Here is a 71,190-nt window from a genome sequence, read left to right on the forward strand (position 1 = left end):
CCTCGTGGCGTGTTGCTTTCGCGCAGTTGTAACCTCCGGCGCCACCCGAGCGAAAATTTTCTAAGTCGACCCAATACATGCCCAGTACTGAGCCGACTCTCGGCCGTAGATCAATATCATTTCTGGCCTTATACACGGTCAGTACTGAGACGAGACTCGGCTCAGAACAGAATATGGTTGCATGGGGGTACTGGCACAATACTGATCTAGCGGTTTATCCGTACTGGGGCAGCACCACCCATCAAGTCTTGGCAGCCAATATTGTGCCACTTCTGGGCCATGCGGACAACTCTGGCAGAAGTCCGACATTCGCACATGGGATGACTCAGTTATCTAAAGTTCACTCAAACTGTTTACTTTTTGTGATATTAAATTATACATGTAACGGCCCAATGCTGTGTCAGTGTCGAGCCGGCTAATGTGTCGGCTAATCGGGTAGATAGTCGGTTTGCCGTGATATCGCCAATGTCGACCCGTGAATCGGCATCGGGCAAGAATCGGCTAACCTCCCTTGGGGCCGACGTCGCGCCGCGATCAGGTAAATAGTCGGTTTGCCGTGATATCGCCAATGTCGGCCCGTGAGTCTGCATCGGGCAAGAATCGGCTAACCTCCCTTGGGCCGACGTCGCGCCGCGATCGGGTAGATAGTCGGTTTGCCGTGATATCGCCAATGTCGGCCCGTGAGTCGGCATCGGGCAAGAATCGGCTAACCTCCCTTGGGCCGACGTCGCGCCGCGATCGGGTAAATAGTCGGTTTGCCGTGATATCGCCAATGTCGGCCCGTGAGTCGGCATCGGGCAAGAATCGGCTAACCTCCCTTGGGCCGACGTCGCGCCGCGATCGGGTAAATAGTCGGTTTGCCGTAATATCGCCAATGTCGGCCCGTGAGTCGGCATCGGGCAAGAATCGGCTAACCTCCCTTGGGCCGACGTCGCGCCGCGATCGGGTAAATAGTCGGTTTGCCGTGATATCGCCAATGTCGGCCCGTGAGTCGGCATCGGGCAAGAATCGGCTAACCTCCCTTGGGCCGACGCCGCGCCGCGATCGAATAATGACAGTCGGTTTGCCGTGATATCGCCAATGTCGGCCCGACGTTTGACGTTGGGCGTAAGTCGGCAAATCTTACCTGGGTACTTAAGAGTTTCGATTCTTAGAAGCGACGATATGCTGTTTTCGCTTTCCGTCGAGGAAAACTCGCAGAACATCAGTATTACACACGCGCGAGAAGCCATATACCTGCTGTTAGTTGTAGTTTATTAAAGAAAAAGTACCCATGTGCGAATGTCGGACTTCTGCCAGAGTTGTCCGCATGGCCCAGAAGTGGCACAATATTGGCTGCCAAGACTTGATGGGTGGTGCTGCCCCAGTACGGATAAACCGCTAGATCAGTATTGTGCCAGTACCCCCATGCAACCATATTCTGTTCTGAGCCGAGTCTCGTCTCAGTACTGACCGTGTATAAGGCCAGAAATGATATTGATCTACGGCCGAGAGTCGGCTCAGTACTGGGCATGTATTGGGTCGACTTAGAAAATTTTCGCTCGGGTGGCGCCGGAGGTAACAACTGCGCGAAAGCAACACGCCGCGAGGAGAGTTTTCGCTAGAGCCCACGCCGGAGGTAACGACCGCGTTCATGCCGTCGTCGTCGCTCTCAGCGGTCAAGTCCCGATGGTCTCGATATTTCGCCTCCAGCGCCCGTAAGCGACCGTGCGTAAGACCGTGCGTCGCCGATCGCTCGGCCGGCCGGTTGGGTACTATAAAGGTACAATTTCATGGTGTCGCTTGTCGCTGCGATGAGCGGTCACGTGACCGACTCTTCCCCCATTTTATCCGCTTTCTTGTCGTCAGCGACAGCGTTGAAAAGTTGGATTGAACCCAACTTCTAGCAACGTCGCTCTCATCACGTAGCTCTCACACGAGTGAAGACGGATTCAAACATGGAAGTACAAGATGTAAGTACCATAAATAAATAAATGTAGATTTCTTATATTTATCAGATTAAAATACCGGAATTAAAAAATTGAAATTGAAATGAATGAATGTCCTAGTTTACACCGAACGTGTTTAGTTCGCATCAAATAGGTTTTTCCTATGAAATAAATTTAGTCATTGGTTAATTATCTAGAACTTACTACTTGATGCGTATTAAACTCATACGGTGTAAATTAGGCCAATGTATAGTTGTACAGTGTTATACTCAGAGGAATCTATTATTATAATTTTAAGGTTAATTGTGATCATATTTAAAACAGATTAAGATTGTTAAAATTTTAATAATATTATGAAATTTCAGCTAACTGTTGTACATACATGTGGAATATGTGAAATGATTATAGACGATGAAAAGAGCATTCCGACTCATGATTGTGTGAAAGCATACCCCCGATTGTTCATAGATAGGAATTATTACTTCTATCCAGTAACAGGTATGTAATATATATGTATGTATATATTTATATATATATATATATATATACACATAATTACTTGATTTTATGTTTCATAATAAGATAAAAATAATATTCTACTAAAATTTATTCTATTATTTGTAGATAATAATTGTATTATACGACGAAGCCTTGTTAACAATGAAGAAGTTGTCTTGCCAGTTCGTGAAAACATTCCAGGTAAATAGAAACTTTGATTGAAATCCTAAAAATAGCAGTAATAAGTCTGTATTTTCTAATACAATTGATTTTAGGAACTATTACAATGCTTCCAGCAATCAACAAAGAAGCACAGAGGGAAAATGAAAGTAGATCTGTAAATAACAGAAATAATCGGAAAACCACGAGGTTCGTGGTGAATTACGACGACGAGGAACTTTTAATTCTATCCGTCCAAGAAAGAAGACCTCTCTGGGATTATACTATTCCACTAGAGCAGCGATCCCAACGATTGATAAAAAAACTGTGGGATGAAGTATCCGAAACATTGGGAGGTAAAAAAACATTAAAAACTTTCGCAGCTTGAACACTTAAGCAGTGGCACACGATGCTTAATTTAACAGTAAAAAGAGCATCATGTTCCGCTAATTTAAAAAAAATTCTCTTACAGGTAAACTTAGCGGGGAAGAAGCAAAAAAGAAATTTAAAAATTTACATGATGCCTACCGACGCATAATTCAATCGGAAAATCATCCTAGTGGATCGGCTAAACCTCCCCCTGTAAAAAAATGGCATCATTACGACTCCATGGAGTTTTTGCGTGACATGTGCCTTGTCAAAAAGTAAAAATTAAATATTTTTATTATATATTTTTTTATATATTATATATATTTTCAAACTGTTTTGTTTCTATCTTGTAACTTTTATATTTCTAGGGGAAGAGCTTCTAATATTGACGTGGATGGTGACTCTTTAAGTATTGGCGAATCATTAAATAATGATGATGCAACTAGCAATGACAACGATCAATTAGAGTCAGAATCATCATTAGGTACTTAACTTTTACATTAATATATATCTTGAATGGTTTATGCCAAAGTGGTCGACATAAAAGTAGAAGTGTAAGAGTAATATGACCTTTAAGAAAAAATAAAAGCTTTTGACCATTAATTTAATAATTAAAATGTTAATAATAATAATAAACAATAATAATAATAAACAATTAATAAATTGCAGGTACGCCAATTAAAAGAAAGAGAAGTTCGGAACAGCAGTCCAGTGCATTAGAGAGAATTGCCGATTCAATCTGCCGACCATCAACTCCATTTATAATACCACCAGCACCTAAACCTGATGAAATTGATTCGGCTTTAGCAGTTGTTGGATGCAGGTTGAAACAGATGAATCGGAAAAATCAGTTAGATGCCATTCAGCAAATATTGAATCTAACTTATAATATACTTAAAGAAGAAGCTGTATTGATTTGATATTTTATTTTATTTTATTCTATTATTTTTTCCACTCATATTTTTTCTACTACTGGATGTATGAGATGTAAACATACATGTCAAAACATTTTATTTGATTGTTTTTTTATTTAATTTTTTGAGTTATATAAAGTTTAAAATTTTTTCTATTTAGTTAATTTTATTATTCTTTTGTTGTAAATATAGATATATATAATAAAATATATAGTATTTATAAGTATATAATGTTTATAATAAATTTTAAAACAATTCCACTGATATTTCATAATTTTTATTACATTACTTTCCAAATCAAATTACATGTATAAAATTGATAAATGAGCGATTATCCATATTGAGGTTTGTTTCTTATTTATTTATTATTTAAAACTAACAATGATGGAATTGCCACGGTATGGCACCTTCACTATTAAAATATTTACAAAATTCTTCTCGAATCTGCATTGCTTGACGAGAACTATTATTAGAACCGCATTGAGTTATGTTTACAAGTGCACTATTATCTATGCAACCTCTCCAAGAGCCTGGAACAAAGCCGTCATTATCTTCCTGATCAATTAGCATTGGAGTAACATATTGATTTTCTCCAATATCCCTCCGACGAATCCAATTATGGAGACATACAATGGCTTTAACAATTGAAATTGTTTTTTCTATACTACAATTGATTGGTCGCTTCAAAATTCTCCATTGACTGACTAGAATACCAAACGTATTCTCAATTGTTCTTCTGGCACGACTTAATCGATAGTTATAAACATTTCGCTCGTCATTTAAGCCGCCTTTTCCTGGATAAGGACGAAGCAAATAATCTGTCAACTGAAAGGCTTCGTCGCCCACCAGAACATATGGTAAAGGGAGTTCACCTGGGCTGAGAGGTTCTGATGCAGGTACATTCATTTCCTTTGAATGGAATTTTAAACCCATCTTTGAATCTTTGAAAATACCACCGTCACTGCGGCGACCATAGGCTCCTATATCGACGAACGTGAACATATATTGTGCGTCACAGATTCCGAGGAGCACAATACTATGATTATTCTTATAATTATAATACGATGATCCTGCGTTAGATGGACACTAGAAAAAAATAATCATTTAAGAACCCAGATAGCCAAATGAGAGCAACGTGTTGTCATTTTGCTGTCACTTATTCCGCATTCAATTTCACCAAACTAAAGCCAAGGTGTTTCCACAAACTGACTGTTGTTCTGACATCATGTAAAGTCTTAATTAGAATTCAACAAACTGATGGCAAGTTGTCGTCATGCATGCGCTACGTTCAACGAACGGTGTTTGATATCATAATGATGGCAAGTCGTTGTCATGCATGACATCTGCACGTGAGATTATATTGACGGCAACTTGACTACTTCGCAATTAGCATTTTGTCGTCATCCATATGTCATCTGCGACAACATATAGTTACAACATATTGACAGCAGGACGACGGCATGCATGATTAATCATGAATGCTACAAATATGCTGACATAATATGAAGTACGCATGCTGTATAACTTGATTTTTAATACATTCTCAGCTAACACAAGACCGAAAAGTTGACCCAATAATAATAGTCAATTTTTAAATGGTTAACGTCTCACTTTTTTCACAACTTAGTGATGATTTACGTCTATAAGTTGACTATATATATTATTGGGTTAACTTTTTAGTCTTGTGTTAGCTGCGAATGTTTCAAAAATCATTTTATACAGCATTGTAGAGAAGTTATCACAAAAAATTATACGTACTTTTTCGTAAGGGTGGGTTCCGATTTTAGGTGGAAGTACTGAAAATGTCGATCACACACTTAAACAAATTCAATATTAAATTACTATTTATTTCGTAATATTATATAATAAACTTTTTATATATAATTAACATTATATATAAACTTTCAAGAAAAAGAATTAGATTTTTATAATCATTAAATGTCATTCATAACACTGGTATCATCCGCTTGTTCATCGTCTTCGTTTTCTTGTAGTACCTCCTCGCGTTCGCGTCGATCGCCGTTTAAATTGACGTCGGCTGTTTGGCGATTTCGAGCACGTATACCAGGATTCCGAACATTTGCCCCTCGAACGACGTTCCGAGTACGTTGCTTTCCAAAGCGTACGCCTTCAGAAACTTCTTTAAAAAAATCATCACGGTTAGGAGGCGGTTGAAAACTCACAGCAATGGCATCTGAAATAAAAAACAAACACGCTTAAATGTACAATTTCTCACGTAGAGAAAGCTTTAAATATATCAAATTTATAACGATTTTTAAAATGTCTATGCTATTCGGAAATTGACAATATTTGATTTATGGCAATTTTTATTAATCCTTTACGCGGCAAGCTTAAATTAGCTATGAGTGCCAATTTTGGGAAGAAAAAAATGTCACCAATGGAGTCAGAAATTTGTATTCCCGGGTTTTCAAGATTACTGAATCCGAATTTGAAGTCGAAATTACAAAATACAAAATGGCAAATCCATTATGGCCGATTAAATTTCGAAAACAAAGAAATATTTAATTAATTTTTCTTTTAATAGTATATTATACACGTGTACAAGTTTTTTCAGAGCTAAAATTTATTTTTCGTAATTCAGTCTGTCATATTGGATCTGCCATTTTTAATTTTGCAATGTCGACTTCAAATTTATATTCATCGACCTCAAAACCCCAAGGTATCATTGGTAGTAAAAAATGTACCCTAAACCTATTTTTTTACACTACCTGCAATATATGGCGGGCTTGCCGTATAAAGAGAATTAATCTGTTGTCTTTAAATATTTTATATAAACATTAGGGGGGGTAATCTCTATACTAATTTTTTTTACACTATAACACATGCGTATATTTTAAAAAATGGTCAGGACCTATTTCGAATACATTCACAGATAAGAATTTTGCATTATTATTGGATATTCGACAGGCTGCAGATTTTAAGTAAGCTATAATGTTGTATAAACAAACAATTAATAATAAAATTCGTCTCACCGAATTCATTAACTCACCGTAAATGGCTTTGATAATTTTCGTATCGAACAATGGGCGGTTTCCACGCTCTCCCCAGACCGAGTAGTGGCGAATCGTGACGTCTGATATTGACTCCTTCAAACAGAAGACGACGGCCTCGTGGACACTTCTTCCCCCAAGAAATACAAAATAATCGACCTGTAATCGACATTAATTGAATACATTATGTTATTGCATTTTTTATATTATTTTATATTGGCTTAATTCTAGCAGACAAGAATGGATTAAAATTAATAGGCCTTTTAAATCAATGTCAATGTATTTAAATTCACTTATATTATTTCTAAACCTAGAGTGAAATTAATTGATATTTTACTGAATGCAAAACTGAATTCTATTCTATTAATGTTTATGCATATTAAGTCTCCGTGTAAAAAATGCTAATACCGATAAAAAATGCTGTAAATGTAATTTTTTTAAACGTTAAGGCTTCTGAGTATTCGCCGCGGACATATTTAAAATGTGACGTGATAAGCGAGAAACGCTAGACTTGTCAAAGTTCGTTACGTGCCATTTGTAAATAAAGAGAATTTGGATAAAACAAAATAAATAATGAGATCGCTTTAACGCACTTGTAAAAATAGACTTTAACTATCCTTTCCCCCTCTGACAGTCAATAAGTAGTCGTAAAAGGCACGTGAAATGAAGCCTATATAGGCGATCTCATTATTTTTTGTTTTATCCAAATTCTCTTTATTTACAAATGTTACGCAAAAAACTTCGACGTGTCTATCGTGTCATTTCTCGCTTATAACGTCACGTTTTCAATATGTCCGCGGCGAATATTCAGGAGCCTTAAAGAACTATGTATACATTCGTATATTGAATTTATACTTCAATTGGTTAAAATGATAATATAAATTTCTAAAGATGAGTCTCAACAAATACCGTTTCGTCACGACGTTTACCTGCGCCTTAGACTATTCGGGTATCTAACTTACTTGAAATTTCATGGAATTTTCATACATCATAAAAAAATAAAAATAATCACATATACCTTGCAGTAAGGGGATACTAGGGACACAATTTTTCCACGTGCATTTTTCCTATTGCTATATCTTTTTGATATTTTAATGAAAAATGAAAAGTGCTTAGAATACATATATTAATAATGGCTTATAACAATATCTGACGCACAAAATTCCAACTGTTGTATTAAAAACTGTTCAAAGAAATTCTTTCGATGGACGTCAATACTTATACAGGCTCGAATTTTTTCACGGATAAGCGCTAGGGTAGAGCGAAAAACACGAAAATTCTGCAATCGATATGAAGTAATATCTTCTGTCCACGCAAAAAGAATGAAATTTAACATTGTATTTAATCGGGAAAAACACCTTTTTTCATTAAATCACAGAGTAAAATACACCTTGTTATGTCAAACATACATTTCTTTTTTGGTTGAGTTATTATAAATTTTTTTAATCTATCATTTTTCAACATTTTTCAAAGAACATCAAACTGTCTTAAAAAATCCCGTTTTTTTTTATATAGCATAGGTACGTTTCGAGGAAATTTAATTTCCCCGGTTCTTTGTATTTCGAATGAGCACCGATTGAATCTAAAGAGTTAATTTGGCAATTTATTCATCGTACTTAGAACAAGGAAATTTTTGTACCAGTGTCATTTTTTTATTTTTTGTCGCCAAATTGACTTTTTGGGCTTAAACGATGCTCAAATTTCATAAATACAAAATTTTATAATTTTGATGTGAGTTATAAGAAATTTCGTACCAATGATTTCAAAAATAATATAAATATCTAATATATATGATATACTTTTTAAAATTTAAAGTTAAATTTAAAACAATTCACTCACTTTTTTATTCATTTGAACTGAAACACGATATTTCCTATTCGTGATTTTGCATTCGTATAAAACCGCGAATTTAGCAACATAAAATAAACCCAGCAAACACCAAGTTACATGTAACGTACCTGTTGTAATTTCCCACTCAATAATATAATTGTAATATAACACACGTGTTATATTACAATTATATTGTTGAGTGGAAAATTACAACTAACAGGTACATTACATGTAACTTGGTGTTTACTGGGAATCCATTTTCGTTTCCTATGCACTTTTCATTTCTTATGTATCCGTAATACTCACAGCAGCTTCGTACTCTTCGTCATTAACATTTTCGAACGCTACCACCTCTTCCACAGACGACAGAGGAAACGACGTAGGTTTTGTAGGCATTACGTTTATCCGCTTCCGTAACAACTTATCCAATTTCCTGTTGATAACTCTGAAAATGAAAATATTTGAAAATGAAATATTGTGCTTTATACGATCTCGTGTGATCAGTTTTGTGACCAGTTAATTACTGACAGGGACTATCTTACTTTGTCCAAACTTTTATACGGAAAAGTATTACATATTCCTGTAGCTTACCTCGAGAGTTTTCCAAAACACTATAATTAAATAATTTTTCCTTAAGTACTTTTCGAGTTATGAGGCTTGAACGTTACAGTTACACATTTTGTAGAACCGATTACTCGAATTCTAGTGCACGGTGGGAGTAAATATTTAGCAAAATTCCATTTTGAAATATATCTAATCCACTGGTAATAATCGCTTTTTATTTCAACTTGGACAAAGTAAGATAGTCCCTTAGAGTTCTTTTGGAGAAAAAGTTTTTGCACTTATCGCACTTCTACGCGTACATACATGTTCCATATTCACGAATATATCACGTATAACGTAAAAATGCAGTGAGGAGAGTTGATCCGCTCAAAAGAAAGAATTTTGTAAGAAAGACATTTACTTACTGCAAATCATCTTTGGTTGGTATCTTTTCGGATATCTCCAGTAAAGTTCTAAAAATACCAAATTATGAAGTTACTATATACTCACAGAAAATGAAAAGTACTTAATTTTTAGAAACATGACATCACTGCGGAATCCGACAGTTTGGAAAATTAAACTTTTACTGATGTTATATTAAGGGGGGATCCTGGTGTAGAGGGTCAAAAAAATAGAATTTTTTTTTTTTTTAAAATCAATAGTACACTATTCGTGGAATGTATTCCTAAAGTTACAGTAAGAAATTCGAAATTTTAAAGGCCTTACAGCCATTTCTTGCGCGCAGGTATACGAGCGCGCGACATGAGCGCGCGAGCCGCGATCGGCGCGACGGCTATTATGACCTTTCTCGTGCGCTATCTACTATCAGCTAAGATGCGCTGTTGTTTTGGAACGTTTGTTTTGGAGCATTTATTTTGGAACGTCAGTTCTGCTCTGAATTTCCTGAACGTATCTAACGGCAAAACGATGCCCTCTCGGAAAAGAAGTAGAGCCGATAATGCTCGTAGCGCGAGGCCTCGGAAGCGAAAGTTTAACGGCAACCAGTTTTCTGAACAAAGTGAAGCTGTAGGACAAAGTGCGACCGCGAGAAAATTAGCAACTGCTAGTAATGAAAATGTGACTTATACTCTTACTCTATTTTATAGACTTATTGAATTTGTTAGTGTTTTTGGCGCACTTTCAGAAATACTTATTTGTAAAGATTGCAAGCAAAAAGTGGAATTCCAAGAAAGTGGACATCGGGGCCTCGGATTTAAACTTGTTGTTTTGTGCCGCTGTAATCGTCGAGAAATTAATTCAGGGCCTTTCATAAGCAATGGTTATGAAATTAACCGACGAATAGTTCTCGTAATGCGGCTTTTAGGCGTCGGTAGAGATGGCATAAACTTATTTTGTGGCCTTATGGACATCGGGCAAGGCCTAAGTAAAAGTACGTACGACCTTATAGTGGGGCATATTCGTAATGCCGCGAAAGCAGTGTTCGATGTTTTGTGCCAAAAAGCCGTAAAAGAGGAAAAAGAAGAAAATGAAAAAAGAGGAAGACCATCTACAAATTTGAAAGTATCCGGCGATGGGTCATGGAAGAAACGCGGCTTCACTTCGTTATTTGGTGTGACAACTCTGATTGCTTATTATAGCGGAAAAGTAATAGATCTTGTCATAAAAAGTAGTTACTGTCAAGCGTGTACGGTTTGGCGCAAAAGAGAAGGTACTGAAGAGTATGCTAATTGGTACGAAAATCACCAAGAAGAGTGCGCATCAAATCATGATGGTTCTGCGGGCAAAATGGAAGTCGATGCCGTTAAAGAAATGTTTTCTACATCTGAAAATAAATATGGAGTGAAGTACGGAAACTATATCGGAGACGGTGACTCTAAGACGTTCAAAGCTATTTTAGATTTAAACCCGTACGGAGATGATTTTCCAGTATCAAAAAATGAATGCATTGGACACGTTGAGAAACGAATAGGCAGTCGGCTTCGAAACATCAAAAAAGAAAAAAAGCTTGGCGGAAAAGGGAAGTTGACTGACGTTCTTATAAAAAAGCTTACAAAATATTACGGATTAGCAATTAGAAGAAATATTGAATCCGTCGATGGAATGGAGAAAGCTATAATGGCCACATATTTGCACTTGTGTTCAACAAATGAAAATCCAAGGCACGAAAATTGTCCAGAAGGCGCAGACAGCTGGTGCAAGTATCGTGTCGCTCAAGCCTTAGGTACACATTTCAACCATCCGCCTCCGCTTCATCCAGATATTGCGAAGAATATACTGCCTATTTATGAAAACCTTTCTAAGAAAGATCTGTTAGAAAGGTGCTTAGGCGGGCACACGCAAAATGCCAATGAAAGTTTCAATTCCACCATTTGGCGGCTAGCTCCGAAACACCTGCACTCTGGCGTAAAAATTATTGAAATCGCCGCCTATATAACCGCAGGCATATTTAATGAAGGATATTTTGCTGTTCTCAAGATTATGGAAATCTTACAAATAAAGATCGGGCCTCAATGTAAATTATTCGCGGACAATTACAAGGTCGAGCGGACGAAGAGGCAAGAACGCCGCAGCTTCAGTAGCAGCAGAGAAGCTCGATTGGCTCGAAAACAACGACAAATCGAGCAAAACGAGCTCTTCGAGGAGGCAGAAGGTATATTATACGGACCTGGAATAGCAGATTAACGTCAGAGAGCGGTAAGTTTCTAAAAATATTTGTTTCTCTGTACCGAAAACTTTAAACGCGTTTTTCTCGAAACCACGTTTTTGAAATTGGTGGGCACGATAACTCAAAAACTATTTGACCAATCAAGTTGGCTCTTGTACGTACATATAGTTTATTACATTTACTAGGAGATGAACCTCTCAAATTAATAAAATAATTAATTTAAACAATTTTTATTGCATAAATAAAGTTCAAATTTTTGAGTAAAAATTGCATTTTTTTTAAGTGCCGCCATTTTGTCAATTTTCAACTTTTTTGCATTTTCTTAGATTCATCTCCAAACCATGTTTATAAACAATAAGAAATCTTTTTGTTTTTTTGTTTCAGACGAGTACAAAAGGAGCTAGAACGCCCACCGTTTTCCATGTTTTAAAATTGACGCTCGTACTTACGCTCTTATAAACCTAATTTATTATATTTTTTTTAACTAAAAAAAATTTTTTTATATACTTTAATTATGTAATAAAATAGCCCAAAAGTTGTCAAAGCGATTTATTAAATAGTTTCTTTTAAAAAAATTCCCGAAAATACCACCAGGATCCCCCCTTAAATAACTGTCATACAAAAAATTACTGATTTTCATTATTTTCTGTAAATTTCATTAATTTTCTTATATAATAAACGTTGCTTCTAAAATCTGAAAATCTGTAACATTTTAAATTCCACACAGTACCGAATGTCAAATTTGAAATCTGCAATATTCTAGCGATGATATCAAAGACATTTTGACAGCAGATCAACGCCTTATGTCCGATATTTTGCAATGTTCTGGTGACATTCTGATGTCATTCAGTGCTGTGCGGGTTATATATGACAGTAATCTGATATTACACAAAATGAAATGCAATTGCAATTATACAAAAGACGATTCGATTTACTTATTGTACTCTTCCCTTGTGACGAAGTTGTCGATCTTCTCTCGCAATGTCCTGAAACAATAATTTTGAATGATAAAGTTATTCTTAAGACATTAACAAGCATCTTTTCTAACACGTACTGCATTTCATCGTCTCGCGTGGTACGGCTAGGGTTACACCCGTATTGAGGAATGTCTCTCAGCATTGATTGACGAGTATTTTCAGGTCCTTCCCGCAAACCCGTATATAATTGGTCTCGAAAATCGACGATTGTCGCAGCGGAGCGAGACATTGTGGTGCACGGTGCCGATGGTGCTGCGTACTGACGTTGCTCAATAAGCTCATTTCCGCAAAGCATCGCGTTGTCGTAGCGTGGCCGTGTGAACTTTTCGAAAGGCTGATAACAGTTCGACTTGGAGACGTCAATGTTACAAGCGCTTCCGGATATGTACGGGTCTGCAGATCCTGTTGAGCGCGCCGATGGCACTAGCGGCAATAGCGGCGTGTACGTTTTTTCCGTGGCGTTTTCGGGTGTGACGGGGCCTGTAGTATCCGCTACGACTGGTTTCAATGGCGCTAATCCGAACACTTGACTAGCACTCAGGTGATTCAGAGTGGTATTTTCGGTACTTAGGTTTCTCCGTAAGTCATTGATATGTTCTTCAATGTCTTTCTCATTTTCCTTATTGTCAGTAGTAGTCTTCTTCCCAGTCTCCGGCTCAGATGATGTTGTAACGTATTTTTTTGGTTTTTTGATGATACGCGATGGATGACCTTCCCTGCAATTTGAATCACTACTATAATTAAATAGTTTTTGAAATATCTCACAGTTTCGAATCTTTTTGGCAGCAATATATATATGTATAAGTTTATAAGTAAATACGTCGTGTTTACCGGTTTGACTGTCTCGTACGCCTTTGGACAATGCCACTTTGTCGCTTAAACGATGAAACGATTCCAGCATTCATCCTGCGCAAGCATTATTTTTTAAATTAGTTGCAGTGTTATTGGTTATTAAAAATGTTTAATTATGATGGTATGCAGAGATTTTGTCATGCTGTATTACATAACATTTTTACATAACATTTTATACTATATAAATACACATATAACTGTACAAAATTGTGTTCTTATCAGATAACATGCAATATGGTATCTTTATTAACAACAATCTTTACTGAAAATAAGTAACAAATATATAAAAATTATTAACGACAGTTCTATGAAACTAACACCTCTCACAGAATATTTTGCACAAAAATATTAATCCCAACTTCATATCAACGTTTCTCTTTTTATTTAACTTAATATTGAACAGACCTACATATACAGCATTGAACATTTCTGAAACGTAACAGGAATGTTCAATGCCGTATGGGGAGTTGTACAACTATATTCAGTTCACAAGAAATAACACATGCACTACTGCAATAAAGAGTCTGACAGTACAGAATTACCGTTTCAGCTGTCCCGTTTGTATTAAAATTTTCTTGATACCATGTCGTTTCGACAGGGAGACCTTCCGGGATCCTGAACTCATTGTTCAGTTTGATTGCACCTTGATTATGACATGAGAATTTAAACACTAAAATATAAGTAAGAAGAAAAGATGATTCTCACGCATTTCCCACAGATTGAACTGTCCAGACAATAGGGATTAACGTAAACAAGAAATGAAAATAGCTGTGTATATAAACTGCTTGTAAAATGTTTAAGTGTCCGTTTCATTAAAATTTCTGCTCTTAGTATAACTCGATCGGGATCAACGATGAGGACGTGACAGATATCTGATTCCATGTGTAAGCGTGTATGTGCGCGCGCGCGCGCGCGCGTGTGTGTGTGTGTGTGTTTGTGTGTCACCTATAACAGGGATGAAACAACAAACTTGTCTGGAACGAACTCATCTCCTTCATCAACACTGACTTCTGAATCGTTGCTACTCTGGACTCTCCAGTACGGCATCAAATAACATTTTGCTTTAACTTCATTCAAAGCCGCTATCGCCAAATCCTCAGACAATGCGGAACACACGACAATTTCTAATGCAGATGATGGAACAGCAACATCATACAAGTCTTCAACGATTTGAAATTTATTCAATACCAAATAATAGATGTCATCAATTTTAATAATATTGCGTACAACGCATATTGAACGATTATTTAAAATGATGCATCTATCGCCTAAAGAATCTACGTGAATGAAGAATCTCTCAGTCTGTAGTTTCTTATACTGGACACAGCGTGAGGATAATTGTGTAGGTAATAAAGGGCCGTTACTGTGCCTTTGGAAAACTTTAATTGCATTGGTAACAGTTGGGGGTTTAAGTTCCTCCCTTTTCTCTCTTTCGGCTTGTCTGAGGGCAAACTGTTGCAAAGGACTACAGGGCTTCCTATAAAATTTTCTAAAGAACGTCATATTGTTTTCATAAGGAAATGCCGAAAAAGTGTCGAGTGGACCTAGACGTTCAGCATCTTGTGCTAAGTGCAGCAATGCATGCACATTGTACGATAGAAAAGTTAGCTTATAAAAGCGTGGACAGGTCTCGACAAACTTCTCTAATGCAAGCTTTGCAAAGTTTATCAAAGTTAGTGAGAGTGGAGAGGAACATAGTGCACGAATAGCCGCGTGAAAAAGCAAGAAGTGCTTGTAACCTTGCTCGTCCATAATACCTCGCAAAGCTACGGGTCCAGTATACAAAGTGAACTGACGACCTTCCGTTGCTTTATAATCTTTGTAATCGGACAATGGTCTCGGCTTTCTTGAAAATTCTCGCGGGCAATACTGCGCAATACATTCAAGTCTTTTTGAAATTTGGTCTTGGTTTCGACCGGACAATTTCATTTTTTTTCCATATTTGCCAGTGATCCAAGACATCAACAATTTTTTGGCGACACCAATGCAAATTAAATGCATAAACTCAACGGGTACCTGTGACACTAATCCAATGGGTAAACGAGATAGGGGACTCGGTCCCTTATGATGCTCATCATCGACAAGTCTTGCATATTCGTCGTCGGTCCGAATGCGATGTTTTATGCCAGTGAAGACCAATTGGCCATCGCAAGAGATACCAACTACTTTGCATTTCGAACACGGATGACTGGAAGTATAACCGAAATGATTTAACAGCCATGAGCGTGCAGGCGCGTCTGCAATAAAAGCCCTCAATGTAACAGGGATTTGTTTTTGAAGGAAAACGATACCACCTGTCTTAAGGGGGGATCCTGGTGTAGACCACTGAAAATAAAGGTATTTTCGGGAATTTTTTTAAAAGAAACTATTTAATAAATCGCTTTGACAACTTTTGGGCTATTTTATTACATAATTAAAGTATATAAAAAAATTTTTTTTAGTTAAAAAAAATATAATAAATTAGGTTTATAAGAGCGTAAGTACGAGCGTCAATTTTAAAACATGGAAAACGGTGGGCGTTCTAGCTCCTTTTGTACTCGTCTGAAACAAAAAAACAAAAAGATTTCTTATTGTTTATAAACATGGTTTGGAGATGAATCTAAGAAAATGCAAAAAAGTTGAAAATTGACAAAATGGCGGCACTTAAAAAAAAATGCAATTTTTACTCAAAAATTTGAACTTTATTTATGCAATAAAAATTGTTTAAATTAATTATTTTATTAATTTGAGAGGTTCATCTCCTAGTAAATGTAATAAACTATATGTACGTACAAGAGCCAACTTGATTGGTCAAATAGTTTTTGAGTTATCGTGCCCACCAATTTCAAAAACGTGGTTTCGAGAAAAACGCGTTTAAAGTTTTCGGTACAGAGAAACAAATATTTTTAGAAACTTACCGCTCTCTGACGTTAATCTGCTATTCCAGGTCCGTATAATATACCTTCTGCCTCCTCGAAGAGCTCGTTTTGCTCGATTTGTCGTTGTTTTCGAGCCAATCGAGCTTCTCTGCTGCTACTGAAGCTGCGGCGTTCTTGCCTCTTCGTCCGCTCGACCTTGTAATTGTCCGCGAATAATTTACATTGAGGCCCGATCTTTATTTGTAAGATTTCCATAATCTTGAGAACAGCAAAATATCCTTCATTAAATATGCCTGCGGTTATATAGGCGGCGATTTCAATAATTTTTACGCCAGAGTGCAGGTGTTTCGGAGCTAGCCGCCAAATGGTGGAATTGAAACTTTCATTGGCATTTTGCGTGTGCCCGCCTAAGCACCTTTCTAACAGATCTTTCTTAGAAAGGTTTTCATAAATAGGCAGTATATTCTTCGCAATATCTGGATGAAGCGGAGGCGGATGGTTGAAATGTGTACCTAAGGCTTGAGCGACACGATACTTGCACCAGCTGTCTGCGCCTTCTGGACAATTTTCGTGCCTTGGATTTTCATTTGTTGAACACAAGTGCAAATATGTGGCCATTATAGCTTTCTCCATTCCATCGACGGATTCAATATTTCTTCTAATTGCTAATCCGTAATATTTGTAAGCTTTTTTATAAGAACGTCAGTCAACTTCCCTTTTCCGCCAAGCTTTTTTTCTTTTTTGATGTTTCGAAGCCGACTGCCTATTCGTTTCTCAACGTGTCCAATGCATTCATTTTTTGATACTGGAAAATCATCTCCGTACGGGTTTAAATCTAAAATAGCTTTGAACGTCTTAGAGTCACCGTCTCCGATATAGTTTCCGTACTTCACTCCATATTTATTTTCAGATGTAGAAAACATTTCTTTAACGGCATCGACTTCCATTTTGCCCGCAGAACCATCATGATTTGATGCGCACTCTTCTTGGTGATTTTCGTACCAATTAGCATACTCTTCAGTACCTTCTCTTTTGCGCCAAACCGTACACGCTTGACAGTAACTACTTTTTATGACAAGATCTATTACTTTTCCGCTATAATAAGCAATCAGAGTTGTCACACCAAATAACGAAGTGAAGCCGCGTTTCTTCCATGACCCATCGCCGGATACTTTCAAATTTGTAGATGGTCTTCCTCTTTTTTCATTTTCTTCTTTTTCCTCTTTTACGGCTTTTTGGCACAAAACATCGAACACTGCTTTCGCGGCATTACGAATATGCCCCACTATAAGGTCGTACGTACTTTTACTTAGGCCTTGCCCGATGTCCATAAGGCCACAAAATAAGTTTATGCCATCTCTACCGACGCCTAAAAGCCGCATTACGAGAACTATTCGTCGGTTAATTTCATAACCATTGCTTATGAAAGGCCCTGAATTAATTTCTCGACGATTACAGCGGCACAAAACAACAAGTTTAAATCCGAGGCCCCGATGTCCACTTTCTTGGAATTCCACTTTTTGCTTGCAATCTTTACAAATAAGTATTTCTGAAAGTGCGCCAAAAACACTAACAAATTCAATAAGTCTATAAAATAGAGTAAGAGTATAAGTCACATTTTCATTACTAGCAGTTGCTAATTTTCTCGCGGTCGCACTTTGTCCTACAGCTTCACTTTGTTCAGAAAACTGGTTGCCGTTAAACTTTCGCTTCCGAGGCCTCGCGCTACGAGCATTATCGGCTCTACTTCTTTTCCGAGAGGGCATCGTTTTGCCGTTAGATACGTTCAGGAAATTCAGAGCAGAACTGACGTTCCAAAATAAATGCTCCAAAACAAACGTTCCAAAACAACAGCGCATCTTAGCTGATAGTAGATAGCGCACGAGAAAGGTCATAATAGCCGTCGCGCCGATCGCGGCTCGCGCGCTCATGTCGCGCGCTCGTATACCTGCGCGCAAGAAATGGCTGTAAGGCCTTTAAAATTTCGAATTTCTTACTGTAACTTTAGGAATACATTCCACGAATAGTGTACTATTGATTTAAAAAAAAAAAAAAAATTCGATTTTTTTGACCCTCTACACCAGGATCCCCCCTTAATGACTTGAAGAACGTCTTCAATAAAGTCATTAAGGAAATCGTCGATATTTGCAGGTTTTTTTGATCCTTTGTAGATCCCTACAACTTCAGGTTTGCTGCGTGGAATGTTTGCGACCGAACATTGAATAGGCCAAATTTGCATACTGCCAGATTTATTTAATCTGGCACCATCAGTACTGCAATCGATGTGGAGTATATCTGGAAATAAATGCGATGGAGTTTTCAATAAAATGCGAGTAAGAGCTTTTTCAAACCCAATATGAAGATATTCCCCGGGATAAATATTGCGCACTTGAGGACTAACTCGAGGAGTATTCAAAAGCGTTCGCGTATCTCGCGGAAGGTAAGCGAGTTGCGGAAGGGTATGCAGTGATTTTAAAATGATGTTCCCTTGCGTATGCGTGAGATTTCCCTTTACAAAAGCCGATGCTAGAGATTGTCGAAACGCTTGAGCAGGTTCCATCACCTCCTCGTTATTGCAATGATTTACAAGAGCGGAATTGGTATTGTCAGGATGGATTGAACCAACACTATCGACATCAACTGATGCGGAAACCAAAGTAGACGGTCCAGAGCAAGGTTCACTAATAACAGACATTGCCGAATTATGGCAACTTTCAGAGTCAGGAAACAACGCTCTGTCGTTGATGCAAGGATCGCACGCAACCTGCGCTGCTTGACTTTTCGGGCGCATATCAGTACTCGTTTCATTGCTTTGCCGCAATTGTCGCAGTAAATTGGTGCGTTGGCGTGATGTTACCTTGTACATCGGTTTCCGACCTCTAAACTTTGGCCGCAACTTTGGCCTCCTTTTGTAGGGATTCATGTCACCGTTAATGCGTCTAGTATAATAAAAAGAATATTTAAGTGATAAATTAAAACTCGCAATAAAATAAATTTAAAAAGCGCACAAATTCATCAACAATATTTTCACAGTAGAAAAAAAGAAAAAGAATCAATGTTTGCAGACAGCAAAATCTTAATATACAAAGACTTGAATTTGAGCTTGATTTTTCAACTTTTAAATGAAGAATAGAAGGAAAAGATTGTAATAATTTTAAAAAAGTACGCAATATTCCTAACTGTGGAAAAGATTTACATCCACATAAAATAGTACTAAACCTAACTAAACCGAACTAAAAATTAACAAGAAGAATAGAAATAACCAAAAAAAACCAGCTTGACCGAAATCGAACCTAAGGAACCGAACCGAGTAGCCAAATACAATTTGAAATTAAAAAAGTATATATAAATGTATTGCGTGATCGTGGACGTAACCCGAGTTTCAGATTTTTGGGCAAATAAAACAACATTGTATTTAAAACAATTATGTAAAATAAAAAGAAATAAATGAATAAATGTTTTATAATTACATCAATTGTGTTTAATATATTTATAATCGCATTACTAATATTGTATATTTCAATACCACGCAAGCACCAAGTGTACGAACATATTAGACACAAATCGATCGATGCTCGCAGTTTGTCTTAAAAACGTGACGTTCGTCGAAGCGGTGGTGTACTGATTTCTTAAAAGAACATTTAGGACATATTTACTTATAATTTAGCATGTAAAATGTTTCAATGGTGTTGATAGAAAATTAGTAACAGATTTTCAACTTTGTATTGACATGCTATGAAATATTACATGCTATATTATATATGTCGTAAATGTTCGTTTAAGAAATCAGTACACCTACATATCTCACAAGTAGATTTTTAAATAAGGTGCACTAAGCATCGCTTTGAATCAAATATGTATGTACGTAAACTCTGAGTGACTTCTTAATACTAATCTATCATATCTAATAAAGTAAAATATCATTGGATCAAATGTACATATCTTATATGATGGCAATCGATGAATAATGTTTAGAAACTGTCGATAGGAAATCTCCACTTCTGAGGTATGTCGGTGTACTGATTTGTTAAACGAACATTTACGACATATATAATATAGCATGTTGTAATAAATAATAAATAATAAAATGTAATATTTCATGCAGCTATCAACACAAAATGAATAACTTGTTAATTATTTTTCTAATAGCATTGAAACATTACATGCTAAATTATATATGTTCGAAGTAATGTTTCTTTAAGAAATCCGTACACTACCGCTTTGACAAACCTCATGTTTATAAAGACAAAGGAGATTTGCAGCAGGGTATGTATTAATTATAATAATAACAATAATTAATATTCTTTTAAGATAATACTTCTCCAAAGCCTGCACACGTGCCACGGCCCTTATGGAAAAATACACTCAACGTCTTAAAATTGGGTGTGATTTCGGACCGCCAATGAAAGTTAACCATCATTTCAACATCTTTGATTGGTTAATCTTCAATTGGCGGTCCGAAATCACACCCAACTTTAAGACGTTGAGTGTATTTTTCCATAAGGGGGGTCAAGTAGTTAATTATCGGGCCATTGTTATTACATTTAATAAAAGACAAACGCTCACCTCGTGTATCCGTTCGGCGCACACACATTGAAGTTCTTATATACTTCGTATCAATTCCTCGTCTCATCAGGACACAAACTCGTCTCTTATTTTACTGTCTTCTTTGCCAAAGAGTCTTATCGTTCTTCTCTTATTCTCCCGCGGGCGCTTCATCCAAGATAGAAGGATTAAGGTGCAGTTACATGCGAGCGTCAAGCTGCGCAGAAGATTGTTGCGCAGCTGACGCTGGAGCCACAGGCGCCTTTACATGGGTGCGTCAAGCGTCGGGAAATTAGGCTGAGTTCTCACTATACGCGTCGTGCGTCGCGTCACGACGCGTATAGTGGGAACGCAGCATAAAGCTAATGCTAATGTAAGACTCCATAGACGCGGCAACGACGTGCGGCAGAGTGCGTTGACCAATCAACAAATTTTAATTTTGCCGCAGATTAACGCAGGCGACTTGCGGCAGTCTTCTGATTGGTTAACGCACTCTGCCGCACGGCGTTGCCGCGTCTATGGAGTCTTTTAGGGCGGCTTCACACCTTAGCAGAAAAGCAGAAAGCAGAAAAGCAGAATCCAATCAGAACTCTCACTCATAGTAAGCAGTATGTAGTAGTATATACCAATACATATTGCCTACTATGGGGTGAGAGTTCTGATTAGGTTCTGCTTTTCTGCTTTCTGCTTTTCTGCTAAGGTGTGAAGCCCTTAGCTTCATCCATGCTTGCCGACAAATTGTCGCCCATGAAGAATAATCTTATGATATTGACAAATTGTCGACATCAAGATGTAGTTTAGAAACTTCATCAATATTCAATAGATACTCTACTTCTTGTGTACAACGTTTGATATCATAAGTGTCGTCATTTTACCGTCACGTTGCCGTCATGATGCTATGTATGAAATGCAAGCTCATGGCGTGCCGTCAATTTGCTGTCAAGGTGACGAGTTTATTATTCCTCATGCATGCTCTTACAATTTCATAAATTCATGAAGTCTATTTGCTCTCCTGATGCTAACTCAATTCCACGTTAGATTCCGATGACAGCAAATTGTCGGCAAGTTTACAATAATACGTGCAGTACATCAGTTTACTCGATATGCTAAATCTCGCTTGGCTATCTGGGAATCAAACTTGTAATTTCCAATATATGTATAGTAAATATAGCATTAATCAGTAATATTACCTCAATAATAACATGTTTACCGTCAATTGCTCCTATACAATGATTAAAGTTCCATCTCTCTTCAAATTCATTAGCAATATGTAACCACTCCTCTGTAGTTTTTAATGGTGAGAGTACTTCCTGACGGATAGAGTTCCATATAGCATCACACGTTTCTCCTATAATGTGGCTTATTGTCGATACTCCAGCGAGATAATGATACGACATTGAATGCATTGAATCACCAGTTGATAAATATCTAAATATAATTAGATCAGATATAATTATTTTTGTAATTCATGGTGTAATGTAATTATAAATAAAAACAAACAAACCTCAATGTTATGGATAATCGTTCTGCAGGAGGTAATGGTTCTCTAATTACGGTTTGTTTTGTAATTGCAGGTGCCACAAAGTGCAACAATTCCTCAAATTGCGTTGTTGTCATGCGATAATAATTTCGGAAATTTTCTGGTGTTAATCTCGGCACCGATGCATAATAAAATCCATGTTGACGTCGTTTTTCGAATAATGGATCAATCCAAAATCTCTTTTTTTTGTACTTTTTTTTAAGGTTATGCTTTCACTAATGTATACAGCTGCAAGTAATTTATTTCGACGTCGTTCCTCCTCAGTTTTATGATATATCATCGCAGCAACTTGACAAGTCCACTCGTGATATCTTTCTTGATACATTTTAATATTTTATACAAGAATTAATATAAGCGTCAAAAATTTATCGCTAGCTAGCTCATTTACACGAGCGACAGTCAAGATCAGCGACATATGATATCACGTGACTTGTTTGTCGCTGAATATGAGCGACGAGCAACACCATGAACACGTACCTTAAGAGGTGCGGTGCGCTCGGCGAGCCGAGCGACACGAGCGATACGTACGGACGTGCAAACGCGTTTCGCTTGGTCCGTACAAATGTGTAAAACGTTTGTGCACAACGCATTCCATGGAATACGTACACGAAAGGGGCACATACGACGAAGTCGATGCGGGGAGCATCGTTTCCCGTTCGCTCGCGCTCGTAGTCGATCGCCACCGTCGTGTAACTTATACGAACACAGCATTGCCACGAGTATCGAAAGACCGAATTGGACTTGGAGAAATTCTCGCTCGAGCGGCGCCGGAGGTAACAACCGCGCGAAAGCAACACGCCGCGAGGGAATTTAGAAAGCTTTTTGCTCGAGCGGCGCCGGAAGTAACGACCGCGGCATGAAAGCAACACGCCGCGAGTATGATATGGCAATCAGTGTTATCCCCGTACTAGTACTCTGTGTCGGGCCAAAGTTGGCGCCAAGAGTTGGCCCAATACTGGCAATCAGTGTTGTCTCCGTACTAGTACTCTGTGTCGGGCCAAAGTTGGCGCCAAGACTGGGACCCGTGTTATCATTCCGACATTGCCCCAGTAATGACCCCGATCTTAGCTTGTACTGGCCCAGAATCGTCAGCCAGTACTGGTAACTCTGGCACCAGTACCAAGCCAGCACTGAGCCTTTATGAAATTCGCACATGGGTTGTATTACTTTAAATTATAACTATTTAAAATTCTTAAAAACATTTGTATAATTAATAATAAGAGAAATAGGATCGTAACAATATACAATCAATTAGAATCAAAAGCCATGCGATCCAAGCCTAGGTCTTGTTGGAAAAATTATATGTATATATATAGATATATATATATATACAGAAACTAACATAAAGGCCGTCAAAGACCTAGGCTTGGATCGCATGGCTTTTGATTCTAATTGATTGTATAGGGGAGACCGGGGCTAAAAGGTCAGTTTTTTTTCGGTGCCGATTTTTAACAAGAAAATAAATAATTTTAGTTAAATGTGGTATACCACTGTAAAGAGCGAACCTTTAGCTACAAAATTTATATAGGAAATTTTTATCTACGTCGCTTTGTTTAACCGGTATAGAGCAAAAACGACAACGGTGGAAAAATTGAAATCTCAAAAATGCCGGGGTTTAAGCGTCACCCCCCCGGGGTTAATCAGTCACACTGCATTTTCAATACATATACGTACATCTAATCCGGAAAAATGATAGGATACATTTTAATAATTGTTTTTTAAGAGAAAAATATAAAAATTTATTTAAAATTTTTATGCGAAACATTATTAAAAAATAATTGTTTTACCTATTCCATAAAACAATTTAGGCACGTGAATACAGAGGTTAACCAAATCGTAAACTCCCCAACGGCACGTCATATTGTCAACGCGGGCAACCACGGGGAACACGCGTGACGGCGTTCCGATGCCATAGGATCAGCGCGGACCCTCGAGCAACCTAACCAAGCCGCGTTTCTCGCGGGTGAGCGATAAATAGCGACAGGGGGGTTAGAAAAGCTCGCGGTGGAGCGCGACCATTTTACCGACTCGACGGCGTCCTCGCGCCGATTCCTTGACGCGCCGACGACGACGACGACGACGACGGCCACGACCACCACGACGACGACGGCCACGACCACCACGACGACGACGATGACGACGACGACGACGACGACGAACGACGACGACGACGACGACGACGACGACGACGACGACGACGACGACGACGATGACCACCACGACGACGACGACGACGACGACGATGACCACCACCGACACCACCACCACTACAACGCCGGCGACAATGACGCCGAGACGATGCGGCAAACGCTGGACGATGCGGTCGCACGCGCGACTGTCACTGACACAACGACCAACAACGACGATCTACCGCGCGCGCGGCATGTCAACTCTCGTGCGGAAATCGCGGGATCTCAGAGCCGTGCCGTGCCTCGCCGTACCTCGCCGACGTGCCGTGAGCGCGAGCGATCTCAAAAACAACGGTCCGCCATCTTTTCGGTCGGCCAAAACACCCGTTTTGCGACGATACGTGCGTACTATTTCCCTCCTATACAAACTGACGCACGTGCAAGGGAAGACAGAATCACGCTCGAGGGAAACCTAACCTGAAATTGCCGAATTCGCCGTGAGCTGAAGTCGTGCGCCCGGCCCGCCACAGTGACTGACCAGCCCCGGGTGCTTATTGACTGATTAGCCCCAAACACAAGTTTCAGGTTTGATCGCCCACGAAATATTAGACATCAACGATAATGAAAAAACTACACTGGATTCGTGTTCAGCATGCATTACTCTTTATAATCACGTACCTCGAGATTTGGAGAGCAAATATTATTGCAGATATTACAAAATTTCCACGCGCAGAAAATTTCACTTTCACCTTCTGAAAACACGTTTGCCCTCGTAAAAATCATAACACGGCAGGTAACCTGCCGAAACTCCGTTGGTCACATGGGTACCATAAGCAGCGTTTACAATGTTAATAGCGAGTTCGCACAATATACAGGTTCCGAGATATTTGATTTGACGCTTCAACCCCGTTGACCTTTTAGCCCCGGTCTCCCCTATTGTTACGATCCTAATTCTCTTATTATTATTTATTCACGTCGCCTGAGAAAGACGTTTCAAACTATTATCACCGGTTATTGCGATAAATATTACCACATGCCTCGGTGGTCGAATTGGTACGACGCCCTACACGGAATGAGGGAGGTTCCAGGTTCGAACCCTGGCTGAGGTTATATTGTTTCGCAATAAAATTCTTTACAGTTTTTAGATAATTAAATCGAGTCGATTTAATTCCGGGGAGGGAAGGGTTTTAATTCTAACAATAACTGTGTTTTAAAGTCCGACAAATAATCGGCGCGCAGTTTGTTGGAAAAATTATATGTATATATATAGATATATATATATACAGAAACTAACATAAAGGCCGTCAAAGACCTAGGCTTGGATTGCATGGCTTTTGATTCCAATTGATTGTATTTGTATAATTCTTTTGTTTTTTATTATTTATATTATATTTACATCGTTAATAATTTAAAACTTACATATTTGATTCTGATTTTTTTACCTTTTAATGTTTTAAGTTTTAATAGAAGGTAAAGATAAATGTTACATCATATGCTACATGTGATAAAGCAACCATTACATATTAAATAAATTTTACCTGATTTTTGATGTACTAATTCTTAAAAAATTTAAAATACATTGAGTATAATATTTACGTTATAATTAAATAAAAACTTGTTATCTTTTAATAATAATATTATTATATAATAAATAATCAATACTTGACATAAATTTCAGGTATTAGATGTGCAGCTCATACTTTGCAATTAGCAGTTGATGATGCCTTAAAAAGAACAAAAACTGCATCACAATTAATTTCAAAAGCCAGAAATTTAGCAAAAAAGCTTAGAACACAAACATTTATATATTTAATAAAAAAACAAAATTTTAAAAAACCTACAATTGATTGTCCAACTCGATGGTTGTTGAGAATTGAATAAATGCGAGCTGAATATTCTCGAACTTCGACGAGACAGCAAGCATTATTCGAGAACGCTCGAAAGGCTCCAAACCGCGAGCGTTTGCTTCCCCCCTTTTTTTGGGTGTTTTGCGAGCAAACGGCTTGCAGGTGTCTATCGCGTGATCGCAAGTACCTCGGCCAATAGTCTGCGCGCTAGTCGATTTGGAGCCAGTCAGCGGATCTCGCGTCACCAAATTCCTCGCGGCCTAACGCGAAGCTCCGGCCGCGATCCCTTGCCTGCTCCGGCCGGGACGGGCAGTGAGCCGTCATAACTCGTACGCGATACATTGATCGACGTCGAGAACGCGGAGTAAAATAGCGAGTGCGAAATAGCGAGCGCGAAAGAGAAACGCGCATACAGTGTAAACCGCTTTTAATAAAGTTGACTGACTGTTATTTCTTGTACTTATTTTCTTGCACTCTCCACGGCGCGCAACGCGAAAACGTCGAGCGGTCCACTAACATTTAATGGTCCTTCGAGCCGGATCAGTGATAAAAGACCGGCATAGACAGTTCGACCGCCTCAACAGTGATCGCGTCGTGCTACGCCGAGATCGACATACCGTCGCGCCTACACGACTCGCTCAAAAAAGGAGTTCGCCGTTCGAACCGTTGTCCCGGTTCATCGGGTACTTCGCGATACGTGCCCTCGACTCCGTGGCTCACTCCGAACATTGAGCGCTCTGCACCCGCTCTCCTAAAGATTGGTGCCTTGTGATTTTGTTAAGTGCTTCGGAGGCTCCTGCGTGACCTCCAGCAAACGTATCGTGCTCCTTGCGATACGCATCCGCCGCCCGACGGCGCCCTGCGTTGCGACGTGCTATACGTCCCTGCCTCCCGCGAGTACCTGCTACTCGCCGCGGAGTCGCACCCCGAGACGTGCTATACGTCCCTGCCTCCCGCGAGTACCTGCTACTCGCCGCGGAGTCGCACACCGAGACGTGCCAGACGTCCCTGCCTCCCGCGAGTATCGCCCTGCTACTCGCCGCGGAGTCGCACACCGAGACATGCCAGACGTCCCTGCCTCCCGCGAGTATCGCCCTGCTACTCGCCGCGGAGTCGCACACGAGCGTCTTCGCTCGACAAGAAGATTGACACGCAAGTGTCTGAAAGATTTCTACACGATCCAGACATCCGCTTGACATGTCTTCGGATCTCGAAAATCTACTCATTGCTCAAGGCAATGCGATTGACCAGCTCCGACGGTCGCTGATTAACTTCAAAAAGCTTCCCAAGGCTCAGGTCACTCTCCCTAAGACGAAGGGGAGACTGACGAATTTGGAGGGTCTCTGGGAGAAAGTACAAGCCCTCCATGTCCAGCTGCTGCAGACGGCTACGGCGGAGGAGAAGAAGTCGACCCACTACTTCAAAGACGAGGAATTTCTTGCCGCCGAGGACGCCTACCTCGACGCGGCGGACCATCTCCACGAGGTCATCGGTAAATTAAGTAGCGACGCCCCGAGCGCGCCGTATCGAGGTAACGAGTCTTCTTATCGCGACGCGCACTCCGGAGTGTCATTGCATCTGCCTCGTATCTCGCTTCCGAACTTTTCTGGTGCTTTCGCTGAATGGGAGAATTTTCGCGGAATCTTCGAGTCTTTAGTAGCAAACAGTGAATCGTTGACAAGAACGCAAAAATTACATTATCTGAAAGCGAGCTTCTCCGGCGAGGCCGCGTCGTTGATTAATAACATTCAAATTTCTGACGCGAACTACGAGGCAGCTTGGCAACTTCTTACCGACGAATACGACAACCGCAACGCGATTATTCACGCGCATATCCATTCGTTCGCCGACTTACCGAAAATGAAAAACGGGAACGTGACCGAGTTGAAAAAACTTCGCGATAGTGTGTCCGCATCTCTCGCCGCGTTAACGAATCTCGATCGTCCGGTCGATATGTGGGACGACCTCCTAGTTTATATTATCTCGCAAAAGTTCAGTCCGCGAACGCGAAATGAATGGCATCTTAAACGAGGCGACACGGATGCGTACCCTACGTATAAAGAGATTCATGACTTCATGACTCTTCGCATTCGCGGTCTCGCGGATTACCCTTCGCAATCCGAATCTGCGGCAAATGGTGCGCGCGGTAATAAAGCTCGTGCTTCGGTGAATACTGTTTCGCCCGTCAAATGCGTCCGTTGTTCCGGAAACCATGGTCTGGCAAAGTGTAATCAATTTCTACGTCTGTCGGTCGAGCAGCGTCGACTCGCCGCGCGACAGCATAAATGTTGCTTTAATTGTTTGAGAACCGAGCATTTTTTAAACAATTGTCCGAGTAAAGGACGGTGCAATCACTGCCACCAAGCTCACCATTCGCTGCTTCACCGCGAGGGTACGGAAGCTGGTACTAAATGTACGCTTTCCGCGATTAATCCGCCGTCCTCAGCTCCGTCAGCTGTGTCACTCGCCGCTGCCTCCGAGTCACCGGCCGCGCCCTCAGCGTTCGTTCAAAACGTGCATGCTACTCGAGATTTTGTAAAGCCGCCGCCTCATGTACTTCTCGCCACCGCGTATGTTAGTTTAAGTACAATCGAGGGCCGCACATTTAAAGTACGTGCACTACTAGATCAAGGCTCGACATACAGTTTCATATCAGAATCTCTTTGTCAGACTATGCGAACCAGGCGTCATCGTGCCGCGTTGAAAATACATTGTTTTGGAGAAAAATTTAATGGAGTCGCGCGGTCGCAAGTTAATCTTACTCTCGCGCCCTGCGACAAACAGGGACCGATATTTCCCTTCTCGGGCTACGTATATCAGAGAATCACTTCTTATACCGCCTCTCAACAGAAGCCGGCCGCAATGTGGCCGCATCTACGCGATTTACCTTTAGCAGATCCTGATCCCTCATGTAATCACCCGATTCATGTATTAATCGGCGCGGATTTATACGGGTCTCTGCTACTCGACGGCCTACGTCAAGGCCCGGTCGGCACACCGACGGGCCAGCTTACAATTTTCGGATGGATCCTCTCCGGTCCCGTCGGCCCTGCGCGCCCGGCCGGAGAGTCCGCTTCTGTCCTGAATTGCGTATCCTGCGAGGATACGAATTCCTTAATTCAAAGTTTTTGGGAGGACGAAAGTATCCCCTCTCGAACTCCTCTCACCGAAGAGGACGAACGTTGCGAGAGGCATTTTGCGACGACTCATTCTCGCGATTCACAAGGACGCTACATTGTGCGTTTGCCGTTTAAAGACGGCCCCCCTTGCGTCGGCGACACCTTTCGAAAGGCTTCCTTTCTGTACTCCAATATGGAGCGCCGACTCTCGCGGAAACCAGAAATCGCCGCGCAGTATCACGATTTTTTAAGGGAATACGAATCGATGGGGCACATGGAGGCGGTGCGGGCGGACGAGCGCCCCCCTTACCCCCCGATATACATCCCGCATCATTTTGTGTTACGCGAATCAAGTACAACGACCAAGTTACGCGTTGTGTTTAACGCCTCAAGCGCATCGACCGACAAAACCTCGCTCAATGACTTCCTAATGGCGGGACCTAAACTTCAACAAGACATCGCCGCGATAATCCTGCGCTGGCAACTTTTTCGGTACGTGTATATGGCTGACATTGCTAAAATGTTCCGACAAATACTCGTGCATCGGGATGACGCGGACTATCAACGAATTCTTTGGCGCCCTCCCGACAGTCTGTTGATTCGACTTTACCGCTTACTCACCGTGACCTACGGGCAAAAACCCTCGCCTTTTCTCGCACAGCGCTCCCTTCTCCAATTAGCTCGCGACGAAGGTAAAGACTTCCCCGACGCGGTCAATATAATCGAAGAGTCGACCTACGTCGATGATGTTCTTTTCGGAGCAGACGACCTTCTGTCACTGCTCGAAAAGCGCAAGCAACTCGTGGGCATAATGAATCGCGGATGTTTCCCCCTTCGAAAATGGGCCGCGAATTCAGCCGAACTTTTGACGGATATTCCAGAGGACCAACGGGAATTATCGGACTATCCGATCAATCACGATGACACGCTCAAGGTCCTCGGCCTGTCTTGGTCTCCGCGCGATGACTCGTTTCGTTTCGTAATTTCGCCATACGCCGTGACAGTTCATACTAAGCGCTCCGTTTTATCGTTTATTGCAAAGCTGTATGACCCCCTCGGCTGGGCGTCACCGATAGTCATCGCGGCCAAGATGTTGATGCAAGAGCTCTGGCTCCGTAAAATTGATTGGGATGCTCCCATCCCCGATGATCTTCTGCATCAGTGGATCAATTACGTTTCAGATTTGCCTAATATTAGCAAAATACGCATTCCTCGATGGACAGGGATGCGTCAAGATAAACTCGATGTTGAATTGCACGGCTTCGCGGACGCCTCCACTCGCGCTTACGCCGCGGTAGTTTTCCTCCGAATTGTGCATTCTCCCTCTAACATTCAAGTCATCCTCCTCGCGGCCAAAACGAAAGTCGCGCCATTGAAAACCGTTAGCGTTCCACGCTTGGAACTTAACGCCGTCGTTCTATTAATTCGATTGATAGAATGGGTAAGAAACACCACGGGCTTGATGCGAGCTTTCTTATTTGGATGGACTGATTCCCAAATCGTATTAGCTTGGCTTTTACAACATCCATCCCGATGGAATTCCTATGTCGCGAACCGCGTCTCCGAGGTGCAGACGCGCCTTCCGACCGTACGTTGGCAACACGTTCGCTCCCAGGAAAATCCTGCCGACTGCGCTTCGCGCGGTTTTACTGCCGCCGATCTCGTCAATCATGAATTATGGTGGTCGGGGCCCCGGTGGCTTAGCTCGACCACGGCCTCGTGGCCGATCCCCCCGACTCCTATTGAAAAGGACATTTTACAAACGGTATCTTCCGAAGCGCGTAAAGCTACCGTTCATCTCGTCGATTCAGCTCCTGAGTGGGATCTGCCCACCTCCTGCTCGAGCTGGATCCGACTTCTTCGTATTACCGCGTACATTCGGCGTTTCGTTCGAAACTTAAAAAATAAAGTCGCCTCTTCGGTGATCGTCAAGTCCCCCTTGACCGCAGAGGAGATCCACGAAGCCTCCGTCTTTTGGCTTCGATCGGCACAAGCGACTTGTTTTTCGGATGACTTGAAAGCTTTGAACGCTCACGCCGCTGTATCGCGATCAAGTTCATTACGCTCTCTCCACCCCTTTATCGGGAAAGATAAATTAATCCGGCTTGGCGGGCGGCTCGAAAACTCCGCGCTGAGTTACAATGAGCGACACCCCGTCATACTTCCCAGACATCATATTGCCGAACTTTTGATCGATCAAGCACACCGACGCTCCCTCCATGGAGGGACTCAACTCACGCTTAGATGTCTCCGTCAAAATTATTGGTTAATTTCAGCGCGAAGCATGATCAAATCTCACATTCATAAATGTGTTACATGCGTTCGACATTCCGCGAAAACTCCGACGCAACTAATGGGTGATCTCCCGAGTCCCCGAGTAAATCCTGCTCCTCCGTTCTCTCACACGGGCATAGATTACGCCGGACCTATGAACATTACCCCCGTTGTCGGTCGCGGTCAAAAGGGGAGCAAACACTACGTCGCGGTATTAGTTTGTCTCGCCACTAAGGCGATCCACCTCGAATGTGTGGAGGATTACTCCACCGATGGATTCCTCGCGGCATTTCAACGGTTTGTCAGTCGCCGCGGACTGCCATCGGACATGTATAGCGACAATGGCACGAATTTTGTGGGTGCTGACCGCGAGCTTCAACGCAGCTTCCGCGCGCTTGTGAACAACCCCTCCCTTAAGGAAATTCTCGCCAACGACGGTGTACGGTGGCATTTCGTGCCCCCTGCGGCACCACATTTCGGCGGGCTTTGGGAGGCTGGAGTGAAGAGCTTTAAGCATCATCTCAGGCGAGTCACCGGTGCTCGCACTCTGTCTCGCTCTGAATTCGGTACGCTTTTATGTAGGATAGAGGCTTGCTTGAACTCGCGACCGATCTCTCCACTTAGCGACGATCCGTCCGATTATACCGCTTTGACGCCTGGTCATTTCCTTATCGGCCGACCGCTCACGAGCGTACCGGAGGAATCCGTCCTCGAAATCAATGCGAATCGTTTGTCGCGATGGCAACACGTACAATTAATGCTCGAACAAATCTGGCGTTCTTGGTCGTCGGACTATTTACATTCATTGCAACAGCGCGTTAAATGGACCGAATCTCACGATAATCCGAAGGTTGACGAGTTAGTTTTACTTAAAAATAACCTACTCCCTCCTTCAAAGTGGGAACTCGCAAGGATTCAGCAAGTCCATCCCGGACTTGACGGTCGCGTTCGCGTCGTCACATTGCGCACCGCCAATTCCGAGCTTAAACGACCAATCACGCAGATCTGTCGGTTGCCTGCATCTATCCGTCCACCGGGACCCGTAGAATCTCGTTAGATTTAAGCCAGCGTTTTTCATTATATTTAAGGACATTGTAAACATAGGTTAAGTTCTCAAATGTATATATTGTATATAAAGCTTTGAACCAAGACGTTCACACGCTCCTCTATGCGACCTTGTCAACCCCCGTTTGTTTCGCATTCCGTCGAATGCGAGGCGGGCGGCATGTTGAGAATTGAATAAATGCGAGCTGAATATTCTCGAACTTCGACGAGACAGCAAGCATTATTCGAGAACGCTCGAAAGGCTCCAAACCGCGAGCGTTTGCTTCCCCCCTTTTTTTTGGGTGTTTTGCGAGCAAACGGCTCGCAGGTGTCTATCGCCTGATCGCAAGTACCTCGGCCAATAGTCTGCGCGCTAGTCGATTTGGAGCCAGTCAGCGGATCTCGCGTCACCAAATTCCTCGCGGCCTAACGCGAAGCTCCGGCCGCGATCCCTTGCCTGCTCCGGCCGGGACGGGCAGTGAGCCGTCATAACTCGTACGCGATACATTGATCGACGTCGAGAACGCGGAGTAAAATAGCGAGTGCGAAATAGCGAGCGCGAAAGAGAAACGCGCATACAGTGTAAACCGCTTTTAATAAAGTTGACTGACTGTTATTTCTTGTACTTATTTTCTTGCACTCTCCACGGCGCGCAACGCGAAAACGTCGAGCGGTCCACTAACAATGGTGTTCTACAATAGATATGCTTGAAAATTTATTATTACTAAAAGATTATTGTGAAGAGCTATCTGTGACAAAATTTCAAAATTTTGTGACATTAAAAGATGCTGAATGGTCAAAAATTGAAGAAATATGTACAGCATTGCGACCATCAAAAATTTGTACTAAAAAGCTTCAAACAGAACAATTGACTCTCAGTGAATTTTTTGGAGTTTGGTTTGAAACAAAAGTAGCAACAGAGGCAGTACATACTCCTTTTGCTACATTAATTTTAGAACAATCGATACACCGCGAACAAAAGTTAATAAATAATAATACATTATTATCCGCTGTTTTTATGGATCCTAGATACAAGGTATTATTAGACAAAACACAAATAGAAAGAGCTAAAACTCATTTAAAACATCTTTGGGCCAAAATAATATCATTAAATCGTAATGACAATTTAATGAACGAATCAAACGAAAATTTCAATGGAAGTTCTTCAAACTCAAGTGAAACAGGTTCTACATATGATGATAAATTTGAAAATTTTTTAAAATTAAAAGAACGACAGCACAATTTCACAAGTTCATATTTATCATCCAAAGAATCGGATTTGTATCTTTTACATCGAGTAGAAACTGAACTTGAAAGATATAATATTGAACAAAAAAGACTTAACAGAAAAATCAATGTATTACCATTTTGGGAGGAAAAGAAACAAAATCAACCTGAATTATATAAATTAGCAATGACTGTTCTATCCGTACCTGCTACTCAAGTCAGCGTAGAACGACTATTCTCTGGATTAAAATTTATTTTATCGCCATTACGAACAAACATCAACGAACACATCTTAGAAAATCAATTGCTTATTAGAGCTAACAGAATATTTTGTTCTAAAGAAGAAACGTAAGTAATTTCTTACTTTATATAACTTTCTATATATATAATATATATTGTTATATTGTTATATATTTATATATATAAAATGTAATTATACATATATATGTTACGGGCAAAGTCCGCATGGTGTGCAGTGTCGGCATTGCCCGGGCAATGTCAGTATTGCACAACGCGACTGGGCAAAGTAGTTTATTAGCGGACATTGCCCGGTTTCATGTGGGCAAAGTTAACACTGCCCATCCAGCGATGGCAATGTCAGCAACGATTATCACATTGCGGACTTTGCTCGGTTCCAAGTAGGCAATGTCGACAATGCTAAATCTCCGTGGGCTACTTTTTTTTGTTTAGTTTTTGTTTAGTTTTGTTTAGTTTAGTGACGCGCTTTAAACAGTTAAATACTGTTAAAGCGCGTCATCTAACCTATGTAGATTAGTGACGCGCTTTAAACAGTTAAATACTTTTAAAGCGCGTCATCTAACCTATGTAGGTAGTATTTAACTGTTTAAAGCGCGTCACTAATCTACATAGGTTAGATGACGCGCTTTAACAGTATTTAACTGTTTAAAGCGCGTCACTAAACTAAACAAAACTAAACAAAATTAAACAAAACTAAACAAAAACTAAACAAAAAAAGTGTATGCGTAAACTATTTCGACATATATATTAGTCATTTATGCCTTTCAATACTCAAAATAGCTGCTATATTTTCCAAACTTTTTTTGTTAATAACTTTTTAACGAATAACGAGCGCGGGCTGAAACCTTTTGAAGGTCACTCAGGAGGGTGACCTTGACAACATACTAAAATATCAAGGTCATCCAAGGTGATCCCCCCCATCTATACAATTACCCTATATTCTAATAAATACTGTTTAATTTGCACCTAATAATTTTATTACATAAATATCTGTCCCAAAAATTGAGAAACCTAGACTACTACGGACTCCGTGGGCAATGTCGACAATGCTAAATCTCCATGGACTAAGCTGCGCTAAATGTCCGTCTATTTAGCGCAGCTTAGCCCACGAAGATTTAGCATTGTCGACATTGCCCACTTGGAACCGAGCAAAGTCCGCAATGTGATAATCGTTGCTGACATTGCCATCGCTGGATGGGCAGTGTTAACTTTGCCCACATCAAACCGGGCAATGTCCGCTAATAAACTACTTTGCCCAGTCGCGTTGTGCAATGCTGACATTGCCCGGGCAATGCCGACACTGCACACCATGCGGACTTTGCCCGTAACATATTGTTACGCGCGCACTCGCGAACGCGTACGCGTGCTTCCGGGATCGCAGAAATAACCACTCTCGTTATTACAAAAGAACTCGGGTTTATTAAAGCTCAGAACGGAATACAATAAAGAGATCTGGGAAAACCGGTCCGAACGAAACGAGTCACCAGATCGATCTGACAGGCGGTAATTAAATCAATAATTCTATGCGTCCCCGTTGTCAAGGGACGCGCTTCGGCTTGAAACTTCTGCGGAGCGAAGCCAATTTCAGCCCAGAAGTACGAATGGCACGGGCGCAACACTGCCCCCCCTCTTCAGATTGTCGTCCCGACAATCCGGAGGGGCAGTTTCCTGACTGGGCGAACTTTTCTGTACGAATCCAGGGTACCGGGACGGCCTCCTGCCCTACCCTGGGCTGCTGCCACAGGTTACCGGGCACCGTCCTCTCCTCGGTCCCAACCGTACTCTGGAAATCCAGGACCATGTCCTCTTCCTCATGGAGCGAATCCCCAATCGACATCTTCCGGAAGGAAATACTCTCTCCCCCCTGCCGACTCCAGGGCGACCCCTCATCAGTTCCCTCGCAGGAGATCTCGCCTCCCAACATAGGCCTCTTCTTTTCAACTCCCGAAGTCGTCGGAGATGTCGCTGCTCTTCTTCTAAATCTTCGGACAAGGGGGGGGGAAGCTTACCGTGGACCCAACGTCTCGAAAGACTCCCCAAGTCCCTGCCTCGGCATTTGCCCTTTGTCTCACGGAAAAACCACGGATCAAACAACCGTGAGAGAGGCAGTCTTCTAGCTTTGTAACTTATCCTTCGCCGGTATTAGGTTCGGCAACAAACCAGCTCCCAAGATGTCCAACTCGGCGAGGAGTTACGGCCGCTTCAGCTTCCGTAAATTTCTAAGAACAAAATAACACGCGCAGTAAACAATGCAACACAACAATCTTAATTTCTACCGTAATTAACCTTCCCCACAAATTATCACACCCAACCTAATCCATAACATCCCTATCAAACTCTAATGTCTTTCGGAAAAGGAAGCCAATCTATCCGCATGCACAATTTTCTTCTTATGTCTCACAGACCTTTGAATACAATAGACCACATCATTCAACTTTTTAACTATTAAGAAAGGTCCTTCCCAATTGCTCTGCAATTTAGGGGCTCTACCTTTCATCCTTCGAGGATTATAAAACCAAACTTTTTCCCCTTCTTGAAAAAGAGTTTGCCTGGCCTTCCGATCATACCAAGACTTTGCTCGTGAAGATTTTACATCCATACGTTCCCTAACGTTGGAATGGATCCTGTCCAATTTCTCCTTCAAATTCCCAATAAAACCTCCAACCGACTGAAATCCTCCCCTTGGAGGACTTCCTAAAAGCAGATATAACGGCAACCTAAGATCTCGGGCAAAAATTTTTACCGAAAATTACATCGTCCAAATAAACCAAACAAATTTTATATAATAATCCCCGCAATACTTTTTCCATTAAACGCTCGAAGGTAGCAGGGGCATTACACAGCCCAAAAGGCATTACAGTGAATTGCCATAATCCACGTCCAATAGAAAAAGCAATCTTTTCTCTATCCTCAAGACGAATCTTTACCTGCCAATAACCACTTTTAAGATCCAGAGTGCAAAACCAAAAGTTTCCCGAAAGCTGATCGAGTAGTCTCGTGTTTAGAAGATCTATAAGCCAATAAAAACATAGGGACCCAGCGATCCCAATCTTTCTGATTTTCAGAAATATACTTTGCCAAATAATTAACAATAATCTGATGTTGCCGCTCGACTTGTCCATCCGATTGCGGATGCAGAGCAGTTGTTCTCGTTTTCCGAATTCCAAGGAGATTCATCAATTCTGCGAAAAGTTTGGACTCAAAATTCTTCCCCTGATCCGTATGGACTTCCAAAGGGACCCCGTGTCTAGAAATGATTTGATTAACGAAGACTTCTGCCACTGTACTTGCCCTAATATTCCTGAGAGGAAAAGCTTCTACCCATTTGGTGAAACAGTCAACAATGACGAGGAGATACCTATTTCCGGAAGTAGTAATAGGAAGAGGGCCAAGTATGTCCATTTGTAATCTTTCGAATGGTGCCCCAACATTATAAATTTGTAATGGGGACTTTCCCTTCCCCAAAGGGCCTTTTTTAGACACACAAATTTTGCAAGTTTTGCACCATTCCTCCACATCTTGTTTACAGGTGGCCCAATAAAACCGCTTTCGGATTTTTTCGAGTGTTTTATTGACTCCAAAGTGCCCTCCAGAAAAAGAATCATGCGCCTCCTCTAGAATCTGGTTAACACGGCTTCGAGGAACAATAAGCTGAAAAATACTCGACTTAAGATTCGGTGCTTCCCACCTCTTGTAAAGAACCCCATCCTTTAAACTCAAAGCATCCCAATAAGACCAATATATCCGGGCGGAGACATCTCCAGCGGGTATTTCAAAACGAGACGGACGTATTCCCGTTTCCTTCCCGCGGTAAATAAAAGCAATGCTAACGTCCTCTAATTGCTCCTTGCGCCAATCTTGAAGAGTTTCTCCTATGAGAATAATACGAGCAACTGATTTTCTTCTTCCATCTGCCTCCTCTCCACTCTGACACAATATTCGCAACCAAATGATTCACATTGTCGTCTAGAAAGTCCATCGGCATTCTTGTGAATCAAGCCTTTGCGATGAATAATCTCAAACTCATATTGCTGGAGTCTCTCCAGCCAACGCGCCAATTGCCCTTCTAAATTTGAGGAATTATTAGTATAGAGTTCTTTCAAGAATGGAGCTCTCTCGGAAGAAACTTGAATTCGAGAACAACTCAAAACCTTTTCTTCTTCGGACTCCGAAGAAACGAAAGCAAATTCAAAAACATTTTCTAAATTTATCTTCCTTAAGAAATCTACACCCAATAAACAATCGTCATCCATGTCTATTACATACATAGGAATTTCCACGAAATACCTTCCCAAGAGAACTTTTGCCATAACCTTAAATTCGATGGGTACTACCTCTCCAGTGGGATATCTAAGAGAATTGTCCTTAATTTGAATAATGTGCTTGCCCTCTCTAACCATTCTTCTACTAAGAATCGAAACGTCTGAACCCGTATCTATCTTAAAACAACACTCATTACCATCCAACATCCCCTTATAACTAAAATATTTTGAACTCGACTTTATTCGATTAACAGAAAAAGTTTGAGAACAACTAACACTCGGGGTAATGTTCACTTCCGTTGTTCTCCCCCCGCCGAGAGCAACTAAACCGAGTTTCCCTTGTTCTCAGGACACTCAAATCGGAAATGTCCCTCCTTTCCACAATTCCAACACTCTTTTGTTCTATTCCAATCCCTCCGCCCATAACCATAACCTTTCTTTTCTCTCTCTTCGACTTTTTCATTTCCGTCTCCCTTTTCATTACTCTTCACGCCCCTATCCTTCCCCTTCTCAAATCGCTTCCCAAAATCCCCTCTTCTTTCAAAATTCCCTCCCTGTATAATTTTGACGGCCTTTGCCCTCTCTATGGCCAACTTCAGCGAGGTAATCCCTTCTAACTGAAGAGTCCTTCTAACAAATCCGTCCGAAAGGGAAGAAACAAATTGAGCGCACGCGATCTTGTCTCGAACCACGTAGGGGCACTCAGGATAAGCTAATCGAGAAAGCCTTTCGAGCTTTGCTCCGAAAGAAGCCAGATCCTCACCATATCTCTGTCTACGGCTCGTAAACTGAGTATAAAAATTTTGTGATAAACCTCCCTCACCAAAACGAAGCTCTAATTTAGATTTTAATTCCCCGAAATCAAGGCTCTCTAAATTTTCCACTGACTCTAATACCGCCCGCGCCTTTCCTCTCAGATTTGCGGCCAACGCAACGGACTTCGACGTGTCATCCCAACCGTTCGCGCGCGCGATCAAAAGAAATTGCGAGAGAAATTCTCGCAGCGGGGTCGTTCCGTCAAAAGTGTCGGGCTTTAGCTTATAGCCCAGCTCCGAACGCGCGTCGTTCGCTCCCGGAAATGCGGTACAAGCCGCCGGATACGCTTGCGCGCCGCTCACTCCCGGTAACACGTCATAAGCCGTCGGATACGCTCGCGCGCCGCTCACTCCCGGTAACACGCCATAAGCCGACGGACCCGCGCGCCCATTACCCGCCCCGGGAAACGCAGAACGCACCCCCGAACTTCGTATTTCCTCGGTCGCTCTATTAATAGAAGGACTTAGCTGTACAGAGCTTCGGAGACGTTGTAGCTCCTCATCGCGGCGCCGCAGCTCCTCCGTATGCTGCGCCTCCCTCTGTGCCCGCTCTTCTCGCAGCAGCCGCACTTCCTCAATTACGCCCTGCAGAGTCGCCGCTAACGACGTCACTTCCGGGGCGTCCGGCTGCGGTGTCCTCGCTCGTGCCCGCTTCCTCAAGGAAGGCGCCGATGAGGCCATTCCGTCTGTCTGAATCACTGTCACTCTCCCGTTCCGCGGTCGCTCGTCTGATCCCGGACGAGCCCCCAAAATGTTACGCGCGCACTCGCAAACGCGTACGCGTGCTTCCGGGATCGCAGAAATAACCACTCTCGTTATTACAAAAGAACTCGGGTTTATTAAAGCTCAGAACGGAATACAATAAAGAGATCTGGGAAAACCGGTCCGAACGAAACGAGTCACCAGATCGATCTGACAGGCGGTAATTAAATCAATAATTCTATGCGTCCCCGTTGTCAAGGGACGCGCTTCGGCTTGAAACTTCTGCGGAGCGAAGCCAATTTCAGCCCAGAAGTACGAATGGCACGGGCGCAACATATATATCATATATAAAGTAATTATTAAATGAATCAAATTTGTCAAATAAGAATTAACAAAAGAAGTTTTTAAAAAATTATGTATAAAACTATAAACATCTAGTAAATTGTAAGCATTTATTGTCACACAAATTTTATATAAAAATTTTTATGAGAATTTTATATAAATAAGAGTTAAAAAAATACAAATTGTAATTAAGAAATGTATATTTAAAAAAATATCTATTAATTGTTTTATTTAATTGTTGTTAGATGTTATCGAAATGATTTTCTTCTTTCTTATTTTGTAATTTAAATATTTCAGGAAATTACATATAAAAGAGAAAAGATTTTTAAAATTAAATGATTTAAACGAATATGTAGTTTCAAAGATATCAAGAATAGAAAAGAAAGATTCCAATGGAACTACAAGTATCGAAAAAAAAAATTTCGTTGCCCAAAAGGAAAAGGAAAAAATATCTTCCCTGGAAGATGAAGAAAATGATATACTATAAGAAACTGATTGAAGTTCAATCATTGAACGAATTAACACGCCTCTCTCATTATATTTTAATATAAAAACTAAACAGTAAACATACAATTTAATTTTTTCGTACATACACATTTTTATTATTTTATTAAATAATATAAATAATTTCTAATTTGTATTTCTCTCGCCAGGCGGTCATACACACACAGTTTAATAAAATAAATGCAGAAAAAATTGTTTTAAAATTCTCCCCCTCCGCGGAACTATAAAACCGAAACCGGAACCGAAAAAAACCGTAATTTTTACGGTTTCGGTTTTCTTCTCTGCTCAAGAAACCGAAACTGAAACCGGAACCGTTATTCGACGTTTCATTAAACCGTAACCGAAGATGGAACCGCAGGTTACACCTACGATTCCGCAGATGAGCCGAGGGTGCAGCGGCCGGAGTGGCGACATGACGAGCGACCTGTCAGAGGCAGAGAGAGTAAAGGAGCAGAAGGGTGCAGTAGCAGGTGCACCTGTAACAGCCAGCCAAACAGTGGCTGAGTTGGATAGCGGCTTATGCGAGGCCGAGAGCCAGGTCAATCCTGACCTGCTCGAGTTTGTCCGGAGCGAGGAGGTGCAGAGGTTGCTGGAGGTGGGCGTACAGCCCGCTGGACCGGCTGGGCCGAACGCGAGTTAGCCCATCGCAGCCGAGGTGGAGGTAGTGCAGCAGACCGATGCAGCCGAGTCGCAGGAAATGCAGTACGAAAGCCTATAAGGCGAAAGAACATTTTATTCTTTTCTTTAATATCTAATATTTTATCGTGTGTTATATTTTATATGATTTAATTACGATATATTTTATTAACGACAGCGAGTCGAGTTTTAGAATAGTTTATACGTTTTGGGCAAAAAGCCATCAAGTAGAGTCAAATAGATTGAGTAACAATTAATTATAAGCAGAAGATTGCGTTACACTTTTTACACCACATGACACCACGACTACACTTTTGTACAATAAAAACGTGAAAACACATACCGATGATAAATACAAATATACTTACCACACCAAGGTCCACGAGATACAATTACATTATATTGTATATATTTCTCAGAATAACGAGTTCACAGTAACATAGCAGAGATTTCAATACAATGATTAAAGATAGATTCTATATAATTATATTAACATTTATTCTAATATTATTTACAATTTTCATTATTTACATAAGTTTACAATTATGCAGTTCAAAGAGTTCATTATTATTATTCTTATCATATTCTTTCCAATAATTATGACATTTCCAGACGTAAACCTAATCATTACACTTTTTACACTATATACAAGTTACATTTTAATATTAAAAACGTGCGACAAACCACAAGTGATTCTAGATTGATAAGATTATTATTTTCAGCCAAAGTGCAGATATTGACAGGCGAGCAGCAATTTAGGTACATTTATTAATTTCACTTACAGCGATAGCCAATAGGAGCGATTCCTGACGAGATTTAATTATTTTACGTGTTATTACACAAATTCATTATGTCACAGCACATTTTACAGAGATTTTCACTTCATTCAGGCCTTCAGCCGATTAGAACACATTTATTACAGATAACGACCAGGAAGGTCGAATTAGAGTCAAAGATATTAATTTCAAGCGTTTTAACATGTTTTGAGCATTTACACCCTCTTACACTTTGATGTACTTTATTACACTTTTACGGCCTTAAGCCACGGCGAGCACGTGGTGCTTATTTTAAAGTTCTTTACAGCATTCCCTGTCGATTTAAACATTGATTAGTTATGACCTACTTACTATTATGCGTGCGATAGCGTTAAGATTATTATACTTACCTTTGATACTTACCCTGCTTAAAATGATGGATAGAAAACAATAAAATTACATTAGGTTCAGCCTGAATTTCAATGTAAATCAATGTAAATTAATAAGATCTATTTGTTAAAGATATTTTAACGTATAAACTTCCTATAACATGTAATAATATTTTATGATAAGTTCACTATTTATTGGAATTATACGTGGAAATTCACCTAAGTCACATATAATATCAAATCATGAGAGAATATGTGGTATATTTTATTATGTTTTTGTGATTAATATTTTATAAATATCTATCATAAAAAAGAGAAATGCACTTGTTATCCTATTGAATAAAACTTTTTAAAACCCAAAGTCTATTATAATTTATCAGAATTCGTCATTCAGCATTTGTATTTAAATAAATATGTAGGTTTATAAACCAGAGCATATTCCAACGTATACAATATTTTATAATATAATTATATGTTATTGAATACTGTACAATTTAATTAGACCTTTTCATAATATTCTATATACTTCTATATACTTCTATAATCTATAATATTCCTTAATATTATATGATCCTATTTTTATGGTATTCCATGATATTCTATTTTCTTATTTCATGATATTCTATAACATTCTGTACTTTTACTGAATAATATTTTATAATATTATATTTTCCTATTCTATGATGGTCTATAATATTCTATTGTATTATTCAATGATATTCAATAAAACTTAAATCTCCTATTGCATGATATTACATGATATTCCAATCTCCTATTCTATGATATTCCATAATATTGTATTCTCATATTTAGTATGACGACGACGACGACGATGTCCTCACGGTCTCGCCGGCCGTGGAGGAGCGCGCCGTCGCTTTGCCTTTTCTCAGGCTTAATATGATAAGAAACGTTTATTAGTTTCGACTTCCAATGGCAATATAAATTAAAACGTTGCTACGTTTCGACCCCTCGGATCGGGTCCTTATCAAGCAATCTAAATAAAAAACAAACAACACGGTATAACAATAATTTAGTCGGCAGGATAAATTAATAGTCAGGAGAACATATTATAGATGAAGCGATACCTGGCAACTATTCCCTGTCACAAACCTAAACTTAATATGATAGTTTCCCGAAATCTCTATAGCCAGATGGTAGCTTGACCGGACACTTTCTCCAATATGATAATGGGCGCCAGGTGCGAATACGCGCACCACGTTACTCTAATTCCAACTCTGACTCTCAAACGCAAAATATCTCAGGCGTGCAGTCCATAAGCGAGACCGTTGGTGGATCTCGGTTGAAGGGAGGAGAGGGAGCGCAGCGCAATCGACACACAAAGAAATAAAGCACTTAAATAACAAACGAGTATATTTAATAAGAAAAAGAAGACAGGATAGAGTATGGTTTTCCGCAAAGGACCGACGACGGTCACAGCGCGTCCCGCCACGCTTCGCGAGATCGGCGAAGTATCTCGTTGCCACTCAATACTGAGCGCGAATCAACTCTAGCGCGGAACAATATTCTAACGCGGGACGATACATTAACGCGGGGTGTGCCTTACGCAACGATACTCTAACGCGACACAATACTCTACGCCAACTGATATTTTAACGCGACACGAACGATATCACGAATACTTTACGCGAGACGACACATTGACACGAGAATGATACGCTCCCGTGAGCGATACATTTTTACGCAAACATTACGCGGACCGAGACCTTAACGCGAGCGATACCTTACGCCGGATGATACATGAATCTTCCGCCGGATTTCGCGGCATCGACGCACACTTACTTACAACGAACGCAACGACACACGACACGATAATCTCCCAAAAAATGACCGCGAATCCCTTCGGATCACGCGAGTCCCAGATTGACCCCGCGATTGACCTCGGTCTTCACGCACGAAGCCTCGCGAGGTCCGCAATTCCACACAGCGATGCCCCGCACGCCGCGACGCGATCACGCGTAGGCCACGCTACGGCCCCGCGATGATACGGTGCCCGGTCGTGCGAAGAGCACCCCGCCTAAAACGGCTCGATTACGCCCGGCGCATCTTCCCGTTCACGAAACCCCACCGAATTCTCACAACGACCTCACGAAAATCACACGACACATCACGCTCCGGTTCTCACAACGATATCACGAAAATCACACGGAAACTAAACGCATCCGACGGAAATCACACAGAAATCGGACGACTCAAATTACGCGGAAATCAGACAAATTACGAGACGCTGACTGTCGGCGGCCGCACTTCCGAATCCCCGAGACGGGCAGCACAACTCTCGTTTTCTCGGCCGGGCCCTCCCGCGGTATTTCTCTCGATTCTCTAATAGCGATAACACATTCTCGCGGCACAACGCGACTCCCGGGAGGGCCTCGGTATCGCGGCGATCTTACTTTGGATGCGTGAGCAGTGGCCTTACAATTGTCCTTCGTCCTTCGCCGGCAGCCTTATTCCGGAATCGCTCGCAGGGGCTGGTTGGTACCGTTCGCAACCTCGGCTCGCACGACAGTAACTCCCTCCGGTCCGGCGGGACCACGCTGGGCCCGCGCGCCTGCGCGCCGGGGTTGCACCACTGCCGATCGTGCGATCGCCGCGCCCGACTTCCGGCGCCTTGCGCGATCGCCGCCTCGCGCGCCTGCCGCACCCGACTCCTGCTGCGCCCTATGCGCCTGCTGCGCCCGTCCGGGCGCCTCTCGCACGCGCCTCCACCTACCGGCGGGTGTTTCAAATCCACATCGAGTCCGGCTGTCCAGGCCGCGACTCGAGGACCGGTCCGTCGACGACCAGGCTGGACGGGCCATGGCCCGTCGACCGGTGGCGGAATTCCGGTAGTGGTTTTATCGTAGGACGGGGACCTTCGTCGGGGCGTCCCCCTCCTCGGTCCCTCCGTGCCCCGGGCCGTCATCCGTCGTTGCGGGCTACGCGTTCTTCGTGCCAGGCGCTCGGCTGCCCCGGCTATGGGCCCCAGCGTGACCCGACCGTCGGCCGTCCTTCCCCGGTAAGCTTTCGGCTGTTCACCTGCAATAATCCCGCGGTGTGACTTTACGTCGTTACATGAGTCCCTGGCCATCTGCTCCGCACCCCTCGCTCATAACCTGCAAGTCTTACAAAATTTAGCCTAACGATAGCTCTAACGCCTCGCCCGCTCGGGTGGAGGCACCACCCTTGACGCCCACCTCGGCCGAGCTACCCTCCGGGCCGGGGACGTGACTAATGTCACGTCACAACTCCCCGCCCCCAGACGAGCGCCGAGGGGGACGTCGGCCCCCGGCATGCCGGCGACCACCGCTCAAGCTCCTCCACTCTACTCCAATGTCAACACTCTCAACGACTGTCTCTACTAGCCCTTACGTCTCGGGGACTCTCTCGCCCCGCTCGCTCGAACCACAGCCAACGCGAATCCCTGTCTCCGAATTCCACTCATCAAGCCAATATCACCTTGTAGGACCGACGCAACACCCCCCCCCCCCGACGACCGTTCGTCCCCGTTGTTAGTGGACGCTTAGGAGAAGACTAGGAAAAGGATCTTACACACAAGTACAAAATAATCTTTTATTCGAAATCCACACGCTAGGTAGGGTCTCAACCGCGGTACTTCGACAGGAGTCCCCGCCCGGGGTCGTCGGACGCAGTTCCTCATGGCCTCCTTGGCCGGCTGCGGCTGCGGTGGCGGTCCCGGGGTCCCCGCTGAGCGCCATACGGCTCCTGTTCGCGGTAACCCGGTCCGCAGCGGCTACATCCGCTGACCTTCACCCCCCCGGCTCCGCACCCGAAACAGAATCGTCGCCGGGGGTGGGGGCAGTTGCTGTACGCGTGTCCCAACTCGCGGCAGTTCCAGCAGCCCCTCGGGAATCTTTCTGGCGGCGGTGACGGGGCCCGGGTTTGCGCGCCGATCTGACACGAGACGGCCGTGTCCGTCTGGGTGCCGCGCTCCATCCCGTTCCGCGCCCTTGGGTTCCCCAGGCGCGGGAAATCCCGCCCACTCAGCCACGTCTGTACCGCGCGCTCCGTCCGGGGCAGGGGCCCGGGCACCTCCTGGGCCATCGTGTCCGTCTGGGCCGCTCTGTCACGGCCCGCCCTCTCCGTCTGGGCGGCTTGGCTCCTTTGGCGCGGAACCTCGTACATTACCGCGCCCCCTGGGCCCTCAGGGCATTCCTCATCAGCTCCAGGGTTTGGCCCAAGTCGTCCCAAAACAGCGGGTCGGCCCGGTCGACGGCGATCTACGCGTCCAAGTGGTCCACCCAGAAGGTGAACCACACCCTACGCATGAATCGTTGGGCCATACTAATTCCGCCGCGGTACTGCTTCTCGTCTCTCGCGGAAATTCCTACGGGTCAGGGACAGGGGGGTAGTACGGCTTTACATCCTTCACATGCACTTTACCCACGGTTGATCCGTTCAGCTGTGCTAACTCATACACAACCGGAGAGATCACCCGTTTCACCCGCAACGGTCCCTGGAACTTGGGTGCCAACTTTTCTGCAATATTCTGTGCGGCTGACGACAGCACGTGCTGCCGCCTTAATACCAAGTCCCCGACTCGGAACCTTCGCGGCCGTCTCCGCAAATTGTAATTCGCGGCCTGCTTCTGATTCGCGAGGTCCATATTTTCCGCCACCCATTCTCGGATGGCCCGCAACTCGGTCATGCGCTGTGACCACGCCGCAGGGTCTCGCGGTTCAACCTGATCCACCTCTTCCCCACGGTCACGCAACGAGTTCGGCGGTATCAATTCGCGCCCGAGATTCACGAACGCTGGGGACGTTCCCAGGGACGAATGCGACGCGGTATTGTAAGCGAAACGAAAACTCGGGAGGTGTTTATCCCACTCCCGGTGGTCCCTCTCGATAAACGACACGATCATGGTTTTTACAGTCCGATTAACCCTCTCTACGGGGTTGGCTTGCGGATGGTATGGCGGCACGGTAGTGTGCGTGATACCGTTTTCCTCGGCAAAACTCTTGATCACGCGATTAACAAACTCCGTCCCGTTATCGCTGAGGAGGATCTTAGGTTGTGACCGGAACAACGAATGGAATTGTTAATATTATTAAATATAGCCACTTACTACTTGGGCTGTGTTTACGGTCGCCACTGTATTTTTAGGATCGAATACAGAAACCTTGTTCAACTGCGTTGCCCCGTCCTTCCTTCTCGGCAAGATGGCTGTCGATTCACGTCGCAGGCGCGTTCAAGGCCGTCGGCCACGCCCTTGTTAAGCGAACGTATTTACGAGGATAGGATACTCACTGGGGTCGCGAAATGATGCTTTTTGTTTATTATAAACAAATAATAATTTATTTAAAACTAGATTGTACAGCAATCTCTCCTAACGCACGTGTTCGCTCGATCGCGTGTTGCTACGTCGAGTTGTTATCGAAACGCCGTTATTTCGGTTAAAGCGGATCTTAACGATCAATATAAGCGCAATAGGATATCCCGTATCACGCACTCACTGTCTCTAATTAATGTTCAATCACGCTACTGACGCTAGCGGATAACGGGATAAGACCGCCTTTGTTCGATTTGTATGACGAAACCGTGGTACGTGTTATCGTCTCGAAACTTCGCGACGGACTGTCCGGGAGGAACGGGTCGAGTTCTCCCACCTTAGACTCACGCATGCGCTGAGTCCTCATTTTAGGCGCGCAGCCTTCGCACTCGCGGAACGCACCTTCGGGTGTAGATGGTACGATTCCATCTGCACTTCGCTTGCCGAGTCGTTGTTGGGACTCGGCACCTTTTCGTGAGATGCTACACTAAAGTGCAACGGCGCGACTTGGCTTTCGCACCCGCGTGAACCAAACGCGTCGCTGCACGCAAACTTCGCGCAAGCGAACTCAAAGTCACTCGATTATTATCGAGCGACTCTCAACGTCACAAAAGACGAATCCAATGTAAACCAGGTAAGTATTTCTCTTTTCTTTCAGGTACCCAGGATCGCTATGGAATCGTCTCATCTAATCACCGGAGTCGGTGTAATAAAGGTAAGTATAAAAGGTAAGTATAACGCGGCTTAAAATTACCGCACGCATAATCGCATAATAACGAATTCTTAAATTGACAGGGAATAATGTTTAAATATTAAATTAATGAATATAATATCAAATCGGCTCAATGCCGTCTAAAAGTGTAGAAAGTACATAAAAGTGAAAAAAAAAGTGTAACTGAATATAATGAAAATCAATGCTATCTGCAATGTTAAATAAATCTTTGCCTGGAACAACTCCATTTGGCCGGTTTCTCTTCCGTGAGATGTAACTGTAAATAAAACGCTGAAAATTCTATGAATTTAATGAATCTGCACTCCGAGTGCTAAAAGTGTATCAAAAGTGTAACCGCCGTGGCTGGCTCATCTCGCACGCTTATTCTAAGACGTCGAGTGTAGAAAGTGTAAAAGTGTAGCACCTTTCGGTGACTCGGTCTCGCACGCTGAAATCTAACATGCAAGTGTAGAAAGTGTAATGAGTGTAAATGACAAGTGTAGAGCCTTCGCTGGCTCGGCTCGCACGCTGAATCTAGAAACAGGTGTAGAAAGTGTCAAAAGTGTAGTTTAAAGTGTAGAGCCTTCGCTGGCTCGTCTCGCACGCTGAATCTAAGAAACAGGTGTAGAAAGTGTAAAAGGTGTAATAAAAAAGTGTAAATCTTGTTAATTGTTTTAAAATGTTGCAAATGAATATAATTAATTGAATATTGCCCCAAAGGGTCGTTTCTGTAATAAAATCTTTAGATATGTTGAATAAAGTGTGAATTTAATTGTACTCGTGCACCTTGTGCATCTCGTCGGCTGAAGGCCTTAATATTATTGCTTAAACGTTTGAAATGTTAATATAACTTTATAAAATTGTTGATTATGCTGACTTGGAATTTCTTCCACTTACAGATTGTCTCGGCGTTCTCTCATCGGCTTAGGGCCTGTAAAGTGTAGTAGGTGTCACAAAGTGTAATTGTAAATGACGCTTGAAAAAATTAAATGAAATATATGTTTATTCAGGAATATATCCTGCTCGTTAGTAACGTTAAAAGTGTAGCTTAAATGTTATAATTAAATAAGACCGTCACTCGCGGATCGGTCGCGGATCTACTCCCGCTCCAAGAATTATTATGTAAAGTGTGAATAATAGGAATAGTGTAATTATGATATCCGTGTCTGGGAAACTTGTGAATAAAGGGAAAAATATTATGAATGAAACAATTATGTATTCTTTAAATTTCATGGTAAGCAATGTGATTCTGACTCTACTTTATAAGAATATACCAGTAGCAGTATGCTAACTACCGCTATGGCAAAGAGAATAAAAATGAACGTAAGTATTATTATTTTGAATTTATCTGAATCCATCTCAGTGAATATGTTAATGTGTTTTACGTGCTTGTCGCTTCGACGATTATCTGGGATTGGAGGAATGTTAATAGGTAAGTATTTCGTGTATTTGTATTAGGTGTAAATGTCTCCTTTCTTTATTATTAATAATCTTAATTTATTTCGTCGGCTCGCTGCCGTATCTATATCTATCTAAAACCTTAATCATATTTTCTTTAATAAAACGTATAGTATAAAACTCACACATAAAATAAAATTGACTCGAATAGCTTTGTCGTTGATTCGTACAGGTACATTATTAAAAAGGGATCTTTCGTTCTACAGCTGGGTGTAGCTGCCCTCGGTCATCCGTTCTGTCCCCTCTGGTTGCGGCTCCTGCCGTACCTCCTCCTCTGCTGCGAACAACTGGCTCCCCGGCGACGTTGTTTCCGTGATACGGTTGATGCCCCTCGCCATGAGCCTCTCCACCTCCTCATCGGCAAGTTCCACGAATTGTGGAGACTCGCTTACGTCTTTGTCGTCCGTCTGGTTCCTCTGGGTCAGGCTTACGTGACCTTCGTCGTCCTGGTGCACCTCTGTCAACTGCACCTCCTGCCCCTTCTGCACTTCGTCCTTGTTCTGCCGCACCCTGGGTTCCCCTTTGCTGTGGGACATGTCGGGTGTGTCGGCGATGACGTCCCGGCTCTTTACAGAAACGAAGGGTTTATCCTTCGATTTCAAGGTGTCCCCCACCGCGTCTCGACAGGGTCCTCCAAGGCCTCTCGAATCTTCGGGCCCGTGGCCGCCGGTAATGGCTTTAATTCTATCCACTTAGTAAACAAATCCTGGATCACCAGGAGATAACTGTATCCGGCTTTACTTCGCGGTAATGGCCCCACTATGTCGGCGGCAATCGCGGCCCACGGCCCCTCAATTACGCGTCGACCCATCCAACCCGCGGGACCAGCCTGCTCGACCTTAGTCCTCTGACACGTGTCGCACGTTCGAATATACCGGGTAACCTCGCTGAACATGTTCGGCCAATAATAAGACACAGCGAGACGCTGATATGTCTTCTCGACTCCCAAATGGCCGGCCTGAGGAGCGTCGTGGGATTCGCGAAGTGCCTCTGCACGTAATTCTTTCGGCAACACTAACTTCCACCGGTCCAAATCCTCCACTATATCCGAGATAACCGGTCGCAGTCGCAAAAAATACAGCTGTTTATCAACGATCTTCCAGTGGGCATACCGTTTCGGATCCGTCGCTACCTCCCTATACCGTTTTCTGTACCACTCATCGCTCGTACCCTCGCATTCCTCGATCTCGACCGCGGCATTCACGAGACCCTCCACGCTCTCATACATTCTCGATAAAACATCCGGCACGTGGTGTAGGGCCCCTTTTCGGTACTCTACGGTGTAATCGTACTCCAACAGTTCCAACGCCCAGCGGGCCAAACGACCCGTGGGATTCTTTAGGTTGTGGAGCCACCGCAAGCTACTGTGATCCGTAATCACTGTGAATTTATACCCTTCTAAGTAAGGCCTAAACTTCTGGATGGCCCACACCACGGCCAAACACTCTAGCTCCGTCACCGAGTACCGCTTTTCGGGGTCCGATAACACGCGACTGGCATATGCTATTACGCGCTCCTCGCCTCCCAGATTTTGTGTTAGGACCGCCCCCAACCCGACCGAACTCGCGTCGGTCTGTAACACAAACGGCTCCTCAAAATCTGGGCATGCTAGGACGGGGGCCGCCATCAAACTGTCCCTAATACTGTTGAAGGCATGAACCTGTTCATCCCCCCACTCCCAGCGCCTGCCTTTTCTCAAAAGGCGGGTCAAGGGTTCACTCAACGTCGCGAAGCGCGGTATAAATTTTCTATACCAGGACATCCCGAGGAATCTACGTAATTGCTTGAGAGTTCGCGGTGCCGGGTACTCCATTATGGGGCGCGTTTTCTCCGGATCGACCGCTAGGCCCCCCCCTCCACGACGAAGCCCAAGTATCGGACTTGCGACCGACAAAATTCACACTTTTCCATGTTTACCGTCAACCCCGCCGCGGAAATTTTTTCCATCACTCGCTTTAGCTATTCGAGGTGTTCCTCAAAGGTCTCTGTCGCGATAATAATGTCGTCCAAATATGCAAAAACAAAGGGCTCCATTTCTGGGCCTATCAAGCTGTCCAACAGGCGTTGGAACGTAGCGGGGGCACCCGTCAACCCATATGGCATTCGAACGAAATGGTACAAGCCCTTCCCCGGAACGCTGAACGCGGTAATCTCCCTACTGTCTTTACTTAGCGGGATTTGAAAATAAGCCTGGCTGAGATCGATTGTGGATATATACTTTGCCGAACGCAACTTATTTAGTATCCCCTCCATCGGTGGTATCGGATACGCGTCTTTTTTTTGACATTTTGTTTACTCCGCGGAAGTCTAGACAGAATCGGTATTTGCCATTCGACTTCTTTACCATCACGATTGGGTTCGACCATTGGCTGGAGGACGGTTCAATTATACCGGCGGCTAACATTTTATCTACCTCCGCGCGGATCGCCTCCTGAACCTTTGGTGAGACTAAGTAACAACGCTGTTTCAATGGAGGATTGTCCCCCACCTCAATCTTGTGTTCCGTCAGGTCGGTTAGGCCGGGATTTTCCGATGGCTTGACTATATTCCGTAAAAAATTTTTGAGGTGTTTTTTCTGGTCTTTCGTTAACTCCGCCAATCCGCAACAAACGCGAGAATCCGTCTCCGCGGAATCCGTTTTCCCGGAATTAAACGGGTAACGGGCGCGAGGTCTATCCGCGAAATACCAGTCCCCCTTTCCGAAGTCCAACGCGATACCAAACTTTGTCAGGAAGTCCATCCCCACTATACACGGCACGGCCAAGTCTGGCAATATCCCTACTGAAATTTTCCGACTCCTGTCCCTCAGATGGATTGGGAGCGAAGCTTCTCTATGAATCGGGGCTATCTGTCCGTTTGCCATTCGGATCTTAGCACCCCCTCCGCGTGTGGTTTGGATGCCCAAGCTATCGACTATTTGCATCCCCTCGCGGCCAAAAAGCGTCAGGCTCGACCCCGAGTCTACCAGCGCTACTATGGAGCGGCCGCCCACCCGGATCTTGAGGTATTTTAGCGGCGGGAATTCGGCGGGGTCGAGTGTCACGTACGAATGTGAGAGCTTCTTATCACGGGTATTCGCGGTTCGGGCCTCGTCCTCGACAGTTGGGGGCGTAGGGACCCGTCCTACTGACCCCCTTTCGCGTTTCCCGAGCATCTAGGGCACGTTCGCGTTGTATATCCCGGGTTGCCGCACCGATAACAATATTGTCGCTGAACCTCTTTGCAAGCACGCGCGCGGTGTCCCGACTTGTCACAGTTCCAACATTTTAAGTCGGTATCCTCGGGGACCGACCCCGACGCGGCGACTGTAGTAGGCACGCTCGCGGTAGCGGCAACCGTGGTGGCGACGGTTTTCGAGGCTCTTTGTCTGGTTCCAGTTTTCCGATCGACGATTTCCCCCGCGGCAACCGTACTCGGAATTCGCGCTTTCCCCTTTGGGGCGTGATACGCTAAGTCCGGAAAAATGGACTGCTCCGGCGGTAAAGGGGCTCGATACGTCCTATCGGCGAGGAAGCTGCGTTCCATTCGTGTGGCTAGATCCTCTAGGGTGTGAAAATCGGAGAAGTCAAAACGACGTATGGCAATCTGCAATCGCGGTAGTAGATTGCGATGAGCAAGCGTGAGTTGCTCCGCGAGAGACCACGGAGGGCTCATCCTTGCGAATAATGCCCGCAAACATGTTAAATAATCAACCGCCGACTCGTGTTCCCCCTGCGTTCTTCGCAATATCTCCTCCCGGAGTGTAAATAAGTAATCCGGATCACCGAACCTAGATCGCCACGCGTGCTCAAAATCCCGCCAATCCCGCCAATTCTGGCTTTCTAACCTAACCCAATATAACGCGGTACCCGATAAAAATAAGGGCAAGCATCTAAATAGATCGGCGTCATCTACCGGAAGAATCGCCCGAGCCTCCTGAATGCGTAACAGAAACGCCTCCGCATCACTGCCGCGCTGTCCCGAGAAATGTAAGTTCCATTTCCTCATTAAATTATAGGCCTCAGCCGCGGATCCGCGCGTATCTCGCCGATCGTTGACGTGCGACGGGTATTCTGTTCGCGGGGGTGGCATCCGATAACCTTTCCCTCCCCCGGTCTCGGCGGTGAGGGCGGGTGGCAAGCCATACGCGCCCAGACTCGCGAAAGGGTCCTCCCTTCCCGTAGCCGGGTCTCGCGGGATCGTCCCGTTGGCCCCATGGGGACTGGCGTTCTGTATCTCTATGGTGGGTGGAGGTGGGGGCGGTTGCTGATTGTTCATTTCGCTCGAGGCCGCTTCCTCGAAACTTCTCAAACGCGAACGAAAGGTGGGCAATATACCGCCCGTACCCAACCCGATCCGCTAAGTGCTGACGCGCCTCTTTCAACGTCCATCGGTTAATCCACCGATGAGGCGAATCTCCCTCCCGCATTCCGCGGGGTCCCACCGTTTTTCCCCAGCCCCCGCGAATGGGTCCTATGTTTACTTAATGGCTACAACTACCGAGCGCGAAACCGAAAATCTTATGTCCCTTCTCGATACGCGGAAATTAAGGTCCTATCCGAGAATTCGCGAACCCAACGAATGTATGCCAGCCGCAATATTATCGGACGCTATTCACTTTCGCGAAATTCAATCGTCACGGCTCCCGAAACCGTAAACACGCAGGAATCCGGTACAAGGAACGACGGAAAAACTCAAGTTCCCGAACCTCGGCCGTACGCGAACCAAAACAAAGCCCGAGTGAAAGCGGCCTTCACTCGATATCACGCACAACGAACATGGCACCAAAATTCCAGGGCCACGAAATTTCACTTAACTCAATATAATACATTCATACAGGGAAACACATAAACATAATAGCAACACAAAATAAATTTAATTGCGCACGCTCTCTCTCCCGATTTTTCCTCCAATTTTATTTGAAATTTTCGGGCGAGAGGCCCCACGTTGGGCGCCAAAATTTTATGACGACGACGACGATGTCCTCACGGTCTCGCCGGCCGTGGAGGAGCGCGCCGTCGCTTTGCCTTTTCTCAGGCTTAATATGATAGTTTCCCGAAATCTCTATAGCCAGATGGTAGCTTGACCGGACACTTTCTCCAATATGATAATGGGCGCCAGGTGCGAATACGCGCACCACGTTACTCTAATTCCAACTCTGACTCTCAAACGCAAAATATCTCAGGCGTGCAGTCCATAAGCGAGACCGCTGGTGGATCTCGGTTGAAGGGAGGAGAGGGAGCGCAGCGCAATTGACACACAAAGAAATAAAGCACTTAAATAACAAACGAGTATATTTAATAAGAAAAAGAAGACAGGATAGAGTATGGTTTTCCGCAAAGGACCGACAACGGTCACAGCGCGTCCCGCCACGCTTCGCGAGATCGGCGAAGTATCTCGTTGCCACTCAATACTGAGCGCGGAACAATATTCTAACGCGGGACGATACATTAACGCGGGGTGTGCCTTACGCAACGATACTCTAACGCGACACAATACTCTACGCCAACTGATATTTTAACGCGACACGAACGATATCACGAATACTTTACGCGAGACGACACATTGACACGAGAATGATACGCTCCCGTGAGCGATACATTTTTATGCAAACATTACGCGGACCGAGACCTTAACGCGAGCGATACCTTACGCCGGACGATACATGAATCTTCCGCCGGATTTCGCGGCATCGACGCACACTTACTTACAACGAACGCAACGACACACGACACGATAATCTCCCAAAAAATGACCGCAAATCCCTTCGGATCACGCGAGTCCCAGATTGACCCCGCGATTGACCTCGGTCTTCACGCACGAAGCCTCGCGAGGTCCGCAATACCACACAGCGATGCCCCGCACGCCGCGACGCGATCACGCGTAGGCCACGCTACGGCCCCGCGATGATACGGTGCCCGGTCGTGCGAAGAGCACTCCGTCTAAAACGGCTCGATTACGCCCGGCGCATCTTCCCGTTCACGAAACCCCACCGAATTCTCACAACGACCTTACGAAAATCACACGACACATCACGCTCCGGTTCTCACAACGATATCACGAAAATCACACGGAAACTAAACGCATCCGACGGAAATCACACAGAAATCGGACGACTCAAATTACGCGGAAATCAGACAAATTACGAGACGCTGACTGTCGGCGGCCGCACTTCCGAATCCCCGAGACGGGCAGCACAACTCTCGTTTTCTCGGCCGGGCCCTCCCGCGGTATTTCTCTCGATTCTCTAATAGCGATAACACATTCTCGCGGCACAACGCGACTCCCGGGAGGGCCTCGGTATCGCGGCGATCTTACTTTGGATGCGTGAGCAGTGGCTTTACAATTGTCCTTCGTCCTTCGCCGGCAGCCTTATTCCGGAATCGCTCGCAGGGGCTGGTTGGTACCGTTCGCAACCTCGGCTCGCACGACAGTAACTCCCTCCGGTCCGGCGGGACCACGCTGGGCCCGCGCGCCTGCGCGCCGGGGTTGCACCACTGCCGATCGTGCGATCGCCGCGCCCGACTTCCGGCGCCTTGCGCGATCGCCGCCTCGCGCGCTTGCCGCACCCGACTCCTGCTGCGCCCTATGCGCCTGCTGCGCCCGTCCGGGCGCCTCTCGCACGCGCCTCCACCTACCGGCGGGTGTTTCAAATCCACATCGAGTCCGGCTGTCCAGGCCGCGACTCGAGGACCGGTCCGTCGACGACCAGGCTGGACGGGCCATGGCCCGTCGACCGGTGGCGGAATTCCGGTAGTGATTTTATCGTAGGACGGGGACCTTCGTCGGGGCGTCCCCCTCCTCGGTCCCTTCGTGCCCCGGGCCGTCATCCGTCGTTGCGGGCTACGCGTTCTTCGTTCCAGGCGCTCGGCTGCCCCGGCTGTGGGCCCCAGCGTGACCCGACCGTCGGCCGTCCTTCCCCGGTAAGCTTCCGGCTGTTCACCTGCAATAATCCCGCGGTGCGACTTTACGTCGTTACATGAGTCCCTGGCCATCTGCTCCGCACCCCTCGCTCATAACCTGCAAGTCTTACAAAATTTAGCCTAACGATAGCTCTAACGCCTCGCCCGCTCGGGTGGAGGCACCACCCTTGACGCCCACCTCGGCCGAGCTACCCTCCGGGCCGGGGACGTGACTAATGTCACGTCACATTAGATATTCAATAATATTCTGTTTTTCTATTCTATAATATTCCATAATATTCTATTCTTCTATTTTATAATATTCCATAAAATTCTATCTCCTATTCTATGATATTCTACAATATTCTGTACTTGTACTGAAAAATATTCTATAATATTCTATTGTCTTATTCTATGATATTCAATAATACTCAAATCTCCTGTTCCATGATATTACATAAAAATTCTAACCTCCTATTCTATGATATTCCATAATATTCTATTCTCCTATATTCTATGATATTCTATAATATTCTGTACTTGTACTGAATAATATTCTATAATATTCTATTGTCCTATTCCATAATATTCAATAATACTCAAATCTCCTATTCCATGATATTACATAATATTCCAATATTCTATTCTATAATATTTCATAATATTCAATTCTCTAATATTTTATAATATTCTATAATATTATATCCTCCTGTTCTATGATATTCTATAGTATTCTATTGTCCTATTCTATGATATTTTATAATATTCTGTACTTCTACTGAATAATATGGTATAATGTTATATAATATTATATCCTCCTATTCTATGATATTCCATGATATTCTATTTTCCTATTCTATGATATTCTATAATATTCTGTACTTGCATGTACTGAATAATATTTTATAATATTCTGTTTTCCTATTCTATATGGTATTCTTTAATATTCTGTATTTGTACTGAATAATATTATTTTATATTTTATTTTCCTATTTAAGATATTCTATCTGTACTTGTTTTAAATAATATTCTATAATATTATATACATATTATCCTATTCTATGATATTCAATAATAGATACTCAAATCTCCTATTCCATAATATTACATAATATTCCAATCTCTTATTCTGGGTGCATTCCGTTTCACGCATGATACGCATGATGCATCATTTATCCTTGTGTAACAGTTGGTGAACAACAAGAATAAATGATGCACTATGCGCATTATGCATGAAACGAAATGCACCCTCTATGATATTGCATAATATTCTATTCTCCTATTGTGTAATATTCTATAATATTCTGTTCTTCCATTCTATAACATTCTATAATATTCTGTTCTCCTATTTGATGATATTCAATAATATTCTATTCTCCTCATCCCTCCTCCACTTCTTCTCCTCTATTCTGTTCGTTAACTCCATACTTCTTCCTTTCCTTCCTTTCTCCTTCGCCCTATAATTTCCGCTAGTAATGTATATATGATTGCTTTGTTTCTTTTACTATGATACTGCTGGCTATATTCATGAAGCAATAATATTCATAGAAAATTAACTAAAAACGGTCACAGAAAAGTGTCTTATATATATAATTCCTATCTAAAAATTTAGAGGTAGGATAAATGAGTAAGTATCTGTGTCTTTTGTATTCTCTTTTATAAATATACATTCTTTAAATTATAAAAAGATACATTACATATAATATACTATAGCTATTAAATCTCAAACGTATTTGGCATGTGACAAAAATATGATGTTTTCAATATTAATGTGTGCAACTTTCTTCTTAATAATATCTAAACTGAACCACTCTAAATCGAGCGACTTTGACACTACTTCTAAAATTGAATCAATTATTATATTTTCAATGCATAGTGGTTGCACAATATATACATATCCTAATATATAACATTTATTATTATACAAAACTATTTTAAATATTTGTACAATATTACCATATACATTTTCAAAAAATCTATCATCAGTTTTTCTAATTCTCTTGTCACTCGTTCTATATAAAACGTTTTCATGATACATACCATTAAAAACTTGTATATCATTCATATCAACGTTATCGTGAAATTTATTATTAATAAGCTGTTTAATATCTTCATCTACATTATTGTCCATGTCTAAAAGATACGAATTTGCACAGATTTTGGAGATGTTTTGCCTTAATATATAACTGTTGTTCAATAAATTTTTACAATAACTTGAAGAAATACTGTCACATGAATTCAATAATTTGCTTTCCAGTATAGTTTTTTGAATTAAACGTTTTGACATTTGCTTTAGAACACCTTTTGGGCCTGTTAATTTTTGTTTTAATACGAAAATTCCATTTTCGAATGGAAAAGTAGAAGTCATACAAAGTGGACCACTTTTATACACGTGATCAATTACATGTAGTAGAGCATGAGTATTGAAAGTCATGGCTGAAAGTCCGTAATACTGTTCGCAATTTCCAGTAAACCGAATAATATCTATTTTGCATTGTTCTAGATTTTTTACCGTTATATTTTCAGATAAACGAATGTGTATTGAACGTACTAGTAATGCAAACGAACTTAGAAATTGTGTTCCTAATATTCCTAACAGACATGGAATGCTTGTATATAAGACCCAGGATCTCCATTCGCTTGCCTTCCATTTCCCAGCATTGAATGAACGAGGAGTTCGGTGAATTTCGCGAGGCAATCTAATGTTTAATAATCTTTTCTCAACTCTTTTTATGTCGTCCTTTGTGAGATGAAATTCATCTTTTCCATTCGCAGTCCAAATTTTCGTCCACAAAGCACAAACCGTACCGAGTAAAAAAGTGTGCATATAGTCGTATGCAAACCCCCATACGCAATCAAAATTATGCAGATTAGTAATTTCTGCGTATCCTTTAACGCCCATTATGAATCTGTTTGCTTCTTCTGCTTGCAACATATCTTGAATAAAAGTATCGTGATTCCTTAAAGGAGAATCATCGTCTTCAAAAGGATACCGCATAGCACCATTTTCGTATTTTCCAAAATGACAACACCAACTACACCCGTAATGACCATTAAATTGCAAACGATTTTGCATAACAGGTCGTGCTACTGAATCTACTGTTGCGCATAGAGGTTTCAATACGAAGGTAATCTCTTCATTGTTAGACATTTTTATTGTAACTCCATTTTGCATTAAATCTCTCAATTGATCAATAAATACCTTCATGTACAAATTCATAAATTTTGGACTTGGTTCAGATGTCGTCATCCACATTGCTGCAAGCAAAATGTACCTAAACCGTACTCGAGGCGGTAATTCATTTATTATAATTTGAATAGGCCATATACCACTCTTACTGCTTTTAGAGATCGGTGCACCGTCAGAGTTAAAGTTAAAAGTTAATAAGACAGTATTTTGTTGTACATTGTAATATAAATTTTTATACAGCTGTCCATCGTACACATCTTTTATAGTATCTATATTTTTTTTCTTTAATCTATTCTTAATAACAGTTATATTTTCTAATAACATTTTGCGTGCAGTTGCATTTTCTAATAGTGTCATTAATTGAAATTTCACGTTTATACTTAAAAAATAATTCGTTGCATTAGTACTTATTTTATAACTTGTTTGGCATTTTTCACAAATACGTTGAGTATTTGACAACAAATCTGTTTGTATAAATTTTCCTAATAGACAGTTGCATTTCGTACAATAAAAGACATACTGATATATATTTTCTGGAGGATCTAAACGTTTACTTATCATATATTTTGAAAAATTAATATTTTTTAATTCTGGGTCTGCCCAAGTTTTAACCATGTCAAATAAAGCATATCTCCCTTCATCAGACACATTGAATCGCACGCAATATGTATGAATCATTAGAATAACCTCTAAAACTGTTGTTTGCGAGCCTTGAAACATCACAGTCTTGTCTTGTATGTTTTCGTCTTCGTTTATACTTGTATTATTAAAATTATGTTCAAAAGCTCCTATAGTCGCATCATTCTCGCTTAGTTCATTATCATTTTGGTTTTGTTTAACATCAATATCGTTATTTTCGTTACAGTTTTGTTTTCCATCGTTATCATATTCAATTAAATTATGTTCATTACTTTCATCCTCACCAGTTTTAAAAAAACGTACATCTAGATTTCTTGATTGTTCACGATCACCTTTTCTCGCTGTTCCACAATTAGATTTCAAAGAGAATGTTGGAGGTAAAACTTGTTGTGATGATTTTTCATTTTGTTTTCCTAAAAAAATAATACTTTGTCAATAAAAATATTTAATTTTGAGAATAAACATAAAATACTACTTTTTACTAGAAACCCGGATGTTCTGCTTATAACATTTCAGTGATTATAACATTTTAAAAAGGAATTTTAACATTATAACTATACATAATTTTTTTTAATATGTTCCAAGACGAACACTTTCTTTGCAATGTACATAAAATATTAATCTTATTTTCATTAAAAGTCGATCGTAAATAAAAACAATATGTAGAAAATGTAAAACGTTTTAAAAACTTATTGTAATGAACGTTCACAAAGTTAAAAACAAATTAGAAATTTGCACTTAGCATCCTCATCAAATTAAAATTGTGCAAATTAGAAATTTGCACTTGGCTTCCTCATCAAATTGAGATGTGGAAATTTGCACATAGCAAAGTCACAATTTTGAAGTGAGAGAGTAGGAAATTAGCAAATTGAATCCACAACGTATTGCTACGCGCTCAAAGCTCCTCTAAGAGGAATCTTATATTTTATCAGATGCATAATTTTTAGTTTGGCTTCCTCATAGAGGAAGCTTTTCGCGCGTAGCAATACGTTGTAGATTCAATTTGCTAATTTCCTACTCTCTCACTTGAAAATTGTGACTTTGCTATGTGCAAATTTCCACATCTCAATTTGATAAGGAAGCCAAGTGCAAATTTCTAATTTGCGCAATTTTAATTTGATGAGGAAGCCAAGTGCAAATTTCTAATTTGCACAATTTTTTTTTCAAATTTTTTAAAAATTAGGGACCTTTGATCGCGTATAAAGCTGGGTCTAATCAACCAAATCTTAAAGAATTATATATGAAATAGGGGTAGAAAAGACTGAAGAATATAATAAAATTAGAAATAGATCGATATCTTCAAATTTGCGGAAGTTAGAACAACCACAAACATTTCTACCAAAATTCTAAATTTTATTAAAAAAGAACCGCTTTACCGATCATCACCAAATTCAATCCCAACCTTCCTTACATGATACTCTATCAATTAAAAAAAAAACATCCCGATATCTAAAAAATCACGGAGGTTATACCATAAACAAAAAAAAGATACACACATACATACATACATACACACAGACATTTTGTTCAAACGTGATTTTTCGACGTTTTAGAACATAAGCAACACATTGGCATCGAAAACTCAAAAAACAATTTTTACTTCAGTCTTTTCTACCCCTATTTCATATATAATTCTTTTAAATTCGGTTGATTAGACTTAACTTTATATGCGATCAAAGGTCCATATACGAAATTTATGAAAACAAAGCTTCCTCTATGAGGAAGCAAAATAGGGAAAAAACAACTCTACCGATCAAAAAGCTAAAATATATGATATCAATACTGGAATTGGGAATATACACTCGTCCCTCGATTTACGCGGAATATTCGTTCCACGTGGGTTTTTTTTACGACGTTGAGAATTGTGTAAATGAAGTCTGCCAGTACATTAATCTGAGACCGCGTAAATATAGTACCACCTAAAAAAAAACCGCGTATAAAAAGTACTGTGTAAATCGAGAGACGAGTACGTGTATATGATTGCATAATTATTGTTATACATTTTCCCCATTTCAGAACTGCAAAACTTTTATTCAAGAGCAATAATATTTCGGTTTAAAATAAAACAGTTTGCTTCGATATATGATATGACGTGGAAATTCTTCTCTTTGTTTAATAAATCTAGAATGTATGTTATTTTGCAATTAGTCTTGATATATTTTTCTAATCGTTTATTCTAATGTCGTAGTAAGAATTAACATTTACATAGCTAGCAAACTGTTAAATCGAAGGGTTTATTAATTCAGAATAATCATAACTTTCCTGATTCATCATTGATGTTACAATAACAATTTACAGATTTTTTATTCTAATCTATAAGATTGCATATCGGAAGAACCAGAGATTTCCACGTAGAAACAGTGCCAAAAACAAAAAATACCATAGTTTTATGATGTAATAATGCTACACAGAGAGAATTTTTTGTTATATTTTACCCTTAAATTCACTACAAACTTGAGACAACTTGGCAACCAAAGAATTTTTAAAATATACAAAATACATTTTACAAACAACCTGATAAAAATTACCAAGCAGATTGGTAAATTTTTAAAAATTATTAAAATTTCCTAGATGTATTTTAGTAAAATTAATCAAACATATTTTATATTTTAATGTAATAGATATTAATATTTTTTATTATGATATATATTAATCAGAATAGCTCGCATAAAATTCTTGGTGGTAGGGGAGACCGGGGCCTAACCGTCGCCGGGGTTGAACCGTCAAATTAAATATCTCGGAACCTGTATATTGTGCGAACTCGCTATTAACATTGTAAACGCTGCTTATGGTACCCATGTGACCAACGGAGTTTCGGCAGGTTACCTGCCGTGTTATGATTTTTACGAGGGCAAACGTGTTTTCGGAAGGTGAAAGTTACATTTTCTGCGCGTGGAAATTTTGTAATATCTGCAATAATATTTGCTCTCCAAATCTCGAGGTACGTGATTATAAAGAGTAATGCATGCTGAACACGAATCCAGTGTAGTTTTTTCATTATCGTTGATGTCTAATATTTTGTGGGCGATCAAACCTGAAACTTGTGTTTGGGGTTAATCCGTCAGTAAGCAGTCCGGGTGCATTTCCAAGGCATTTCCGGGCATTTCCAGGCTCACTGCATATGGAATATGGATGAGACGGGAATTACAACCGTTCAGACACCGAATAGAGTCATCGGACGTCGAGGAGTGAAACAAGTCGGGCGAGTGACTTCTGCGGAAAGAGGAACCCTCGTAACTATTTTTTAATAATGTTTCGCATAAAAATTTTAAATAAATTTTTATATTTTTCTCTTAAAAAACAATTATTAAGATGTATTATATCATTTTTCAGGATTAGATGTACGTATATGTATTGAAAATGCAGTGTGACGGTTAAACCCCGGCATTTTTTAGATTTCAATTTTTCCACCGTTGTCGTTTTCGCTCTATACCGGTTAAACAAAGCGACGTAAATAAAAATTTCCTATATAAATTTTGTAGCTAAAGGTTCACTCTTTACAGTGGTATACCACATTTAACTAAAATTATTTATTTTCTTGTTAAAAATCGGCACCGAAAAAAAACTGACGGTTAGGCCCCGGTCTCCCCTACATGTTGTCCCACAACTACCATGATTTCAGGGTAAATTTTAAGAGAAAATTCTCTCCGTGTGTTAATATTATTAGCATTACTTGAAATGAGGAAAATGATTGGTTATTTTACTTTTTTATTTTTACTCGTACCATATTTTGACCATCGTGTCAAAGTTTGTCGACTCACTGTAGGAATACTATTACGATCCAAGAGAAGCTTATTATATCTCCTACGCTTTCTCGACGATGAGTAACTATTATCATCACTGCTGCTCATTTTAAATAAAATATGATCATCCAGCTATCTACAAGAGAACAAATATATTAATTGTAATAAAAAATTTATCAAAAAATTATGGCTATTGTAAAAGAATTGTATTAGAATCATCTATTTTATTGGAGTCAATCATGATTTTTACTGTTGAAAGTTAATAAATCTATATATATATATATATATATATATAAGCAAAGCTAACCTCATATATTTGTGTACATGCACGCACTTTACGCAACACAGCCTATATGTGTGAGGCCCGGATCTTCATGGATATTGCCACGGTATTGTGAAGAAAGACAACAACATTTTGATCCGCACAGCTTTCGTAGAGACTGCGATTCGTTATTTACATACTGTATTCGTCGAGATATGCGGACTTCTCAGGACTGCGATCTGTTATTTACATAATAATCATCTATTTTATTGGAGTCAATCATGATTTTTACTTTTGAAAGTTTAATAAATCTAAGCAAAGCTAACCTCATATATTTGTGTACATGCACGCACTTTGCGCAACACAGCCTATATGTGTGAGACCCGGATCTTCATGGATATTGCCACGGTATTGTAAAGAAAGGCAACGTTTTGATCCGCACAGCTTTCGTAGAGACTGCGATCCGTTATTTACATACTGTATTCGTCGAGATATGCGGACTTCTCAGGACTGCGATCTGTTATTTACATAATAATCATCTATTTTATTGGAGTCAATCATGATTTTTACTTTTGAAAGTTTAATAAATCTAAGCAAAGCTAACCTCATATATTTGTGTACATGCACGCACTTTGCGCAACACAGTCTATATGTGTGAGACCCGGATCTTCATGGATATTGCCACGGTATTGTAAAGAAAGGCAACGTTTTGATCCGCACAGCTTTCGTAGAGACTGCGATCCGTTATTTACATACTATGTTCGTCGAGATATGCGGACTTCTTTTTTTCTTCCTTATATGGCTCCAGCTGCCTTCGGACGAAGGTAGGTAGAAGTCAATATGGCTAGATTTCTTCGGGGTGAGAATACGGAAGAGGTATTAATAAGGTAAACTGAGAGCCTGAGAATGCTTTCGCAGAGGGACCGTGTAATGCCGTGCATGTATTTGATCCGATCCTCGATGTGAGACCCACGTATTTGTGTTGTTTCAATTTGATGCTCGCAATGGCGGGATATTCGGGCGCTGCCTCGAAGACGACGGGGAACGACGCGACGAAGGATACAACTTCCACCGGAACTGGCGTCGCGACGCTACGCTGCGACTACTAGGTGCGCAACTAAGTTTCCGGGTTTTTTTGATCAATAAAAAATGGAAAATTTCAAGAGAAATACAAAAAATGGTTTATTCAAAGTATCGTCCCTCGCTAGCTATAAATTTTCGCCATCTCTCTGGCAATACATGAATACCGCGACAATAAAACAACGTGTCTTTGGACCGAAACCATTCATCCAACCAATTTTGCACTTCTTCGAAATTGGTCAAGTGTAGCTCAGCCAAGCCATGCGCCATCGACCGGAACAAGTGATAATCGGAAGGCGCCAGGTCTGGCGAATACGGCGGGTGCGGTAGCAGATCCCATTTCAGCGTTTTGATGGTGTCCTGGACGATGGAACTGCGATGGCACGGAGCGTTGTCGTGCTGCAATATCACTCGTTCGTGTCTCGTGTCCCATTCTGGCCGTTTTTCGAGCAATGTATGGTTTAAATTGATCAGTTGTTGTCGGTAGCGATGCCCATTGACAGTTTCGCCCGGTTTCAGCAGCTCATAGTACACGATTCCTTTCTGGTCCCACCAAACGCAGAGCGTTGTCTTCTTTCCAAAACGATTTGGCCGTGCCGTCAATGTTGATTCTTCACCAGGTGAAAGCCACGATTTTTTGCGTTTGGGATTCTCTAAATATATCCACTTCTCATCGCCAGTAACAATTCGATGAAGAAAACTCTTTCTTTCATGCCGCAAAAGCAAAATTTCGGAAGTGGCTCTTCGATTTTCCATCTGTCTCTCAGTCAACTCATGCGGCACCCATTTTCCTTCCTTTTTAATTTTTCCCATGGCATGTAAACGTTTGGAAATACCTTGGTGTCATGTTTAATGCCTCCGCAAGTTGATCTTGTGTTTGCGTATCATCTTCATCCAATAACGCTTGCAGATCGGCGTCCTCAATTGTTTTTGGTCTTCCGGAGCGCTCCTTGTCCTCAGTGTCGAAATCGCCACTTCTGAAGCGTTTAAACCAATCTTCACAGGTAGTTTTCGATGGTGCATGTTCGCCGTAGGCCTCCTCAAGCAAACGACGTGCTTCAGCTGTATTTTTTTTCAAGTTAAAGCAGAAAAGCAAAGCTTCCCGCAAATGCTGTTTATTTGGCACAAAACTCGACATCTCCGTTGTTAGAAAAAATATTTTTGCGTTGCGATATGTGTTTATATAACAACTGGTTATTGTTAACAGATGTCCAAGCTATAACTTCAGACAACTTCAGACATGTAAGTCGAGTACATGTGTTATTGGTGCCATCTATGTGTGAAACCCGGAAACTTAGTTGCGCACCTAGTAGGTATTGGCTTCGATAGTAGGTATTGGCTTCGATAAATTAATGTAACAAAAATAGCATTTTTTATTAATTTACCCAGCAAACACAGAATACACCGAGTGCGCAATTTGCTATCAAATTGCGCACTCGGTGTATTCTGTGTTTGCTGGGTTAACGTTATTTTTTTTCTAAGTTGCATTTTTTTCATAAATTATGCATATTATCTTTGTGCTTAATCTTTAAAAGCGTAAAGGTTTAATCCTTAATTTGAGGGTCAAACACCCTTTTATTACGTCAAGTTACCGAGATACAGCTACTTGAAGATGGTAAAAATAGTAGTTTTTTTATACTTTTAACCTAAAATTTTTCAAAATCTTGATGAGCTAAGCTATTTTTACACTAGATTTGGATTCAGCACGTTCAACAAATTTATTTAAAAATATGTTACAATCCCTAAAAAAGGAAAATGCTTTTTTTTTGTCGGACAGTGTAATTTGGCTTAAATTGTTACATTTGCAAAAAATATTTTTTTTATAGATGGAATCACGTAAACGGAAAAGTAATTTTGAAATTTGTGACCGACAAAGACGTCGGCGTGTCGTTCAAATTGTTCGACAGTGGGAACATAAATCTGAACCGATTGATAAATCCACTGAACTTAGTAATGCATCCATTGAACCTACTAATTCATCGATTGAATCAACTAATTCATCGATTGAACTTGCAAATACACCAAGTGATTTGTTTCTTACGCAAAATTTAACTTTCAACTCATTATCAGAAAGCATTGAAATAAATGCAAATAATTCGCCTGATACTAAAACTTTGTCGGATGAAAACTATACTTCTACGCAAGCTAGAAATAATTCTTTTTCAATAGACACTTATCCAAGCAGCGACGACAATATTGATATTGATCGAAACGTAACTTCCATTGTTGAAGTCCCTGTGATAGATGAAGCATTGGTGGACAGTTCTCAAAATATGGATTATATTAAGGCAAAACTGGGAGAATGGGCTGTTACTGAAAAAATTTCGCATAACAGCTTGAAAAAATTGCTTACTATATTAAAATCAGTCCCAAGCTTATCCACAGTATTACCATGTGACCCTCGTACTTTATTGCAGACTGCAAAACAAACCAATATTCGAGAAGTTTTTCCTGGAGAGTACCACCATTTCGGGCTTGCTTCAAGTATTCGGGACTCTTGTAATAGAATTGAAAATTTCACTATTGACGAAATAGCTATTGCTATAAATATTGATGGAGTCCCCTTATTTAATTCTTCTACGGCAGCGCTTTGGCCTATTTTGGGAAATATTATACCCTATAAAGAAGTTTTCATGATTGGAGTATATTACGGACACCAAAAACCTCAAGATGCTAACATTTATTTAGACCAATTTGTTCAAGAAGCTATTGAGTTATGCAAAAATGGCATTATTATTGGAGAAAAACTGTACAAATTTTCGATTCAATTTATCGTTTGCGATGTTCCTGCAAAATCGTTTATTTTATGCGTAAAAGGGTTTTCCGGATTTAATAGTTGCACAAAATGTATAACAAAAGGGAAAACAAAAAAAAATCGCAGATGTTTTCCCAAATTAAATGCCGAAAGACGAACGGATCGAGATTTTTTAGATTATCGTGATAAGAAGTACCACGAAAAGAGAACGATTCTCGATTCTATACCAGGACTGGGATTGGTATCTAATGTAACTTTAGATTACATGCACCTAATACTGTTAGGTGTTGTTAAAAAAATGTTAACATTATGGATTCACGGCGAGAACACGTATAGACTCGGCCGTCTACAAATTCTTAAAATCTCGAAACGGCTTGAAAATGATGTGAAACCATTTATTTCAAAAGAATTTGGTCGAAGACCTCAAACTTTAGAGTTTTTGAAGCTGTGGAAAGCTACTGAATTTCGACAATTTCTTCTTTATACGGGGCCAATTGTTTTAAGAAACATCTTGCCAAAAGCGATGTACGAACACTTCATGACGCTTCATGTTTTAATCAGAATATTATGCGACGTGGAACGGCATCCGAATAAACTGAACTACGCAGAAAGTCTTGCTAAACATTTTATCAAGTCATTCGCTAAAATATACGGCGTGCATCATGTAACGCACAACGTTCATGGTATTATCCACCTCGTAGAAGATGCAAAATTACATGGATCTATAGAGAAGTTTAGTGCATTTAAAAATTTGAGAATTTCATGCAAATACTGAAAAATATGATACGTAAACCAGAGAAACCACTGCAGCAAATAGCTCGACGCTATGGAGAAATAAAAACTGCATGTTTAAATTACAATAAAAGCACAAACGATGATTTAAAACTTGTTGCAACTTCTCTTCATGTCAAAGGTCCTCTGCCTGAGAACTGCATTAATCCACAGTATAAAGTTATAAAATCATCAAATTTTACCATTAAAACTACTGGAAATGCTGATAATTGCTGTATTCTGAAAAATGGTGACATATTTGAGATTCAAAATATAGCTTCTTGTCGTGAAACCCAAGAATTGATGATAATAGGCCGACAGCTCACTTCCAAGGAAGATTTTTTCAAGATTCCATGCCCATCATCATTGCTGGATATATATAAAGTTTAATATACACGCAGCGAGAGATTATCCTTACGACCACTCAGTGATATTGTCAACAAATGTGTAAAACTCCCACACAAATCAGGATTTGTCGTTTTTCCATTTCTACATTCTGATAATTAAGATTTAACGAGACTTATAAGCCAGTGCTGAGATTTACTTACACATTTCGACCAGATCTAGTGATTCACACCTACTGCTTCCTATTCATTGCTTGCACGTTATTGAATTGACGGATGTAACTAAGAAGCATGGCACTTCATTTCACGAGCATCCATATGTAGGAAGACGTCTTCTTACAATACGGACGTTCATGAGACGAAGTGTCACGCTTCTTAGTTACGCGTGTCCGGCGACTCGTTAATACGCAAGTGATGAGTAGGAGGCAGTAGGCGTGAATCACAAGATCTTGTCGAAATGCAAGTACTGCATACTGCTTATAAAAAAGCACGAGGATGGGATGTACAATATATGAGTTAGCTGTAGAAGATTGAAATGCATAGCAAATTGGAGTTTTAACTGCCCTATTAGGTGATTTACCGTATACACAGTTATTTACCACATCATTTATTTAAATATTTATTTTTGAAAATTAATTCTGAATGTATCAAATTTTAAGCTCTCATCAAGATGCCATCTGATAGATATGCGGTTATTGAATTTGAGGATGGCGTCAGTCTTGCTCCTGAAAAATGGTTGACACCTCGCAAAACTCATTGTTATTGGCCTCCGTATAAAAGTAAATCAAGAACATTAAGGGCTGTTGAGAATCAAGAAAATACGGCTGAAAATTGGAGTTTGTACAGCGTCAAAAAAATATTGGTTTCGACGAGTACGATAATTTCTTATATTTTTCAAAATTCTATGCATTTGTAAAAAACTCATGAATATTAACCTTAATTATCGTTATTATTTTCCTTTTTTAGAAACTTTTAAACGTGGAAAGGAAAAGTGTTCACAGGCTTGAATAATGTCAGATATTAATACTGATTCTGATATTGAAAAAAACAAAACAACTAAAAAGTCATCTCCAGTTATTGACCCTTTTCCATCGATTAACTGCGACGACGTA

General features: G+C 41.5%; 7 protein-coding genes, 1 long non-coding RNA gene and 1 pseudogene across 11 annotated transcripts; 3 read left to right on the forward strand and 6 right to left on the reverse strand.

Moving 5' to 3' along the window:
- Positions 1-1,763: 1,763 nt before the first annotated feature.
- On the forward strand, positions 1,764-4,132 carry LOC139783864 (uncharacterized). 3 transcript variants are annotated; one of them, XM_071723019.1, is made up of 7 exons: positions 1,764-1,952; positions 2,294-2,426; positions 2,553-2,627; positions 2,702-2,941; positions 3,058-3,229; positions 3,323-3,438; positions 3,624-4,132. In XM_071723019.1, exons 1-7 carry the CDS (start codon positions 1,938-1,940, stop codon positions 3,872-3,874), a joined length of 1,002 nt encoding a protein of 333 aa, XP_071579120.1. In that variant the 5' UTR covers positions 1,764-1,937; the 3' UTR covers positions 3,875-4,132. The 3 variants fall into 3 exon arrangements, with proteins under 3 accessions (XP_071579120.1, XP_071579123.1, XP_071579124.1); XM_071723022.1 differs by having other exon boundaries at positions 2,723-2,941; XM_071723023.1 differs by lacking the exon at positions 1,764-1,952 and adding an exon at positions 2,149-2,226.
- On the reverse strand, positions 4,130-23,098 carry LOC139783863 (uncharacterized). The gene is made up of 3 exons (XM_071723018.1): positions 22,615-23,098; positions 22,301-22,538; positions 4,130-4,954 (listed from the first exon to the last, which is right to left on the reverse strand). Exons 1-3 carry the CDS (start codon positions 22,725-22,727, stop codon positions 4,244-4,246), a joined length of 1,062 nt encoding a protein of 353 aa, XP_071579119.1. The 5' UTR covers positions 22,728-23,098; the 3' UTR covers positions 4,130-4,243.
- LOC139783874 (uncharacterized) lies at positions 6,048-14,259 on the reverse strand. The gene is made up of 7 exons (XM_071723029.1): positions 14,250-14,259; positions 13,687-13,761; positions 12,933-13,571; positions 12,814-12,864; positions 9,678-9,725; positions 9,016-9,154; positions 6,048-6,062 (listed from the first exon to the last, which is right to left on the reverse strand). The coding sequence occupies exons 2-7, from the start codon at positions 13,758-13,760 to the stop codon at positions 6,048-6,050; spliced, it is 966 nt and encodes a 321-aa protein (XP_071579130.1). The 5' UTR covers position 13,761; positions 14,250-14,259.
- Positions 10,549-11,895, forward strand: LOC139783873 (uncharacterized). The gene has a single exon (XM_071723028.1). The coding sequence runs from the start codon at positions 10,564-10,566 to the stop codon at positions 11,893-11,895; it is 1,332 nt and encodes a 443-aa protein (XP_071579129.1). The 5' UTR covers positions 10,549-10,563.
- Positions 12,810-19,488, reverse strand: LOC139783867 (uncharacterized). Its single transcript, XM_071723024.1, has 4 exons — positions 18,645-19,488; positions 14,678-16,001; positions 12,933-13,571; positions 12,810-12,864 (listed from the first exon to the last, which is right to left on the reverse strand). The coding sequence occupies exons 1-4, from the start codon at positions 19,486-19,488 to the stop codon at positions 12,810-12,812; spliced, it is 2,862 nt and encodes a 953-aa protein (XP_071579125.1).
- LOC139783872 (uncharacterized) lies at positions 16,617-17,962 on the reverse strand (annotated as a pseudogene).
- Positions 23,099-23,702: 604 nt separating the features above from the next.
- LOC139783869 (zinc finger BED domain-containing protein 4-like) lies at positions 23,703-41,156 on the forward strand. The gene is made up of 4 exons (XM_071723025.1): positions 23,703-23,751; positions 26,458-26,638; positions 33,748-34,638; positions 40,967-41,156. Exons 1-4 carry the CDS (start codon positions 23,703-23,705, stop codon positions 41,154-41,156), a joined length of 1,311 nt encoding a protein of 436 aa, XP_071579126.1.
- Positions 41,157-47,298: 6,142 nt separating this feature from the next.
- Positions 47,299-47,835, reverse strand: LOC139783870 (uncharacterized). Its single transcript, XM_071723027.1, has one exon. The coding sequence runs from the start codon at positions 47,833-47,835 to the stop codon at positions 47,299-47,301; it is 537 nt and encodes a 178-aa protein (XP_071579128.1).
- A 12,595-nt stretch (positions 47,836-60,430) lies between these two features.
- LOC139783871 (uncharacterized) lies at positions 60,431-65,898 on the reverse strand. 2 transcript variants are annotated; one of them, XR_011721409.1, is made up of 5 exons: positions 65,733-65,898; positions 65,455-65,645; positions 65,174-65,367; positions 64,848-65,002; positions 60,431-61,536 (listed from the first exon to the last, which is right to left on the reverse strand). It is a non-coding gene; the product is annotated as an uncharacterized lncRNA (long non-coding RNA). The 2 variants fall into 2 exon arrangements; XR_011721408.1 differs by lacking the exon at positions 60,431-61,536 and having other exon boundaries at positions 64,847-65,002; positions 65,733-65,896.
- Positions 65,899-71,190: the final 5,292 nt, after the last annotated feature.

The sequence above is a fragment of the Temnothorax nylanderi genome, unplaced genomic scaffold, assembly GCF_030848795.1.
Source record: "Temnothorax nylanderi isolate EJ_2023f unplaced genomic scaffold, tnyl_v1.0 TNYL_tig0552_pilon, whole genome shotgun sequence".
In the NCBI taxonomy this organism is placed as follows: domain Eukaryota; kingdom Metazoa; phylum Arthropoda; class Insecta; order Hymenoptera; family Formicidae; genus Temnothorax; species Temnothorax nylanderi.

Bases quoted from the DNA above. Each gene is read 5' to 3' on its own strand.
- LOC139783864 (XM_071723019.1), top strand. The intron at 2,942-3,057 runs GTAAAAAAACAT...ATTCTCTTACAG, and splicing joins AGTATCCGAAACATTGGGAG to GTAAACTTAGCGGGGAAGAA. The intron at 3,439-3,623 runs GTACTTAACTTT...AATAAATTGCAG, and splicing joins AGAGTCAGAATCATCATTAG to GTACGCCAATTAAAAGAAAG.
- LOC139783873 (XM_071723028.1), top strand. From the start codon at position 10,564: ATGCGGCTTTTAGGCGTCGGTAGAGATGGCATAAACTTATTTTGTGGC.
- LOC139783874 (XM_071723029.1), bottom strand. From the start codon at position 13,760: ATGAATGCTGGAATCGTTTCATCGTTTAAGCGACAAAGTGGCATTGTC. The intron at 13,572-13,686 runs GTAAACACGACG...TTCAAATTGCAG, and splicing joins CGTACGAGACAGTCAAACCG to GGAAGGTCATCCATCGCGTA. The intron at 9,155-9,677 runs GTAAGTAAATGT...TTTCATTTTCAG, and splicing joins CCAACCAAAGATGATTTGCA to AGTTATCAACAGGAAATTGG.
- LOC139783867 (XM_071723024.1), bottom strand. From the start codon at position 19,488: ATGAATCCCTACAAAAGGAGGCCAAAGTTGCGGCCAAAGTTTAGAGGT. The intron at 16,002-18,644 runs GTAGAGGGTCAA...CCCTTAAGACAG, and splicing joins CATTAAGGGGGGATCCTGGT to GTGGTATCGTTTTCCTTCAA. The intron at 12,865-12,932 runs GTACGTGTTAGA...TTATTGTTTCAG, and splicing joins ACGCGAGACGATGAAATGCA to GACATTGCGAGAGAAGATCG.
- LOC139783863 (XM_071723018.1), bottom strand. From the start codon at position 22,727: ATGACAACAACGCAATTTGAGGAATTGTTGCACTTTGTGGCACCTGCA. The intron at 22,539-22,614 runs GTTTGTTTGTTT...AATTATATTTAG, and splicing joins CGATTATCCATAACATTGAG to ATATTTATCAACTGGTGATT. The intron at 4,955-22,300 runs GTAATATTACTG...ATTTTTTTCTAG, and splicing joins GTAAACATGTTATTATTGAG to TGTCCATCTAACGCAGGATC.
- LOC139783869 (XM_071723025.1), top strand. From the start codon at position 23,703: ATGACCCCGATCTTAGCTTGTACTGGCCCAGAATCGTCAGCCAGTACT. The intron at 26,639-33,747 runs ATGGTTGTTGAG...GGTCCACTAACA, and splicing joins ACAATTGATTGTCCAACTCG to ATGGTGTTCTACAATAGATA. The intron at 34,639-40,966 runs GTAAGTAATTTC...TAAATATTTCAG, and splicing joins TTTTGTTCTAAAGAAGAAAC to GAAATTACATATAAAAGAGA.
- LOC139783870 (XM_071723027.1), bottom strand. From the start codon at position 47,835: ATGATCGTGTCGTTTATCGAGAGGGACCACCGGGAGTGGGATAAACAC.